General features: G+C 48.6%; 1 protein-coding gene and 1 long non-coding RNA gene across 3 annotated transcripts; one reads left to right on the forward strand and one right to left on the reverse strand.

Moving 5' to 3' along the window:
* Nucleotides 1-11144: 11144 nt before the first annotated feature.
* On the forward strand, nt 11145-43719 carry SLC48A1 (solute carrier family 48 member 1). Of its 2 annotated transcripts, none has more exons than XM_075902089.1 (3): nt 11145-11338; nt 38339-38506; nt 40552-43719. In XM_075902089.1, exons 1-3 carry the CDS (start codon nt 11200-11202, stop codon nt 40686-40688), a joined length of 444 nt encoding a protein of 147 aa, XP_075758204.1. In that variant the 5' UTR covers nt 11145-11199; the 3' UTR covers nt 40689-43719. The 2 variants fall into 2 exon arrangements, with proteins under 2 accessions (XP_075758204.1, XP_075758205.1); XM_075902090.1 differs by lacking the exon at nt 11145-11338 and adding an exon at nt 29073-36160.
* Nucleotides 43720-46858: 3139 nt separating this feature from the next.
* Nucleotides 46859-52729, reverse strand: LOC142818944 (uncharacterized). The gene is made up of 3 exons (XR_012896633.1): nt 52593-52729; nt 49669-49836; nt 46859-46984 (listed from the first exon to the last, which is right to left on the reverse strand). It is a non-coding gene; the product is annotated as an uncharacterized LOC142818944 (long non-coding RNA).
* Nucleotides 52730-71001: the final 18272 nt, after the last annotated feature.

The following is a 71001-nucleotide window of genomic DNA, read 5'->3' on the forward strand; positions in this document are numbered from 1 at the left end:
CTGGCCATGCAGGGGGCAAGAAGGTGTGTGTGCTAACGCCTGAGCAGCTCAGCTAAGTAGCGCTGGGGCGGGACAGAAGATCACGATCTCATCACGTTGACCAGTGGGAGGGCTATATCCTATCACTTTTTTCTGCCTTAGTGGGAAGAGATGGGGGGAGAGGGCAGAGAGGAGTGAGTGGTAGAAGGCGGGATCTTGGGAGAAGAGGTGGAGTGGGAGAAGGAAGAGGTAGAGCGAGGGTTGAGTCTTGGGGTAGAGTGAGGGATTAGGGCTAGGGTTGATAGATGGTTTCTGAAAAAATACAGAACAAAAACAACAACAACAGCAACAAAAAAACCCCAAGAGTTGTTAAGCAAAAAAAACCCCCCAAACCAGCATGGCCTCTTTAAGAAACGCTTTTGAGGCTTTTTGGCCCTAACAGGCTGCTGACGGTTGCCCGCCACCATCTTGCCTCCCTGCTGGACAATTCCCCTGTGGAACCCAGTAAGCACCGGGTATTTTTGCCTCCTGGCTGGGAAAGAATCAGAAAATAACGGACATTTTAGGTGTCTGGTATTTTCTGAATTTTTTTACCGGACAGGAGGCGAAAATAACGGACTGTCCGGTTCAATACCAGACACCTGGCAACCCTAATTAGGTCCATAGTCTGGGTACTAGTGGTCCCCCTTTTAGGGAGCTCCTGGTGCTCACACAAGCCTCCTCACATGAAAAAGTCATGCCCTTCCTATGACCCAGAGCATGGGATTGAACTACTGAACATCTTGGCTACAAGGCATTTATGGACTCACCTTCCACAAATTTACCTTGTTTGTTTTAAAACCCAGTTATACTTCCAGCTCTCACACCATCCCCTGCCATGAACACATGTGAGGAAGTACTTCCTTATGCTTATTTTAAACCTGCTCATTTTCTTGGGTGACCCCCTTCTTGTTTTATGTGAAGGGGCTAGTAACTAGAATTGCCAATTTTAGTTGGCCATATTCCTGGTGGTTTCATCACACCACATAATCCTTATTCAAAGACATTCCTGGAGGGTTGGCAACCCATACTTCCCTATTTTTCCTTATAACTCTCCCTAAGGACAGTTAATCCCCAAACTGCTGTTTCAATGTTTTCTCCCCTTCTCCTGAACCATCTAGTGCTGCCAGAGTCTAACTGGAACATTTCTGAGGTTAATAAGATGAAGTTCAATAAGGACCAATGCAAAGTACTCCACTTAGGGAGGAACAATCAGTTTCACACGTACAAAATGGGAAGTAACTGTCTAGGAAGGAGCACTGCAGAAAGAGATCTAGGGGTCATAGTGGACCACAAGCTAAATATGAGTCAACAGTGTGACACTGTTGCAAAAAACAGTTCTGGAGGCCAAATTTAGGTAGCTAAGAAAAAGATTGAAATCCAGGACTTCTGTGGTAGCGTTCTCTGGAATGCTTCCAGTTCCATGTGCAGGGCCAGGTAGGCAGGCAGCACTTCAGAGTCTCCATGCGTGGATGAGATGATGGTGTAGAGAGGAGGGGTTTCGATTTATTAGGAACAGGGAAACTTTAGAGAAAGGCGGAGCCTATACAGGAAGGATGGGCTCCACTTAAACCAAAATGGAACCAGACAGCTGGTACTTAACATTAAAAAGGTTGCAGAGCAGTTTTTAAACTAAAGGCTGTGAGAAAGCCGACGAGTGTGGAGGAGCATGTGGATCAGACAGAGACATCTCTTAAGGGAGGGTCTATTAATAGAGATTCTCTATGTTCTCGTAAAGAAGAGAGGATGGAAGATAATGAAATATGGGTAAGATCAGATGAGAAACGATCAAGTGAAAAAGTGTCTAGCACATCAGGAAATGGCAGACAGATAAATAGTGATACATTTTAAAGTGCTTATACACAAATGCTAGAAGTCTAAATACAGTAATTCCTCATTTAACATGTGCCCGCTTAACACGTTTTCGCAATAGCACGATTTTTTTTTTAGAAAACTTTTTTGAATTACACGACCACTCCCAGAATAACACAATTTCAGCAGCCGGTCCGTTGCCGGCAGCTGCACAGGGCTTTCCCCGCCTCCCTGCAAAGCGGCGGAGGGTTTGCTGCTTGCCACGCCGTTCCCCGGCAGACCCATCACAGGGGCATACTCCCAACCCAATCCCCCTCCCTTCTCCTCCCCTTCTCTTCCCCAGAGCCAAACACCTCCCCTCCCTGCTGTAACCCAGTCCCCTTTCTCCCCTAACCTTATGTCCCGGTCCCAACAGACACCACCGCTTGAAACGCAACCCCCACCTTTTCCATTATTTTCAATGGAAAAATTGACCCTGAATAACACGTTTTCACTTAACATAATCATTTTCTGTAACATATCTATAGTGTTAAATGAGGAATTACTGTAATAAAATGGGTGAACTAGAATGCCTTGTGTTAAAGAAGACTATTGATATAATAGGCATCACAAAAACTTGGTGGAATGCGGACAATCAATGGGACACAGTCCTATCAGGGTACAATATCTATCAGAAGGACAGAACGGGTCATGCTGGTCGGGGAGTGGCACTATACGTGAAAGAAAATGTTGAATCAAATTAAGTAAAAATCTTAAATGAACCTAATTGTTCCATAGAATCTCTATGGATAGTAATTCCATGCTCTAATAATAAGAATATAGCAGTAGGGATAACAACCTGACCAGGATAGTGATAATGACTATGACATGCTAAGGGAGATTACAGAGGCTATCAAAATAAAAACTCAATAATAGTTGGGGATTTCAGCTATCCCCGTATTGACTGGGTACACGTCACTACAGGACAGGATGCAGAGGTAAAATTTCTTGATACCTTAAATGATTGCTTCTTGGAGCGTCTGGTTCCGGAACACACAAGTGGAGAGGTTATTCTTGATTTAGTCCTAAGTGGAGTGCAGGATCTGATTCAAGAGATAAATATAACTGGACCGCTTGGAAATAGTGACCATAATATAATAAAATTTAACATCCCTGTGGTGGGAAAACACCTCAGCAGCCCAACACTGTGGTATTTAATTTCAGAAAAGGGAACTACACAAAAATGAGGAGGTTAGTTAAACAGAAACTAAAAAGTACAGTGCCAAAAGTAAAATTCCTGCAAGTGCATGGAAACTTTTCAAAGGCACCATAACGGAAACCCAACTTAAATGTATACCCCAAAGTAAAAAACACAGTAAGAGAACCAAAAAAATGCTACCATGGCTTAACAACCAAGTAAAAGAATCAGTGAGAGATATAAAGGCATTGTTTTAAAAGTGGAAGTTAAATCCTAGTGAGAAAAATAGAAAGGAGCATAAATTCTGACAAATTGACAAAAATGAACAGGTAGCCAAAAACTCAAAAAGTAATAGCAAAATGTTTTTAAATACATCAGAAGCATGAAGCCTTCTAAACAACCAGTGGGGCCCTTGGATGATCAAGATGCTAAATGAGCACTCAAAGACAATAAAGTCATTGCGGAGGAATTAAATTAATTCTTTGCTTCAGTCTTCATGGTTGAGGATGTTAGGAAGATTTCCAAACCTGAGCCATTCTTTTTAGGTGAGAAATCTGAGGACTTGTCCCAGATTGAGGTGTCATTAGAGGAGGTTGTGGAACAAATTGATAAACTTAACAGTAACAAATCACCGGGACCAGATGGCATCTACCCAAGAATTCTAAAAGAACTCAAATGTAAAATTGCAGAACTATTAACTATAGTTTGTAACCTATCCTTTAAATCAGCTTCTGTGCCAAATGACTAGAGGATAGCTAATGTGACACCAATATTTAAAAAGGGCTCTAGAGGTGATCCTGGTAATTTCAGACTGGTAAATCTAGCATCAGTATGGAGCAAATTAGTTGAAACTATACTGAAGAATAAAATTGTCAGGCACATAGGTGAACATAATTTGTTGAGGAAAAGTCAACATGGTTTCTGTAAAGGGAAATCATATCTTTATAATCTACTAGAGTTCTTGATGGGGTCAACAATCATGTGGACAAGGGGGATCCAGTAGCTATAGTGTAGTTAGATTTCCAGAAAGCTTTTGACAAGGTCCCTCACCAAAGTCTCTTAAGTAAAGTAAGTTGTCATGGGATAAGAGGGAAGGTCCTCTCATAGACTGATAACTGGTTAAAAGAGAGGAAACAAAGGGTAGGAATAAATGGTAAGTTTTCAAAGTGGAGAGAGGTAACTAGTGGCATCCCCCAAGGGTCCGTACTGGGCCCAATCCTATTCAACCTATTTATACATGATCCGAAGAAAGGGGTAAACAGTGAGGTGGCAAAATTTGCAGATGATACTAAACTGCTCAAGATAGTTAAGACCAAAGCAGTCTGAAGTGCTTCCAAAGGATCTCACAAAACTAGGTGATTGGGCAACAAAATGGCAAATGAAATTTAATGTTGATAAATGTAAAATAATGCACATTGGAAAAATAATCCCAACTATACACACAATATGATGGGGACAGTTTTAGCTATAACTACTTAAGAGAGAGATCTTGGAATCATTATGGATAGTTCTCTGAAAAAAACACTCAATGTTCAGTGGCAATCAAAAAAGCAAACAGAATGTTAGGAATCATTTAAAAAGGGATAGAGAATAAGACCGAGAACATTGTATTGCCTCTATATAAAACCATGGTATGCCCACAGATGTGGTCGCCTCATCTCAAAAAAGATATATTGGCATTGGAAAAGGTTCAGAAAAGGGCAACAAAAATTATTTGGGGTTTTGAACAGGTCCCGTATGAAGAGAGATTAAAAAGACTAGAGGGATACGATAGACGTCTATAAAATCATGACTGGGTGGAAAAAGTGAATAAGGAAAAGTTATTTACTTGTTCCCATAACACAAGAACAAGGGCTATATCTACACCGAGGAGCTATTTTGGGATACTGGAAATATCCCGAAATAGCTATTCCACGTCTTTTGAGCAAACCTATTATTTTGAAATATAATGGTCTCACTATTCTGACATCCCTGTAAATCTCATTCCACGAGGAGTAAGGGATGTTTCAGAATATAAACACAATTTGCTTAGCTTATTTCGAGCTCCAGGTGTAGTGTAGACACACCCCTAAGGGGCATTAAATGAAATTAATAGGTAGCAGGTTTAAAACAAACAAAAGGAAGCTTTTCTTCACACAGCACATGGTTGGCCTGTAGAACTCCTTGCCAGAGGATTTTGTTAAGGCCAGGACTTTCACAGGGTTCAAGAAAGAGCTAGATAAGTTCATGGAGATTAGGTCCATCAATGGCTATTAGCCAGAATGGGTAGGAATGGTGTCCCAAGCCTTTGTCAGAGGCTGGGAATGGAGAAGGATTACGTAATGATTCCATGTTCTGTTCACTTCCTCTGGGAGTACCTGGCATTGGCCACTGTTGGAAGACTGAGCTAGATGGACCTTTGGTCTCACCCAGTATGGCCGTTTTTATGTTCTTAAAAGCAAACATTGTTCTGGCATGTATTAACAGGAGTGTTGTGGGCAACACATGGGACATTATTCTTCCCCTCTATTCTGCGCTAATTAGGCCTCAAGTGGAGTTTTGTGTTCAATTCTGGGCATCGCATTTCCAGAAAGATGTGGAAAAATTGGAGATAATCCAGAGAAGAGCAAAAAAAAATTACTAAAGGTCTAGAAAACATGACCTATGAGGGAAGACTGAAAGAATTGGAAAAAAGAAGACCGAGAGGGGACATGAAAGCAGTTTTCAAGTACCTAAAAGGGTGTTAGAAGGAGGAGGTAGAAAAATTGTTCTCTGTGGCCTCTGAGGATAGGAGAAGAAGCAATGGGCTTAAACTGCAGGAAGAGAGGTTGGACATTAGGAAAATCTTCCTAATTGTCAGGGTGGTTAAACCCTGGAATAAATTGCCTCGGAAGGCTGTGGAATCTCCATCATTGGATATTTTTAAAATATTTGGAGATATTTAAGAGCAGGTTGGACAGACATCTATCAGGGATCATCTAGATGGTGCTTGGTCCTACCATGAGGAAAGTGGACTGGACTTTGATGACCTCTTGAGGTCCCACACAGTGCTAGTATTCTATGCTTCTCTGATCCACTCACAGCTCTTCTGATCTATTATTGCTATGAATCTCTCTTTCACCTCAGCCAGATTTCAAGTCTGCTGGAGAAAAGAATGAAGCCCGTGATTTAGGCTACATCTAGACTGCATGCTTCTTTCGGAAGAAGCTTTTTTCGTAAGAGATTTTCCGAAAAACTTGCTCCGAAAGAGAGCATCCACACTGCAAAAGTGCATTGAAAAAGCGATCTGCTTTTTCGAAAGAGAGTGCCCAGACTGAATGGACGCTCTCTCACGTGTAAGCTGTGATTGCTATGGCCACCAGGGCACTTGTGCTTTTCCCCTTTCCTCTTCTTCCGAAAGAACTCCCTCTTCCCCGTCCACACGTGCCTTTTTGCAAAAGAGCTCTTTCACAAAAAGGCTTCTTCCTCATAGAATGAGGATTACCAATGCTTGAAAAACCCCTCTGTTCTTTCAATTTTCTTGCGGAAGAATGCAATTGCAGTGTGGACGTTCCTCAAGTTTTGTTGAAAAAACAGCCTTTTTTCCAACAAAACTCGGTAGCGTAGACATACCCAGAGTAAAAATGTTTTCAAAGTACATGGGCAGGGCAGGGATTTTGTCTTTCCATGTGTGTGGATAGTGCCTGGCTCTGCTGCTTGAATCCTGTACAGTAACCATAGGACAATGCTGCCACCTAGAGCATAAACGTGTTCATATTTATAGAAAACAATCGCGGAGTTGTACCAGAGACTCTGGCTATATCTAGACTGCAGGTTTCTTTCAGAAGAAGTTTTCTGGGAAGAGATCTTCTGAAAAAACTTCTTCCAAAAGAGAGCGTCTACACAGGAAAGGTGCATTGAAATAGCGGCTGCTTTTGCGGAAAAACTTGCCAGCCATCTACACTGGCCGCTTGAATTTCTGCATGAACACTGACGATCTCATGTAAGAAATCAGTGCTTCTTGCAGAAATACTATGTCCTTTCTGGTTGAAATGGCAAGAAAGGACATTGACAATCAGAAAGGACATTGTCTCAATGACTTAATTACCTGCATCCTGCTTCAAAAGCCTTTTAAGACTGCACTTGAAAGAGAATCCTCTGAACTGTTATTCATGCTAAAATTCGACACTTTACGCCAGGGTCTTAACAAAGACTCTAGTTATCTTACCCATTAGAAAGATAGCTTCCCCAATTATCACCTCTAATATCATTAGCTCACAGACATTTACCTCCCCCCCCCCCCCCCCCGCATCCCCCTTCTGTTCTGAAATTTGATTTGTCCTTGTCATATGTGTTCATTTTTTTAATTGTATCCTTTGGTATACGTATATGGTTGTGACTATTTTCTTACACTATTTGATCTGAGGAAGTGGGTCTGGCCCACGAAAGCTCATTATCTAATAAACCATCTTGTTAGTCTTTAAAGTGCTACATAGTCCTGTATTTTGTTCTAGACCTTTAATCATTCTTGTTGCTCTTCTCTGGACCCTCTCCAATTTCTCCACATCTTCCTTGAAATGTGGTGCCTAGAACTGGACACAATATTCCAACTGAGGCCTAACCAGTGCAGAGTAGAACGAAAGAACGACTTCTCGTGTCTTGCTCACAACACACCTGTTAATGCATCCTAGAATCATGTTTGCTTTTTTTGCAACAGCATCACACTGCTGACTCATATTCAGCTTGTGGTCCACTGTAACCCCTAGATCTCTTTCTGCAACACTCCTTCCTAGACAGTCACTTCCCATTCTGTATGTGTGAAACTGATTGTTCCTTCCTAAGTGGAGCACTTTGCATTTGTCTTTATTAAACTTCATCCTGTTTACCTCAGACCATTTCTCCAATTTGTCCAGATCATTTTGAATTATGATCCTATCCTCTAGATCAGTCGCAACCCCTCCCAGCTTGGTATCATGACATGACATGCTCCTGACCCCGGGGCGGGACTCAGCAGGACGCCCTCCCTTCACAAGCCCCCTCTACACAGAGGCAGGGGACATCTCCCCCCTTACCTCAGCCGCCATATACACAGCACAGGGACATGGGTGCGGTCTCGGGGCAGCTCCCACTCCCGGGGATGGCTGGACATTTCGACCATGGCCTCTGTGCAAGCACAGCAGCTCTGACAGTGCAGGACACGGTCATCCTCGCCTTGCAGAAGGGGCCTGGACGTCACCCACTGTGTCCCCAGGGAGAACTGCCCACTTGTCTTGTTTCTCCACAGCTGCACCAGCTGCGCGTGCAGGGCGCATCACTCCGCCCGGGGCATGCTCCCGCACCCGAAGGCTCCGCAGGTCCACCCGAACAGTGCATGGGGGCACTGCGAGCCCTGCACCGCACCCTCCAGAACTGGGTGCAAGAAGACCTGCAGCTCCGGCGGGAGCAGCTTGCCCAGGGTCGTGCCATCTGCCAACACCTGCAGGCCCTGGTGCAGAGCGTGCTGCTTCCTGCTGCTCCAGCACCTGCTGCCTCCCCAGGTACCGCTTCTCCTCCCACTCCTTCTCCCCCTCTCACTTCTCCCTCTACACCCTCCTCAACCTCCACACCCTCCTCCCCATGCCCCTGGGGACGCCAAGGCCCCCGCATTCGCAGTGCTGGGAGACAGTTGGCCCGGCGAGACCCCCACCACTGAGCTTCCCCTCTCCCTTCTTCCCCTTGCTTCCCCCTTCCAGCTCCCTCCTCCTAGGTTTCCCCCTCCCCTCTCCCACTCTCTCTCCTCCCCTCTCCAACCTCCTTTCCTCAGTCTCCCCAGAGTTTCATCCCCCCCCCCCGCCCAGTTTTGTTAAATAAAGACAGTTTGTGTTTGTGAAAAAACATGCATTTTATTTGACATCATCAATGTAGACAAGCAAGCAGGGAAACCTGAGAACCGGCTGTCCGGGGACAGGGGGAGGGAGCCCTTTATGCACAGACCTCAGTTAGCCTCAGGCAGCAGCCACACAAGGTAAGTCCTGACCTGGTGCCCTGCCAGAATTGGTTCCAGCCAGTCTTAAATGCGATTCACAGTCCACTCAGTGTGGACGTGCTATTTTGAAATAGCAAAAAGCTATTTCGAAATGCATTTTGTGTATAGACGTGTTATTTCGAAATAATGCTGTAGTGGAGCCATACCCAAAGAAAATTATTCTGCTTAACCTCTGATGACAGGAGCAGAAGTATTGCAGCATGGGAGGTTTATCTTGGGGATTAGGAAAAACTTCCTGTCAGCGGCGATTACACACTGGAATAAATTGCCTAGGGAAGTTTTGGAATCTCTGTCACTGGAGATATTTAAGAGCAGATCAGATGAACATCTGACAGGGAGGATCTAGATGGTTCTTGGTCTTGCCAAGGCAGGGGATTGAACTTGATAACCCTTAAGGTACCTTCCAGTTCTAGTATTCTGCGATTCTATGTTTCACAAGTGTGTGTTGAATCCCTGTGAGTCCTAGGGGAATTCTGTAATTTTACCACGGCTCCAAATGCAATAATTAAAGAATTCCCCCAAGATTAACCTGTGACATACAGAAGTCTGAGAGGGATACCTGTGTTAGTCTGTATCTGCAAAAACAGCAAGGAGTCCTGTGGCACCTTAAAGATTGATTTATTTGGTCATAAGTTTTCATGGGCAAAGACCCATTTCATGAGATGCTGTGGCATACATGTTACAGACAGGGTCAAGGGTCAGATGTGTGAGTGTAACGCATATACATCACACCTATGACTTTGTTGTAGACAGGATTGTGTCATGTGTAATGTGTTACATGAATGGTGCACATGTGACTATGTGACACACATGCTGAATGTGAGACTGTTGTATGCATATGCACAGAGAGGTAGCCATGTTTGTCTCATTTTCGTCAAACAAAAAAGCAGTCATGTAGCACTTTAAAGACTAACAATATAGTTTATTAGGTGATGAGCTTTTGTGGGGCAGACCCACGTCTTCAGATCATATACCTATTCACTTTCAGAATATGATCTGAAGAAGTGGGTCTGACCCACAAAAGCTCATCCCCTAATAAACTATTTTGTTAGTCTTTAAAGTGCTACATGACTGCTTTTTTGTTGTATGCATGTTGTGAATAACACTGTCAGTGCATGTTGCATGTGAGATTGTCATATGCATGCATATGTTGCCATTAGGGATGAGAACTAGTCGACACACTAGTTGACTAATTGCTTCCCCCACCCCTTGCTGCCTCTATCAGAAAGAGGAAGCAAGGCTGGTGAAGAAGGGGGGGGGGGGGGTGCTTCAAAACAGCAGTGCTGCATGGAGCCCAGAGCCAGACATATATATTATATGTGGCATATATATTACATGACTACATGTGTGATTGCTGCATACATTGCACACATGACCCTACATCTTACACAGAACTATGTGCAGCAGGCATACTGCACCTGTGACTGTGTTCCATGCTGCACACATGATCATGAAGTAGGTGCATATTCAGGGCTTGACAAATCAGTGAATGTACTCGCCCGTAGTGAGTAGATTTCAGCCGGTCGCCCCGTTCACTGGTGGTGCGTGCATGTGCAATGTGGGTCTTGTGCAGTGCGGGACTGGTGAGTAGATTTCGTCGCCGTTTGTCAAGCCCTGTGCATATTGCATATGTGAACATGTGTTGAGCATATGTGTGATTATATGTGTGTGATTGCTTTGTATGTTGATTGTGTGTTGTGTGCCTAAGGCTTTTATGATGCCATGCTGCATGTATGCTACATGGGTTATGTATTGTTTGTAATAGTCTTGTTGCCATGTGGCTTCCAAGATATGAGAGACATAAGCTGGATGAGACAACATCTATTGGGCGAAGAGACAAGTTGTCCAGCTTTGCAGAGCCTCAGCTCTGAAAAAGAGTGCTGAGAAGCTCTGAGTTTGTCCCATTCAGCAAGGGTAGATAGTCCAATAAAAGACAAAGCATCTGTCACACACGTCACCAATACGCAGTGCACACGTTGCATGCCTGTGTCGCATGCACTCGGCACGTGCTGTAGGAGTGCTCTTGAACGCGTTCTACCTCCCCCCGTGTTTACCGCACGTGTCGTGTGACTGTCTCTTGGCATCGCCTGGGTCCATGTCCGCGCCGCACGCGTGTGGCTCGCTCCCCCGGCCGCCAGGGGCGCTGCGCCGCTTCCGGCGGGGCGGGGCGAGGGGCGGGGCGAGGCGGCCGCTCAGGCCGGGCTCTCTCATGGCGGTGAGCCGGGCGCTCGGGCTCCGACTGGCCTACGCGGCGGCGGGCGCCCTCATGGGCCTCTCGGCCTTCCTCGCCTGGAGCCTGGCGCCGGCCTTCCGCCAGCCCGCCACCGCCGCCGCGGGGGGGCTCTCCGGTACGGGGGCCGTGCGGGGGGGGGGCATGCCGGGTGGATCTGTCCGGGGGCTGGCGGGGTGCGGGGGGGGGGAGGCGGTGCCGAGGCAGCTGGTGGGTGTGCTGGGCTGGGGGCGTTGGGCGGGGGCTGTTCGGTTCGCTGGGGGGGGGGCACGGGCTGGAGGGTAGCTGTCTGGAATGGGGGGTGTGGGGGGGTCTCTACATTGCAGGGGGCGAGGCTCCCTGGCACAGGGCAGGCGAGGTTGGGGGCTCTCTGGTATTGACTGAGCGTGGTCCCAAGGGCCTGGATCATGGAGTATGGACTCTGTTATGGGGTCTGTCCTGGACGGGGGCACACGGGGGCTCTCTGGTCACAGGGAATGGGGGAGCTGTCCAGGATGTGTGACCAGGGTGCTCTCTGGTACTGAAGGGCAGGGGCAGGCATGGGCACCGGGTGCATTTCCCAATACCCAGGAATTAGGAGGGCTCCCTGGTATTGAGGATTCCTCACGTAGCTGGGACTCCAGGCACACCATGATCTTTCCAGAACTGCAGGAGCAGGGTGGCCAGGGGTTCCAGTAGGGATATGAACGACTACTCGACATGCTAGTCGATTAGTCACTTCCACCCTCCTTTGCTGCCTCTATCAGAATGGGGGGGTGGGGGGAGCTTCAAAGCAGCAGCACCTGGGCTCCACACAGGGCTGCTGCTTTGAAACACTGCGTGCATCCTGGGGCCAGTGGGGGACTGGAGGGCCCTGGGCTGACATTTCAAAACAGCAGCCCTGTGTGGAGCCCAGAGTCAGCTGGGAATTCTGAGTCCCCAGCTGACCCTAAGCTCCATGCCGGGCTGCCACTTTGAAATGCTACAGGGAGCACTGGGCCAGCAGGAGACTGCTTGAGTTCCCCGCTGACCCCATGCTCCCTGCAGTGCTTTTGTTTAATCTAATAGTCAGTGCGAATTGCATTTGATTAGCCAATTAATCTAAATTTAGCATCACTAGGCTCCAGTACTGGGGACCCTGGGATAGGAAGGAACTTGGGGAGTTTATGGGAACATCTGGTTGTTGCTTCTGCCCACAGCAGGGTGCTCTTGGGGGTGGGAGATCATGTCACTAACAGTCTGTGCTAAGGTAGCCTTGGTTGTGTGGGTGATGGTCAGGGTCCTTTGATATTTCTTTACTTGACCCTGTGCTGAGAAATCTGTTAGCCCAACTGTGCTGGGGACTTATATTGCATGCACCCTGCTGCCTGGCTGGGGACTGGAGTGGTGCAGCCACCAGCTGGCTGGGGATCAGGTGGATTCGGGAAGGTACCCAAGCCTTTTGATGAGCTAGTAGCTCCCAGGGATCTGGAGTTTCCAATCTCATGTTTTGGGCTGGCTCCTCTGTTGTGGCTTATTTCATTCATTCTTTCCTGTGGAGTTTGACATTTACTTAGTTTACAGCAAATGAGGCTAAGTATATTCCAGGGCCACTTCCCTGCCTAATGGGGGTGCAGCTTCTAGTATTTTCCAGGCTGTTCCTGTCAGGAGGAGGATTATATGCTGGGATTTATGCTTCACCAAGTTTGCTGTAAATGTGGCTGTCCTTTTTCTCCACTTCATGCAGCTCTCATATTGCCAGGAAGATACTAATGCTGCTCCTTTAGGGGAGATTGGGTCCCTGCAACAGTCAGAATAGCCCATTCTCATACTCGTGGGACTGGATTTATAGAAAGTTTTTTGTCTTTGCTCACTTACGTAATATAGTTGCAGCTGCTGCTCTCAAGAGTCTTAGGGTTTTATAATCACAAGGCATTTGTAGTAAGATGCTCATGTTATGGTGGGTGGGAGTGGCATCTTAAGTGTTGTGATTCTCATCTTGGGCTGAGAAATGAATGTGGGAAGGGAGGGAGGAATAAGTTTGGCCAGTGAGGGTAGAGCAAGGTAATGGAGAAGCTACATAATGGTTTCATTGTATAGGTCGGGGTGCTTTTTTGTATCGAGGGCTATTGGCCAACTGATAAAATCAAGCACAGACCACACATTCAACTCGTGTCAGGGTAGGGAGGTACAGAGGCTCAGGGGGCTTCCCCCTGCAGTGGGTCAAGCTGATGCTTTTGGCTCCAGCCCTGGAGGTGGGAAGCCGTAAGCTTCTGCACTGCCCTGTGTGGCTGGAGCATGCCAACGTGCCTCGCTGAGCCTCAGTGACCCCACCATCACCATGACAGGTAAGTTGAAAGTATGTGGCCTACTGGCTGTATGAAAATGAGCAAGGGAGCAGATTGGGCTCATGAGCTGTAGGTTCACCATCCATGGCATAGATTATCAGAACTTTCAAACTGGAGTTGTAGCAGATATATAGGGACTCCTTCCCTGAATATTTACATGTGGCCCTTCAAAACTTTATCTAGTAAGATTGTGAATTTTTTCTTTAATAGTGCCCCTTGGAATCAGGATTTTTATAGGACTGTACGTGAGCCTTATAACGCACTGTTAATGTCAGATCCAAGTTGAAATTTGCTGTTTAAAGTGGTAGTTTCTTGCCAAATGTGAAAAGTCAGTACATGAATAATATAAGTTAAAAAATAACTTAATTCTCCCCTTTTCCTGAACTTCACTTTTAACAGGTGCAGATTTTGCTCTTGTGTAATGTATTAGTCCCAAGAATGTTGTTTCAGCAGCTTCTAGCTATCTCCTGTTTTCGTAATGGTGGGCCAAAGGTGGATTACATATGTATGTCTTTATGGGTTTCATTGTAAATGAGGATTGGAGAAATTATTTTTACCACTCATAGATTCCAGACACAATATTTATGAACATAGTCTCAATTAGGTAACTGATTAAGCTAGCTCAAAATATGGTATTTGGGCAGGATGGTGGGGTGGGGTGGAAAGGGAGGATGTAGTAAAAGGCTGGGATTAAAAACCTTTTGTGGCTGCTGTAATAAACCCAATATTCTGACTAGTCCTGTTACTGAAAATATATTCTTAGTTCTAAGTTGTGTGTGAGGTCCTGGTGAGCCCAGAATGGCTGCTGTTTACCTGCACAATCACTATGTTTTATGAACAACTTAAATCTTAAGTTCTCATCTTGTAATGTTATCTGTCATGCTCACAAAATAAAAATAAATGTCATGTTTCAATTATTCAGCCTACAAAAATATTCTAACCTTACACATTTTCACATCTTAAAAACAGTGTCCAGAGCAGTGTGTTCAGATTATACTTCTGGAGGACGAGCTGTGTTCCACAAACTGTCCTGAGTGGAGAGCGATCTCTCTTGTTTATTGATTTGATAGTTATCAGCCTTCTGGGACTATAAAAACTTTCATTGTGGACCATGGATTACTGCCCTGAAAAGGAAGAACTGAAAGCATCCATGAGTTTATTTCTCCAAAATTTTGGACTGGCAACTCATGTTGTCAGCTGTCCAGTAGAATCTATCAGTTTTAATCACCACAGGAATGAAAAAGCTCACAGTTTCCTGGGACAACTTCAGTAACATCATCTGTTTTAAGAATTCCCATTGAGCAGTGTAATGCAGGATGTAGCAAATATGTAAGGGAGAGCATAATTTGAAGATAATGCAGTTCCACAGATGTCTTTACAGTTTGGAAATTTGACATACAAATTCAAAATGACGTGATTTTGAGTATTTCAGTCTTTGGAGTACTCTGCATGTAATACTGCAAAGAGATCTGATTTTTCAGCACCTGTCTTCTGAAAATCAAACCCCTTTGTCACTTGTTGTTATTGGCTGTAATTAATTATTCTTAAATTAATAATTTATACAGTTCTTGTCAGCTCTAGGAGTAAAAGTGATCAGAAACCACTTAATTTATTTAGCTGTACCAGGATATATACTCTTTATACACATTTATTTTTCAGAGTAGAATTGCATTTTTAAAGGTATATGGTCCTTCATCTATTCTTGTTGACCTCTGGAAAACCAACACTCCAGTGTGTTTCTGTTGCCCTGTCTTGTGCAGCAACAAGTCATGGACCAACTGTGATACAGCTGTTCCCCTCTGCCAGCAGTTAGTTCCTTCCCAACTGGCTTTCCCTCTGTGCCTTGCTCTCATACTGCACTCAGGGAGCTTTCATTCTTTGCTTGCTGGAGAATCAAGCACAGAGGTGTTCCCTACCTGCCCCATTCTCCGGTTCTATAGAGCAATTTAGCATCCAATAAATATAAAGGGTTAAAGAAAAGCGTATTTTTCTGCTGCCTGCATACAAAGTCTTCCCACTTAATGGGGTTTCCAGAGCCTGACTCTTGACTGGGTATATATGAAAGGCAAAACCAATTTTAAAGCAATTCCTAACTGTTGGGTTTGAGGTTGTCTAGATTGGCATTTATGGTTCTGTTTTAACTCCACTTTGCTTCTCAGTGCAGACTGCATTCCTGGGATATAGTGAAGTTGTTCACTACTCCACAAGTTAGAGCCATGGTGTCCAACACACTAGCAGCTAGCCACGTGTGACTACCTGGCCAACCAGCTAGTATGGCTGGCTGGCTATAACAGTAGCCACTGTTATAATAGTGGCTACCACTTCAAAACTGGTTGGACACCACGGCTTTAGAATGCCAGTTTATTTAGGCAGCATGATCTCTTAATTCTCAGGTAAGCAGAGCTTTCAGTTAATTTTTGTCTCCAGGATTCTTCATTAAATGGTCTGTTTTTATCTATCTCATTATCTAATAATTGTTTCCATTGGGAGGGAGAGTGAAAGAAAAGAATTGAGCACACTTTTTAAAAGTTTCCCAACTTTAACATGTTCACAATCAAATGATGAGATGATAGCTGCCTTTGTGACTTTCCATATTTTTAACCGGGGATGGTAAAATGCAGTTATTTTACTAATCGAGTAGTTGATAGAATTTTTATTGACAATATGATTAGTTGATAGGGGAAGGCATCTGGCTTAATCCTGGCTCACGCTGGGACCAAACCCCACTGCAGCTCTGCAATTTAAAACTCAGTAGGAGCTGGGCAGGGGGGAGGGAGCAAGCTTGCCCAGCTCCTACTGCATTTTAAATTGCAGAGCTGCTGTGGGATTTGGTCCCAGTGCGAACCTGTACTGAGTCAGGCTGCCTTCTCAGCCAGCAACAGCCCCTATCTACATGGGGGGGTCCAACTTCCCACTGGGATCCCTGGGGGGGTGCTTTGTGGCTGCAGCCCCTGTCCACGGGGGGTGTCCCGCCTTCAGACAGGGGCTGCTGCCAGAGCAGCCTCCTCTTCCCCCACCCTCCATGCTGCTCTCTCTACAGCAGCAAATGGGGGACAGGTGGCACCATGGAGATGAGTGATGTTGGGGGTACTGGCTTTTAAGCTGTTTTCCCCCCCAGCACCGGCTCCTACTTCCCCCCCTTCTTCCCCTTGCAGCCTTTGATACAGAGGCAGCAAGAGGGAATAAATGTGAGTAGTTAACAAGATGAACCAGTAAGCCTAGGCTTATCAGGTAACTGACTACTCGCTTATGTCCCTATTTTTAACAGGTAATAAATACCAAATGACTGCTTGTTAGCTAATGTTTGTGACACAACCAACATAAAGGAGGCAGTGTTTGTGCTGCTGCAGTCCATGTTGTTGTGCAAACAAAGCTGAGCTGGGTGCTGAGTAGGGATGTAAGATAGCAGGTAATAATAGTCAAGTAACCACATGAATTCCTAGTGGTTAGTTGACTATTCAGTAGTCCCTGGGGGGCTGGGCCAGCAGCCAATACACTCCAGCCCCACTCCAGGGGAGGCCCCTGCCACCCCGGGCTACTACTTCTGAATCCAAGGCAGCAGCGCGAGGTGTCAGATGGGAGCTGGTCTGCGAGGAGAGCCAGTTTAAAAAACAGCTCCCTGCACAGGTACAGGGGGTCCGAGCTCCCGGCTTACAGGGGCTGCTACCACAAAGCAGCCCATGTCCACTGACAGTCTCAGCTCCCCACGGATAGAGGCTGCTCCGTGAAATGCAGAGCAGCTGCTGTCTGCAGGGAGCTCAGATCCCCTGCAGGTAGGGGCCTTCTTCATGGCAGCCTCCCCTGCTCCTCTCTGTCCTACTACTGCCTCAGAGGCAGTAGGGGGCAGGAAGCATCATGAGCCAGTGCTGGGGAGACCAGATTTTAAGCCAGCTCTCCCCAGCACCGGTGCTCCTGCTTCCCCCCTTCCACCTCTGATACAGAGGCAGCAAGGGGGTGGAACGCAAGTAGTTGACGAGACTAACCGATAAGCCTAGGCTTATCAGTTAACTGTCTAGTACTTGTTGACGTCCCTAGTGCTGAGCTAGGTATTTCAATGCAGCACAGCCCACGCATTGGGATCTGAATATGTTGGCTGTTGACACAAACTTTTCTTTCATCTTAAATGTACCTGTTGCATTTCTAAGCTTGGGAAAACTAATCCAGGGACCGGAAAGAGTTGTAGGGCCGGTACTGTGTATATGGAAGAGAGTTGTTGAATATCTTTGGCAGCCTAGCAGCGATTCCTCATTAGTATGCCTCTGATTAAGCCAAGTTTGCCTGCTCAATTGTTTTATCATTTTGTATTTGTTTGCACATGTTTATCTAGCTTTAACATCTTCTTGCTTTCCCCTCACCTACTGCATTCTGTTCCTCTTCCATCTCTGTCCAGATCTGAGATTGCAGATCTGAAATTGATTGCTTCACTGACTTTCATTCCCTGATGTTTTTGTGACATCAGCTCCTTTTCAGAGTCTCTCTTTTCCTTTTCTCCTTGATACTTTGCTCTTGTTCACTTTTCTGCCTGTCTCTGATATAAGAATTTGGTAATCAGTGTCAAGTATTTGTCTTATTGAGCTTGTGTGTGTAATCAATTGATTACACAATATACTCTTTCCCCCAATATATTAGTCAACTATCTGATAAGCATTTGCTTATCAGATAGTAATGTTGACTATTCCCCCCCCCCATCTATGAAATAGAGGCAGCAAGGGGGGGGGAGGGGTACGGGTACTTCAAAGTGGCAGCGCCGCACAGCAATGTTGCCACTTTGAAACCCTAAGGTGGCTGCTGCATCTTTAAAATACCGCCTCTGCGGGAATTTAAAGGGGCAGCTCTGGAGCCCTGAGTCAACTGGGGATTCCCAGCTCATCTTGGGTTCCCTGCAGCATTTTCCAGGAACTCCCCAGCTGACCCCAGGCTCCCCTCCTGCCCCTTTGAATCGCGCAGAGGTGGAGTTTTAAAGGGGCAGCCCGCCACACAGCTGATCCGAGCTGACCGCCTCCGCATGATTCAAAGGGGCAGCTGCCATTGAGCCCGGGGTCAGGCTGCCATTAAACTGGGGACTCCCCAGCTGATCGCAACATTTGGGTCAGCCCCCAGTTCACAAGGAGCCCGGAGTCAGCTGGGGAGTCCGCAGCTGAGCCTGGGCTCCTCTGCCACCCCTTTGAATCGCACGGAGGCAGCAATTTCCCGGATTCCAGGGAAGTGTCGGGTGGAACCACTGGGGACTCTTGTGCATTTCAAAGTAGGCACCAGCCTGGAGTTCTGCATTCGTCCTACTGGGGTTCTTGTACATTTCAAAGGAGGAATGCAGAAATTCCATTGACTAGTCAATTAACTGCATTTTAACATACGTGGGGAGGGTGGGATGCTGGTACTCAATAAGATTAACTGATAAGTGTAGGCTCATCAGTTAATCATCTGCACAACTACTTGATCACATCTCTAACTGCAGCCTCATGGGGAATAGTGGGGTGGGGACTAGAGCGCCAGCACAGGCTCCCCAGTGCTGTGAGCAGGGAGCCCTGAGCCTCGGGGTCTGGATCCAGACAAGCCAGGAGCTGCATCTGGTCCCCAGGTTCCTGTAACCGGGCGCATCTCACCACTAGACGTACATTAGAACGTCACTGTTCTTGCGCAAGTACGCGCGGCAAGTGTAGACAGGCGGCAAAATCTTGCCAGTGTAGAGACAGCCTGGGAGTTTGCCAGACCAGAACTTCCTCAGCTCTGTCTGCCTTTCCCCAGCTCTTCTCTAACTACAGCCCTAGTATTCTCTGGCCTTATCTCAGGCCCTGCAGCTCCCCAGCTCTGCCTACCTCTTCCCAGCACTACTCTGGATCAGGAAGCCTCCAGCTTCCCTGGTGGCCAGGTCCCTCCTGCTCCCCAGCCGGAGCAAGAGTCAGTCTGTATTTCTTCTTCTCCTAGAGCCTGTATTTATACTTCCCTCAGCTGGGCCCTAATTAGCTAGTACCTGCCTCAACTGTGGGGCTTTGCTCTCAGCTTCTCCCGGGGTGGTTTTACCCTTAAAAGGCCAGTGTGGGCCCGACACCCCCATCACAGTTCCCCATCCTTGTTAGTTAGCATTGCAAAGTTGGGGAAACCTGAGTAGCAGTAGGAGAGGTGTGAAATCTGTCTTCTGGCAACTATAAAGAGCAGCCTGGTTTTTTTTTAAGGTGCCAGGCATCTACATCATCCAGTGAGGTCAAGGAGCTGGTGAGTGGTCTATGGTTCTGAAAATCAAACCACTAACACTTAGAAACTTAAATATGCACTTAGGCATTCAGACTTGAAAATTGTGATCTATATTTTCAATGAGACACAGACCTATTGAACCATCCTCTCACTTCAGGCCAGGAGTCCACTATATTTTATCAAGCTACAAATTTCTTGGTCAATGTACAGTCAAGATCCAGACTCTAGAGGAAAAAATCCTCTCCCCTCTACAGTAATAAGTAAATAAAAAGATTTTGGGACCATTCAAAAGCATCAGGTGGTCTGAATTTGGCCCCCAATCCACTTGACTACCCCTGCTTTAGGCAGACGACAAATGTAACCTCAGCAAACTGCCAGACAGTATAGTTAATGGGCTTAGTACTGATGGGGAGCCAGGCACTTGAGTAATAATCCCAGCTATCCCACTGGTTTACCACTTCACTTTGGGCAAGTCTCTTAATTTTTGAGTGTGGTAATTTCCCCTACTTGAAGTGTGGATAGTTGTTTACCTACTTCTTAGTTGCTGTTTGTCCATTTCTTTAAACATGTAAAGCAAAAGTATGTAAATGGTGATTATTCTTGCAATACAATGTGTTTTTGGGGGTCACCCATATAACTCAAAGTTCAGAATGATATTGCATTGATAATTTGTACTGTCGTGGGATAAAGGAAGAAGCACAATAAAATGGCTTCAGGATGTATTCTGTTTAAAGTTAAATAATCTCCCTATTTCTCTGACTTTTTTTTTTCTCCTACGTATTTTGTCTCTGTACTCTTAATACTGAATGCATTTTATTTTCCAAAGAGAATGGATGACTGTTTCCAAGATGTTCAGGTCTTTCTGGCAAAACATGCTTTGAGAACATAATCTACACCAGATATGCTGGAACGCCTGCAAACAAGCTGATGTATGTGTGCTTTTCATAGAGATGTGTTAAAGCAGTGATCACCAACCAGTAGATCTGGATTTACTGGTAGACCTTAGAGCCTCTGACGGGTGATCCTAACTAGTTTGGCCAAGAGGCTGTCAAGGGCAGACACCTCAGCTGCCCCTCCCCCCAACTGCTGCTCATCTCCTGCCCTTTGCCTAGGAGCTGCCCCTCCCCTGGGAGTCTCCTGTTTGCTGTGCAGGATAGGGGAGGGACAGGAGGGTGCTGATGTCAAGGTGCCTCGCCCCCTCTGACTCTGTATCCTTTCTCCACAGAGCAGAGAGGGGGCACAACAGGCCTTGGGATGGAGTTTGCTGGCTGCTTTTGGGAGTGGGGCAGGGCCAGGGCAGGGGTGAGCCTGCCTTAGCCCCACTGCACCACCAACTAGGAGCCACCAGCAGGGCCCAGCTGGAGCACATCTCCCAAACTCTTACCCCAGTCATGAACCCCCTCCTGCACCCCAAGCCCTTGTCCTAGCCCCAGCACCCCTGTATCCAAGTGGCTGTTGATTTAGAGTGTAGCTTTCAGACTTTGGCACCTATCAGCAGAAGCACAGAAATAAGAGTTGCAATACCATGCCATCCCTATTTCTGCATTGCTGCTGGTGGCAGCTCTGCCTTCAGAGCTGGGCTCCCGACCAGCAGCTGCTGCTCCCAAGCTGACCAGCTCTGAAGGCAGCACCACTGCCAGCAGCTTTACAGAAGTAAAGATAGCAGTCCCGCAACACTACCTCTACTCCTTTGATCAGAATTCTTAAAATTACAGTACTGTGAAATTTGAAATTTCAGATTTGGGTAGCTGAAATCATGAAACTTATGACGTTTTAAATTCTGTGACTGTGAAATTGACCAAAATGAACCATAAATTTGGATAGGCCCTAAAAATGCACATACACCAAAACAAGAAAATATGAATGGATGTTTTTGTCTTGATGCGCCTTTCTCCCTCCTTTCACTGTTGTCTATTTAAGTTTTTAGAGTCCAAGATCTGTCGTATTATGTGTCTGTGAAGTGCCAGGCAAAAATAATAAATAATATTGTTGGTTTAGTTTTGAAGTGGAATATTAGAAGCACAAAGCATCTGAAATCTATAAGTCTCATTTCCTGCTACTAAAACTGGCTGATCAGACAGACTTAGAGTTGAGCAAAGACTTCAAATGCCTTTCTTCCTGCACATGTGCAATCCAGCCTATTTTGCTCTGAACCAAAAAGTCAATCCACTTGTACTGCACATGCCTAAAATGCAGTTTTGTGGGCTCAGAAGTTGGCCAAATGAAAACCAGTTTTCACTAGAATATTCAAAGATTCATCTCCTTAGAGGACTGTTTCCTAAACAAATTTCAATTTTCAATCCCCAGCTGTTTTGGCATATGAACTGTTCAAACAAACATCTTAAGATTTTTTTAAACTAGATCCCAAAAATGGCTGAAGTTGAGCTATTTTGGCTTACACTTTCAGAAGAAAACATTTTATCCTTTTCATGGGGCTTTAAAGTTCTTCAGCCTGTCAGGTCAAGATCTTGGAAAGTTATGACAAAACAGGGTCAGAATAGAAATGCTTAAGTTCCCTTCATATAGCTGTCACTAAAGCTTGAGCTAGAATAACTATAAGCAAAATTCCTATGGATGTTTGATGAAAGATGGCATGAGGATTACGTGTTCTGAATAGACTACTTTGGGTTAAATATATTTGTACAATTCTCCCCAGAATTGTGCCAGTGGTTCACAATAGTATTATCCATATTTATTTTAATTTTACATACTCATCACATTTGTCATTGTCAGCAAATTTGGTTGTTTATTTTAAAGTCCTGTTTAGCTGTTCAGTCTTCTGGAACTCACTGTGGGAGGAAGAGCTGCTAAGGGTCTTTTGCTGTCTTGTGCTTTGTCAAACTAACTGTGACACCCACTGCTGTGAGCACACAAATTATAAAGGGTATTTGTCCCACACCTGATTTGTCAGCTGAAGCAGCTTTTATATTGTCTTGGTCAACAATGCAACCTATTTATCAAGACACTGAAACAGCAGACAGAAAGAGGAGGAACTGTTTTTTTTTAAATACAACCTGATGTTCAATTTAATTGCATTTGGAGCAAGTGAGACTTGATTTATGTACCTTGAAGTATGGGAAGCTTTGGAATTATGTTAGTCAAATATTGAGGGTATCATTATATTAGTATTTTTCTCCATGAAGAATTGGCTACCAAACTTGGTGACATCCTATTTTAAACTTATTTTTAGGAACTTGTTCCCTTTAGGGTTGCCAGGTGTCCGGTATTGACTCAGTCCGGTATTTTCACCTCCGGTCCAGTAAAAAAATTCAGAAAATATCGGACACCTAAAATGTTGGTATTTTCGGTTTTTTTTTTTTTTTTTTTTTTTTTTTTTCCTCGACCAGGAGGCGAAAATCCCAGGTGCTTACCTGGTTCTGTAGGGGAACTGTCTGGCCCGGAGCAGGAAGACAAGATGGCAGACGGCTGCCGGAAGCCTGTTAAGGCCAAAAAGCCTCAAAAGCATTTCTTAAAGGGGCCATGCTGTGAGGTTTTCCCCCCCCCTCAACTGCTTTGCTCTCCCCCCCCCCCTTTTTTTTTTTTTTTCCTCAACAGAATTTTTTCCCTGGTGTTTTTTTTGTGGGAGGGGGAGGTGTTCAGTATTTTTGGTTAAACCATCTGGCAACTCTATTTTCTTTGCACAGAATGTGTTCCAAGTACTCTATAGAGTTTATATTATTAAATCTGGATTTAAGATTTGTCAAAATACCTAAGTTGACTTTTTCTTTAAAGAAACTCTGCTTCTGCCCACACTATTTCAGATCTACTATATCAGTGGTCCCCAACACGGTGCCCACGGGCGCCATGGCACCCGCCGTGGCATTTGTGTGCGCCCGCCGACAACCTGGGCCGGCCCTGCCCGCGGCGCACGGGAGGCGCCGGCCCCAGGCACGTGACACTCACCGGCGCCGGGTGCGCGGCGCTTGGGCGGCCCCAGCCCCGGGGCACATGCAGGCGCTCGGGCGCGTGGCGCCTGAGCGGCGCTGGTGCCGGCCCCAGGCACGTGGCTCGGGTGGCAGCGCCGGCCCACGGCACAAGGCGCTCAGGCGGCCCCGGGCGCAAGGCGCTCGGGCACATGCCGGCACTGGGTGCAAGGGCATCCCACTCCCTTGCTGTGCCCCAGGACGTGCGGCCCCGCCCCCGGGTGCCCGGCGCGTTAGTGGCCCCACCTCCCGGGCGCCCGGGAGCCTCTAAAGGTTGGGGACCACTGTACTATATGTTTTACTTAGTTAATCTTTATTGTAGACGTGACTGCTTTCCCTTACTCTAAGTAAGAAATCCCTTAGATTCTGTTTTGCTGAATGATCTCGGAACCATCCTGGGCTTAAACACCTAATCAGCCAGAAGTGGTGGCAATGAAATATTTCCAAGTATACAGGATGCAAGGTTATATGAGCAGTGTTTGGGCCACTGAGGCAACTTCAGCTGGACACCTTCCAAAATGGCTGCTGCAAGGCTATCCTCGGAAGTCCTGGTGCTGCTTGTGCATGTGATTGTGGCGTGGGACCTGGATCAGACTACTGGACGCAGTGTAGGGTTGCAGTGGTTAGCATGAATAGTTTTGGGGAGTAGGATTATGTGGAACAGAAAATTTAAATTCTTAAAGTCATGAACTGAACCCTCCTGAGTCTCTCCCCTGTTTTAAATCACATCATTTTGTTTTATTCCAGTAAAAATGTTTTTAAAAACAATTTTTTGGAGCAAAACAACTGAATCAGTCAGTTATTGTATTAATGTTGGAGCCAGTACAGTAGAACTCACAAAGCTGTATAGGACTCCAACATCAGAGGTGCTGTATTTCTGCTAGAGTTGTTCTCATATAAATGATGAATGTACTGCTTGTTGGGAGAGCAGTACGGTATGAACACTTTCTGACCACAACCTGAGCACTACCCTGTCAATGGGAGTGTGCTATGAAACACAAGGATACGATGTTTGAAGTTGGGGCCTTCTGATGACACACAATATCCTCTTCTCTTAAGAGGAACATGCATCAAAATGAAGCTAGCTCCGACTTTGTAGGTTTTATATTAACTAGGAACAGTCATATGTTCTCCTTTAGATTCCACACATAGTTGTTATGGCTACTCTCAAAGTTTAAGAACCCTTTTATTTTTAATCAGGCAAATTGACCTAGTCCCTCACCACTTACCCCAGGGAGGTTATGGGATAGAGATGGTTTCCTTTCATAGCTCCACTAAGACAAGTTTGTTGACATGGCTTTGTATGGTGGAAAGCTTTGCTCTTGTAATCTTTTTTGGTAAAATCAAAGTCCTTGGACTTGTCTGCATGTGGAGATATTGAGGAACAACTATTCCCGAATACCTCCGTGTGTGGTCATTTTTATTCCTCATTAAGGTAGCCTTGTATCTGTTTAAACTTACTGAGTGAGCCAAACAGTGGAGGTAAATATGGATAAGGCTTTCTCACTGAAACAAGGTGTCAACACATGGAGGTGTCATGGTTTGCACAAGCTCCTTGTATAGTGTCTTCCCTCAGAGTGCACACACACTAGGGCAAACCTTGGCTTCAGCACCTCCTTGGGTCTGACCTCAGAGTGTTCACTACCCCTGTTCATGATCTGAGCTTCCTGCAGCGAGTCCCCCTGAGGCATCCTTACTTACCCAGCAAAGGGGCTGTGAACCCCCAATTTCGCAGACAATGATTCTCAGCCACCAGTGTAAACAGAAGGGTTTGTTAGCTGTCTGGGACAGCATGGAACAGATCTTGTTAGTAGAAATATTCAGCAAAGTCCATTTCAGAAGGATGCAGAGTCCAGGAGAGTCTTTCCTGAGTCCCAACCCAGGAGTGGCTTTTGTCTAGCAATCTCTTGCAATCTGCTCATGTTTTCAATAAGAATGTTTGCTGAGCTATCCATGGATCCCCATTGCCTTTATTACTATATAAATGCCTCTCATTCCTGTGGCTTGGAAGGAAACCAAGACTTCAGTTTTCCCAGTGAATACTTACAGTAAATGAGCGTGTGAGGGGAAATTACCTTTTGGGCAGAAACTAGTCATCATGTTTTCCTGAACAGCTTCCCAAAAACTTAGCAATAAATGCTCCAGTTTATCACATTTCCCTGTTGTTTTTTATTGTGAAAGCTTTCATCTCAGTCATTGTATTGCTTTGTGTTTAGCAGCGTGTCGGTCTGATTTGGAAAAACAGACTACAGTTGTAATGAGCCGCAGAAGGTATCTGCCAGCCTCTGGGGACAAGGCTTCAGAATGTGCTGTGAGGTTGTCATGGAAGTCACAGATTCTGTGGCTTTCTGGGATCTCTGACTTCTGCAACAGCCAGTGTGGCTGACATGGGGCTCCCTGATCAGCTCACAGCCCCATGGCCAGCCGCACTGACCTCTGCAGGGGAAGTCTCAGGCCATCATGTTTCTCCCCCTTCCCCCCTCCTCCCCCCAGCAGCAGCAGGAGTTGTGGTGTAGGATGGGGCTGATAGCTGGGGTGTGGGATGGGTTGAAGTCTCTAGTCAGTGCTTAGCTCTGGGTACAGGAGCTCCCTGGAAATGCTGACATGTCCCTCATTTGTCTTGTAGGCAGGGGAGCTAGGCAGCCAGGCCGCTCTGCACACTGCTTCCATCCACAGCCTCCACCCTTGCAGCTCCCATTGACCATGGTTCCCAGCCAATGGGAGCTATAGAGTTGGTGCTTGGGAAGGGGAGCCCCCTGGCTGTGCCTCTGCCTAGTAGAGGAGAGACATGACGCCACTTCCAGGGAGCCGGGTAGGGAGCCTGTCAACCCCCCACCTCGGAGCACCTTCATCACCCCTGGGCTGCCCTCTGCCTCAGAGCACCCAAGTTTTAGTTAGGGGTATATAATGGAAGTTGTGTACAGGTCACAGGCCATGAATTTTTTTGCTGTCTATAACCTATCTATGACTTTTACTAAAAATACCTATGACTAAAATGTGGCCTTATTCATGAAACACGTAGTTGTTAGAGTTCTGTGTTAATGTTAGAGTCCTCATTGTCAGTGGGAGGAAGGAATGTCTTGTTAGAACTTCTCCAGTGGGAAATGCATTGGCTTGGGTAGAAAGTCACTTTTATTGAATATTGCTTCTTCATTCTTAAAGTCCAGTTACTTGAGCATTGATCACTTGGGAGCAGCTGTTGACCAGTCAATCCTCCTGTGCAGTTGTAATGATCTACAGATGTTAAGGCCAGAAGAGTCCAATCTAATCATTTGCTTAATATGCATAGCACTGGCCAAAGAATTTCACCAAAAGTGGCCTATAGAGGAAATGCCTTCTATCAGCACCATGGGGGACAGTCATCTTCTCGCATCAGGGCATCAGTGATTGTGCTCATGCTGTGCTCTCTAAGGGTATGTCTACACTACAGAGTTAGTTCGAACTAACGGACGTTAGTTCGAACTAACTTTCATAGGCGCTACACTAGCGCTCCGCTAGTTCGAACTTAATTCGAACTAGCGGAGCACTTAGTTCGAACTAGGTAATCCTCATTTTACGAGGATTAAGCCTAGTTCGAACTAGCTAGTTCGAATTAAGGGCTGTGTAGCCCCTTAATTCGAACTAGTGGGAGGCTAGCCCTCCCCAGGTTTCCCTGGTGGCCACTCTGGCCAACACCAGGGAAACTCTATTGCCCCCCTCCCGGCCCCGGACCCCTTAAAGGGGCACGGGCTGGCTACGGTGCATGTGCCAGGTGCAAGCCTGCCAGCACCCAGCCAGCAGACCCTGCACCTAGCACGGCTCGAGCCAGCCACCCGATGCCCCCCAGCCCTCCCCCTCTTCCCGGGACCAGGCTGGCGGCTCCCGGGAGCTTGCCCGGGACCGCAAGAGGCGGGCACCCGCCTGGGCTAGTGCGGACATCGTGGACCTCATCCACGATCTCCGCACTAGGCACAGGAAAGTGGCTGTCTAGGGCAGGAGAGCTGCCAGCCTGGCCACCCAGGAGCAGGTGTGCATGAAAATCAAGGGGGTCCACTGAGACCCCTGACCCTGAGCCCTGAGCTTACAATGGCCGTCCTGGGTCAGACCAAAGGTCCATCTAGCCCAGTAGCCTGTCTGCCGACAGCGGCCAACCCTGGGGACCTTGGAGGGGATGGACCGAAGACAGTGACCAAGCCATTTATCTCGTGCCATCCCTCTCCAGCCTTCCACAAACCTTGGGCAGGGACACCACTCCTACCCCCTGGCTAATACCACTCCATGGACCCAACCTCCATGACTTGATTTCACGTCCCTTTAAACTCTGTTCCATTTCTAGCCTTCACAGCCTCCTGCAGCAAGGAGTTCCACAGGTTGACTCTTTGCTTTGTGAAGAACAACTTTCTGTTACTACTTTGAAGCCTGCTACCCATTCCTTTCCTTTGGTGTCCTCTAGTCCTTCTTTATGGGAACTCATGAAGAACTTTTCTGTATGCACCCTCTCCACCCAACTCCTGCTTTTAGAGACCTCTATCCTGTCCCCCCTCTGTCTCCTCTTTTCTAAGCTGAAAAGTCCCAGTCTCTTTAGCCTCTCTTCATATGGGACCTGTTCCCAACCCCTGATCATTGTAGTTGCCCTCCCCTCTCCCAGCCTCTCTCTTCCCCTCTCCCACCTCCTTTTCCCAGTCTCCTCCAGTTTTGTTCAATAAAGACAGATTCCATTTTTGACCACAATTGTCCTTTATTTTGTACATCAAGAAAAGGGGCTAGGGAAGGGTAAGTGGAAGGAGGTGAGGGAGGAATGGGGTACGAGCCCCCGATGGGGAGGACTGGGCTGGCTTTGCGGGGTTCTGGGGGTGGAAGCTCTCCTGCAGCCCCCCAATTGCCCCCTCTTCCCAGATGGCAGCCTGCGGCAAGTGCAGCCGGTCTGATGGCCGAGTGCTGTGATGTGCCCAGTGTGGGTAGTCCGGGCACTCCAAGCCAGGACTGCTTTGCAAGCGGGGCACCCCTGAGAACTGTCTGTCCGGGGTGGGGGTCGGGTCCCTTTAAGCGCAGCCCTCGGCTAGCCTGAGACAGCATCTCCACGCTCTAAGTCCTCCTCTGATGCCCTGCCGGCACTGCTTCCGGCCATCCTTAAGCCCGGTTCAGGGTCCACTTAATGTGGACATGCTAGTTCGAATTAGCAAAACGCTAATTCGAACTAGTTTTTAGTTCTAGACGCGTTAGTTCGAATTAGCTTAGTTCGAATTAACTAATTCGAACTAAGTTAGTTCGAATTAGCGGTGTAGTGTAGACATACCCTAAGAGATTTCTCTTGTGGCCCAGCAGGCGCACCAAAGATCAGAGATTGCCAAATGGAGAGGAAAAGAGTGACAGATTGCATGTGAGTGTGTCATCAGGTACTGTATTGTGTCAGTAAGTACACTTGCTTAGGAGTTTCAGAACAAAACCCCCCATTCTGAAATGAAATCTGATTCTCGCTCATATAAGCTCTTTTAGGCCTCACCACCTGATACCGAACAGGAAATTCTGTGACTTTTTGGGGTGAGAGGATGGGCATTCAGTCTCCAGATCCATTCAGCCATGGACCTGTGGCCATCACACCAGAATGGGAGACAATGAGCATGAGCACTCAGACCAGGAGCAGCTGTCACTACTGGCTTGGCCCCTCTTCAAATCTAGGTTTGGTTGCCTGGAAATGGGACTCACCATTTCCCAGTACCAGCTCAGAGCCTCCCATTTCCCCCGAGGATCCTTATAGAGTTCATTTTGGTTTGAGACTGTTCTAGAAATCCTGGAGCAATTAGGTGCCATTGGTGTTTTTTCAGCTACTGTACATATTGAAAAAGAATGAATGCCATCCCCTTTGGTGATTGGTCCTGCCATGAGGGCAGAGGACTGGACTCAATGACCTCTCAAGGTCCCTTCCAGTTTTAGTGTTCTGTGATTCTAAACGAACCTTTCTATTGTGCTTACCGGGCAGTGGCTTTTTCTGCTATTGCTCATGTCCAGTATATGTCAGTTATGCCAAGTCTGAATTCACCTGCTCCAGTTTTGATCATACTGCACTTCTTAGCCAGGAGTGTGCTCCAGAAAGTTAACTGTACTGGGAAAGGTATATTTTGTCTCTGCGCTGAAACCCTGGGGATTAGCAATCTAGCTACTTCTCCCTGCTTGTGCGGTCTCCCTTTTTTAGCAGCTGTGTTTCTTGTTACTTAACATTTATTTGTTCTTTACCTTTAGCTTGTAAACACACAGATTTTCATACGGTCTCCCACAGTATTCTTGCCAGCATGTTAAAGAAGTATGGATAGGATAAATGGACTGTAAGGTGGATAGAAAATTGGCTTAATCGTTGGGCTTGATGTCTGGTTGGTGGTCGGTATCAAGTGGCGTGCCCCAAGAGTCAATTCTGGGGTTGCTTTTGTTCAACATCTTTATTAATGACTTGGATGAGGGGATGGATTTCATCCTCAGCAAATTTACAGATGACACTAAGCTAGGGGGAGAGGTAGATATGCTGGAGGGTAGGGATCAGGTCCAGAGTGATCTAGACCTATTGGAGGATTGAGCCAAAAGAAATCTGATGAGGTTCAACGAGGACAAGTGCAGAGTCCTTAACAGAAGAATCCCAAGCACTGCTACATGCTAGGAACCGACTGACTAAGCAGCAGTTCTGCAGAAAAGAATCTGGGGATTAGAGCGGATGAGAAGCTGGATATGAGTCAACAGTGTGCCCTGGTAGCCAAGAAGGTTAATAGTATATTGGGGTGCATTAGTAGGAGCATTGGCAGCAGATCTAGGGAAGTGATTATTCTGTTTCATTCAGGACTGGTGAGGCCACATCTGGAGTATTGTGTCAAATTCTGGGTCCTCAGTTACAGAAAGGATGTGGACACATTGGAGAGAGTCCAGCGGAAGGCAACAGAAATATGGGGTCTAGAACATAATTTGAGGAGAGGCTGAGGGATTAGGTTTATTTAGACTAGAGAAGAGGGAGGGCGGATTTGATAGCAGCATTCAGTTACCTGAGGGGGGTTCCAGAGAGGATGGAGAGAAGCTGTTCTCAGTGGTGACAAATGACACAACGAGGAGCAATGGTCTCAAATTGTAGTAGGAGAGGTCTAGGTTGGATTTTAGTAAAAACTATTTTATTAGGAGGGTGGTGACACATTGGAATGGGTTACCTACGGAGGGGGTGGAATCTCCATCTCTGAAGATTTTTAAGTCCTGGCTTAACAAAGCCTTGGCTAAGATGATTTAGTTGGGGTTGGTCCTGCTTTTATTAGGGGGTTGGATTCAATGGCATTCTGGTCTCTTCTAACCCTATGATTCTGTGATTCTCAGAGCAGGCATTTTTCTTTCAGCCACATAGGACAAGAGAAATGTGATTAGACCTCTGTGGATTTCTAAGTTCTACTTTCATTGGTTGTATATTTTTCTTGGTTTTGTTTTGTTTTTCTGATGGTTGAGTAAAGTTTCACTAGTAGACTTTAGCTGAATTGCACCTACGTCAGGGGAGTTGTGAACTTGATATGTATTGTTACCCCATACAAATAAGTAGAATCAGTATTAAGGTGGCTAAAAGCAGACTTCTTTTTCAGCTTTACAAAGTGACCAGCTAATCTGATTCTAAGTATGAAAATGTGAGTAGCAAGTGCTGGAAGCAGTCCCTGGCTTATTTGATACAGCAGTAAAATCCTAATTGTCTTCAGTGCAAATTCATTTCCCTGCAGTGTAGTTCTTAGATTCTAGACAGCTGTGCTCTGAGTCCGATTCCAACACTATGTAGTATTTGAAGCATTAGAATGAATTTTACATTTGAATAAATCCTATTAAGGTAGCTAGTCTTGCATCTCACACCTTTCACAGATTTCTAGGTTCTGAATGCAGTGATTGCATTCTTAATTTACAAGGAATCGAGTTATAATGCATTTGTGGAAAACTGTTTGTCACCCTGGTCACTTCATCATTCAAGATTGTATTAATGACTGACCATCAGTTGTAAATAGTTCAGAGCTTTATAAAAAAAATGAATCTAAAATATTATAGTAATTGTATGCAGCCTTAACAGATGTTGCAATTGCTAAAGATTGCTAGGCTTCTGCAGTTATGAAACCCTGTTTCTATGGATAGTGCCAATATGCTGGTTGGTTTGTTTGTTTTTGTTTTGAGAGTCCCAAGTCTGTAACTTGAAAAAGACGAGTAGTCCTATGGCACCTTATAGACTAACGAAAGTATAGGATCATGAGCTTTATTAGATGTTAGAGTGGAAGTAACAGAATCCAAGAGATATGCAACAGCAAAACCTGTCAATTGTATGATCCATGTTAATGAAGCAAATTAAGTGTGTTCCATTCAGAGCTTTTGATGTGAAAATGCAAATGACAAAGGGTTTGTAGTGCATTAACCAGTTAATATCTTTATTCAAGCCCAGGGTAACAGTGTCAGATTTGTAAATCAATTGCAGTTCAGCCATCTCTCTCTCTCTCTAATTGGATTGTGAAATTCCTTGCAGAATAGTTACTTTTAAATCAATGATTGAGAGTTTGGAGACCTTTAGCATAAACAAATGGAATTCCAGGCTAACACAAATCTTTTAGATTTTTCCATTCAGCATAATGCTAAGGACTGGACTTGGGGTGACTGGAACCTGTTTGCAAGGTTAGTGCAGTACAGCAACATGACCTGAAAGTGTTTAAAGGCAGAGGCCTTTCACATTTAGAAGCAGCCAATGATTTTGGGGGAAGGACTGAGGTATATGTCCGGGCTGGTTGCCAGGAGTCTGAACCCTAAACCCAGAATCATTAGAATTTAGAATCTCTTGTCTCATCAGTATGTGGACACTCTAGGAACCATCCCTAGAGAGAGGGGGGCTGACCACATCTTCCTTGTCACCAAAGTCATGTCAGATTATTCCATGGTTCATAGAGCTAACTGATAATAAATATTGCTAAGTAATTTTTCATGCAGAAAGTGCTGTGTCAAGCCTTGCCTAAGGAGGGAACCAGGTGATTCCTTGTGTGCTGAATCAGTTCCTGTCAGGGGAAAACTCTGTCATCAACTTCTCCTAAGAACAGAAGCTTCATGCTGCAGCAGGAGCACCATGAATCAGCACTTCAAGTAAAATGTGCCTGGTTGTTGTGGGAAAGTGCTTGTTCAGCTGCAGCAATCATGGGGCAATGTTTGAACAGGCAATTTCCCTTTTCTGTGTGTTAAATGTGGTTTGAACTTTTAGCTGCTGACTGCAGAGAACAAGCGTAGTTAATAGGATGTTCAAGGTTAGTAGCTTACATTTCTAAGTGCTAGGTTCTTGTAACAAGCCTAGTATTGTGCTGTTAAAAGCACTGGTCACAATGTTGTGGTCTTCTGTATGTGTCCACAGAGCACAAGAGTTCCCTTCTGTTGAACATATACAGCTCAGTCCTGATCCCTGCTGTGTGTACTGGTGCCGTGTGATGTAAAATCAGCTGTGCAAAAGCACTGGCAGTAGTGGATGTCACAAGATTTACAGCATTAAGCTCTGGAATTGGTAGTGTCTGCGTGCTGTCTGTCCATCCAGACTAACAGGAGACCAACAAGAGGCAAGCATGCCTATCTGATTATACACCAACCCGGGGTGTGATCCCTCATCCATTCACCCAGCATGAAATTGGGCTGAGGGCCCTATGAAAGAGTGAGAATTTTTTTTTTAAAGGAATCCTGTGCTTAAATTTCCTCTTTATATTGAACTCCCATCTGGTGAGAGAAAAGGGACCCATTTTGCTCTCAGGGCAGGCTGAGGCATAGGTGTGTTGTGTTGCCCAGCTGTCTAAGGCCTAGGCCAACTCTGTATCAGTTGAAAATCTGAGAAATGGAAAATGCAGTCACTAGGACCTTGGCACCTAGCAACCAGAGACCCAAAGGAAGATGGATGAAAGAGGATGTTGTCTGTAGGACCTTTGTCCTGTTTGTGGTAAAAGCTAAATGTTCTTCGCATGCTTGTTGATTCTGTTCTTGGGGTGTGTACGTCCATCAGTGTGGTCATCGGAAGTTTTTGCCTTAGTGGGATCTATAGGGTTGTCAGTGGCATCCGCTGTCTGGAGAGCCATGTTCACAGAGTGGTTTATCAGGTGCCACCGGCCTTACGCCCTGTCAGTTCCTCCTTACTGCCAGAGATCAGAATACCTTTTCCTGCTTGGCAAGAGCTAGTAGATTTTCTCTGAACTTTGTACATTTTGGTTTTGGTGTGTGTTAAGAACTTGTTAAATGTAGTTGTTTGCAGTTAGTTCACCAGCAGGGCCTTTGCCCCAGGCAGAGCATGCCCAAGTCTCCTGAGTTAAATACCTGCTCGGACTGCGAAGGTCTAAAGCTATTAGTAACCCCATTGCAGCTGCCTTAAGTGCTTCAGGGAGTCACATGTCAATGATTGGTGCCAGATCTGTATCCTTTTGGCCAGGGACCCAGAGGAAGTGGGGTATCCATCTGAAGGCTCTGCTGATGAGGTCCACCCTTCATCCAGCTTCCGAGCCAGCCTGCCAAGTTGTACCAAGCATCTCGGCCTCCATGTGCCGTGCATACCAGCACCTGGCTCCTCCTGGTGTGCTCCCCATCACCGGTGCTGAAGAAAGGCTAAGAAACACACCCCAGCACCAAGCAAAAAGACCCAGGGGTTGGGGTTATCAAATGAGGGACCCAGATCAAGCTGCTCTGGAGCCTCGTTGGAGCTCCCAGCTCTCTCAAAGGTCTGCCACTAGCTCCGGGGAGCAGTGTAACCCACGTCCCTGTTGGCACTGTCATCCTCGCAGGCACAGATAGAGCAGAGGTCTCCACCCATGCCGCTAACGACTTGGGTGCAACAGAACTCAGCTAAGGCTCCTCAAGAGGGCAAGCAAGCTGCTAAGACCCCTCAAGGGAAGGGGAGAAGAGGTGAGACTCTCAGTAGCTCACTGCAGGTTCCAGGACAGGTGCAAGACTCGCCCTAAAGTCACCCAGACAAATGTCAAGATCCCTTCATCCCTCCTCCTGTACAGAAAGAGCCCTCTCCATGTTCTTCCCAGCACCGATCATCCTCCCATCAGTCATCTTCTTAATGCTGGTGCTGATTACCAGCTGTGTGGGAGAATCCCCTGTCTCTGTTCTGGTCTCCACAGCATCTCTTCTTGTCAGTTGCTGGTAGGCACTGCCAGCAAGTAGACGCAGATTCCTTTGGCAGCCCATTGCCCAAATCCCATCCATTAGATTGGGCACTTGGGCCATGTGTGGTGTTGCAGTGGCAGCATGGCCATGTGGGGAATACTGGTAATGACAGTGTTCCCCACTGCAACGCTCTTCGGTCTGCAGTACTGCTGGCACCAGGCTGCGAGCCAGGGAGCCATTCCAAGGTCGGGCCAGAGGAGCCTGTGCCCACACTTAAGCCTCCCTTCTCCTGTGGTGGTCGAACCTCTGGAATTCTTTCCGGAAGCCCAGTCTTCCTCCCCGTCCTGGGGCCATGGAGGGCTAGCCCGCCAGATCGTTTCAAGGAGCATCAGGCCCTATTTTGGCAGGTGTCCAAGAATTTGGGCCCAGAAGTACAAGAGATGGTGGATTAGGAGAATACCTTCTTTAATGCCTCTAACCCACCCAGGTTACCTTACTGGTACATGAAGGGATCTTTAAAATCACCAAGGACCTCTGACAACCCCCTTTTTCCATCCCTCCCATCCCCAAAAGAGTCGAGAAGAAGGGCTTTGTTCCAGCCAAAGGATTTAACAGCTATAAACCCACCCACCCCTGAGCTCACTGGTTGTGTCTTTGGTCAATGAGAAAGACAGACATGGTCATACCTCCTTGACTCCCAAGAACACAAAATTTAAAAGACTCGATCACTTTGGGGGGGAAATTTATTCAACAGCCAACTTACCATTTCAGGTGATGAATCGGCAGTTATAATTTTAACCTCTGGGGCACTGCGCAAGTTCCAGGAGTCTCTTCCGCAGGGTCTGGCCCAGGAATTTGGTGGCCTGGTAGAGGAGAGCATTGTGGTAATCGGGCACGCCCTGCAAATAGCCCGGGATGTGGCAGACTCAGTAGCTCAGGTTGTTTCTTTGGAGTAAGAAGGTGCAGTTCGTGACTCTGGTGAGTGGGCCTTTTGCAGGAGATGCAGGCCTCAATTCAAGACCTGCCTTTTGATGGGATTGGTCTCTTCTCTGAGCAGACAGGAGCCAGGCTGCCTGGGTTAAACTCCAAGCTTGCTTCCGAGGATGCTGTTTGTGAATCACCTAGAATGGAATCAGCGTGAGCACGCACTCAGAGGGAAAAACAATTGCCCGCCTTTTCAAAACGTCTTCAAGATGTGTGGCTTATGTCCATTCCATTGCCCATCCTCCTGCCTCTGCCGGAGTTGTCGCCAAGAGGGAACTGAGAGGGCATAGGGCTTGCTGCATAAGCACAGCACTCCAAAGGGCGCCACAGCTGACCCGATGGATACTGCTAAGGAAAAAATTCTCCCAACAGCCATGCATGTGGGCATACACACACCTAGATTGGAATGGACAACACCTCTCCATGAACAATTACAAAACGGTGGGTAACTGTTTAATATGTAGTGAAAGAGAAAGGACAGTCTAATAGTCAAGACCACCATGGAAAACTGCAGTCTATCTCAGCTTCTGCCACAGAGTTCCTATGTGATCTTGGGCAAGTCACTTAAATTTTTCACAAGTGGCATCTAATCTAGCATGCATCATTTGCCAGTGCCCAATTTGAGACACTGTAGGCCAGATATATAGAAGTGGTGAGTGAGTATGCACTGCTGCATGTGTGTAATTCATGTGCCATTCATAATTTTAATTTTTTGCAGAAAATAGCTTCTGCTGAAAAGTTGCTGCATTTTTCCCTTTTGTGTGCACGATGGCCAGGATTGCTGCTCTGTTCTAGTGCAAGCCCCAGCCAGGATCAGGGAGAGAGTGAGCCTGCCTTCTTCACAGTGCCTGTCGGGCCAGTTCAGGAGACTGGCTATGGAGAGACAGACAGCATCGGGCTTCTGGGGATCGTAGGCAGGGGCTCATAAGGGCTAGTGAGGGAGGACAGACTGAGGCAGGGACTAAATGGGAGTGGTCGTGCGGGGTCACAGAGGGGAGGGAGGTACAGGGCCACATGGGCAGAGGGCAAGGGGGATGGCTCTGGGGGGGCACAGGGACATGAGGACAGAGCAGATGTGCTTGCCTGAATGAATGGGAGAGGCTAGAGGTCATCCAGTGTCTGCAGGGGGATGCTCCATAACAATCTCTTCTCCACCCCCAAAAAAACCAATTCCGTACTTTTCCCACCCATACCCTCAACCTTTAAAGTTCATACGCAGGCAGCCTCCCAGCAATTACTTCCCTCTCCCTGAGCTCCTCCATTACCCCGACACCCCAGCCTTTGCACTGCTTCTGAGGGGTGTGGGATATGTATTGTAGTTTAAATGAATCATTACTCAGTTCTGTATTAATATGCCAAGTAAGGAATGGCTTTGTCAAAAACATTGCCTGAATTTTTTGTCTGTATTGTTACAGACATACTTGCTGACAGATATTCTGAAATAAATTACCACAGTAATTGAAACTGGTGTGATTGTATTGTTTTTAACAAATAAAATACGCAGAATTTTAAAATATTGTGTGCAGAATTTGTAATGTTTGTGGTGCAGAATTCCCTCCAGATAAAGTGAAGTCCATTGGAACTATGCTTTGAACAGCTAGGCTACGTCTACACTGGCCCCAAATTCCGGAAAAGGGATGCAAAGCAGGTAAGTCAGAATACAGAAATCCACGGGGGATTTAAATATCCCCCGCGGATTTAAATAAACATGTCCGCCGCTTTTTTTCCGGCTTGGGGAAAAGCCGGAAAAAAGCGTCTAGACTGGCGCGATCCTCCGGAATAAAGCCCTTTTCCGGAGGATCTCTTATTCCTAGGTAGGAATTCCTCAGGTAGGAATAAGAGATCCTCCGGAAAAGGGCTTTATTCCGGAGGATCGCGCCAGTCTAGACGCTTTTTTCCGGCTTTTCCCCAAGCCGGAAAAAAAGCGGCGGACATGTTTATTTAAATCCGCGGGGGATATTTAAATCCCCCGCGGATTTCTGTATTCTGACTTACCTGCTTTGCATCCCTTTTCCGGAATTTGGGGCCAGTGTAGACGAAGCCCTAACGTTTAACGATGCTAAATATGTTAGCAGATCAGGCCTCGAGTGTCTCCATTTTGGCAACCAAAATTAGTGGGCATGTGACAGTTTTGGCTTTAATTCTGTGCTTCAGTTCCCCAGATAGAAAAAGAGTTAATAACACTGTTTAATGTTTTGATGCACTGAACTACTTCTGAAGTATCCATACTGTGGTGAAAGAACCCTAACCATACCCAGGAAGAAATTAATCTTTGTATGCAGGGCTAAGTTTGCACCAGTGTGTGTGAAATAAGACGTGGGGTCAAGCATTGAATGTGGAATATAAAAAGTTATTGAATAACTACCTGTTCTTTAGTGAGTCTTGGTCCTGTGGAAAAAGTGTGAGCCTCTGTAATTGGTCTGTTTCGTAATGCATTCACTCAAGAGACTCCATTAGGGTTGCATAACCAACCTTAATTCTAGCATTTCCTAGCTTTGGAGCTCTTGACTTTGAAGCTTTAATGTTCTTACTGTAGCTTTTGGCTGTAACTCGCTGTATATTTGTTTGTGCTGCCATGTGATCCGTTATTCTGATTCCCCTTGCTGTTTAATTGAGCAGGTGTTCTGGCGCTCTGGGCCCTAATCACGCATGTGATGTATGTGCAGGATTACTGGAGGACCTGGTTAAAAGGGCTGAGGTTTTTCCTCTTCATCGGGATCCTCTTCTCTGCTCTCTCCATGGTGGGATTTTGCACATTCCTTGTTCTGGCCATCACCAAACACCAGTGTAAGTATATAGTGTCCCGGAAATGATCAGGGGGAGGGGAAGGAGAGGGGCTGGAATTAATGGGATTGTAGAGGGGAGAACAGGCACAAGTTAGTGACAGTGAGTCCATGGCAGAGCTGGAGCTGGCACAGAGCATGCCCAGAATCGTTCTCCTTCAGTAAGCCAACTTGTGGGGCCGTGTTACAGGGGTGGGGCTTGCACACGCCATATTGACCAGATGCGACTAGGGATGTAAAATCTCAGTTAATCTGTTAACCAACTAAATGTTAGGTTGACCTAATGTTTAACTGGTTAACTGACTGAGCGGGATCCGGGCTGGGGACTGCTCCAGCCTGGCAGAAGTAGCTCCCACCCTCACTGGGGCTGTCGTCGGCAGCCACCCCCCTGCTACTTCAGCACCCAGAGGTTACCGATGAACCAGAACCAATAAGCATCAAAAGTTAACCAGTTAACTTTCACATCCCTAGATGGAACTCACTTAAAAAACCTGATCCCATTTGTGGTAGTTACAGATAAACATCCATGCAAGCCATCCCATCTGCCAAGGATTGGCAGGGTTATTGGGAACAGATCCTCATTGCTTCCTTTTCTTTAGGAACTCCAATGGAGTTCTGCTGCAGAGAATTGAGGATCTTCTTTCATTGACACATTCGATTGAAATGCCAGAAAATGTTAATTGTGCCCTATTGATCCCGTCCCACCCCAGCAGGATGGTGGGTGTGGGGCAGGGGAGCAGTGAGGGTTAGTGCCTCCTAGTGTGGCTTTGGGCCATGAGGTGCTACTGCTCTAGAAGCAACCCTACGTAATGGGTATGCTTTAGTCTGGACTGTACAGCACTTTCCCAATAGAGAAAGTGTTTGCCTGCAGTGTAAGACAGCTGAGGATCGAAGTGTGTGTGAAAGCCTGGTGCTGGACCACCTCTGAGAGACTTGGAGCCTTGTGTTCCTAGGCAAAGGCTCTTGCCATCTCTAGTGCCACGTGTCACTAGCTGTTTTCTGATGAATAACCAAAAATGTTCTCTCTCCTTTTCTTCTCCATGAGCGCTGCACAATATTGGACAGTTGATAAATAAGCATATGCCAGTAGTGTAAGATCCTTCAAGTAGTAATGTAAAGGGTTAACCAGTTACCCAGTAAGCATGAGTCTTACCGGCATGCTTACCGGATAACTGGTTAAACAGATGCCCAGCCTGACCAGAGCATCCCCCCACCCTGGCTGCTCCAGGGTTAACCAGTTACCATAGTGCTTAACCGGTTAACTTTTAAAACAGGAATTAACATCCCTACTTTCCAGCCTGCAGGTTACTTGAATTTCATCATTAGATGCATGCTTATCCCAGTTTGCATTAAAGGATCTGAAATAAGCTTCCAAGCAAGTAATAGCATTCCACTTGAGTCCCTCTGATTAGTATGCCTCGCTCCCATTCCTGCTCTGCAAATATTTACAATTCTCCCGCTGCCGGCCCTTGCCCAGCATGCAGTTCTGGGCTCCTTCCTGTAACGGGCAGGGAAACCCCCTTCTTGCTCTGTGCATGGGGATTCCTCATTTCTCCTCAGAACCTCCAAATCAGAAGCGTTCCTAGCAAGCGGTGGTCTCTTCCGATGGAAAATGGACAAGGGTGTGGCAGCCTGGTCCAGCCTTCTACTCTTGGGCCCCACTTAGCCAGAGGCTGCTGGGTTGGTAACTGCATGATGGTTGTCTTGCTGCAGTCACTGCTTATGCATCTGGAGGGTCCCTGGCAGGAGAAAGGGAATAGTTGCACAGAGTGAGGAAGAGTCACTTTAACCCATGCTCAGAACAGAACTGGGCATGGAGGCTGCTTCCTTGGAGCTCCCATGAGTATCCTGCAGGTTGAGCCTCCAGGACCCACTGCATTTAGAACTGCCACAACAGTGCACGCTGCAGAGCTCGCTGCCTGGAGACAGGAGCAGGTGGCTTCTGTTGAACGAGAGCTTGGAAAGAGGTTCTGCCTGAGACAGCTTTTTATGGTGAGCGTGGAATCTAAGGGGGGACTTTAAATGTAACTGGCTCCTTTTCTTTCCCAGCGCTGGCTGATCCCAGCAGCTATTACCTGTCGTGTGTCTGGAGTTTCATCTCCCTGAAATGGGCTTTCCTGCTCAGCTTATATTCACACCGGTACCGGAATGAGTTTGCAGACATCAGCATCCTCAGTGACTTCTGAAGCATGGACTCGGTCCTGACGGCAGCTCCTAATGTTTGACCGAGCCTATGGATGCCCTGTCTGGCAAGGAGGCTGTGAGAGGCAGAGAGCAGGAGCAGCCCAGCACCATATGACTTGTCTGTCTGCAGTAGGGTTTTTCCTAATTGCTTTTATTCAACCACTTAATTTGGCTAATTATGTCAACCTAGTGTTTTTTTACCCTCCAGGGAGTCCATGTGTCTGCCAGTGAGTCAGGAAGTTCCAGGCACTCACATGCAGCTGGCCTCAATTTGCTATCTGCCGTACTCTGCTATCGTAGTCCAGTGACTTTCAAAGAGGACAGTTGCAGGTTAGGCTGTGGAGGCAGCACCTGGTTAAGAATTGGGCGTCCAATGAATCACCAGCATGTTCCTGGGGTTGCTTAGCAGGGGGCAATGCCATGTGACAGGAGATCTTTGTTCTCGCAAGGCATTTGAGCAAGGGCTGCATGTTTCCCAGCACTGGGGACGACAAACGTGCTGATACCTCCAAGGCAGCCCCCCAAACCTTCAACATTTCCTTGTGTTTCTTCCTGTAAAGAGTTGGGCTAAGAGGAAGGCATGGTGCCAGCTCTCCCCACTCACTAGAGCGCACACATCGCCTCGTGCAGGCCAGAAGCAAGCAGTGAGCTGTGCAGCGTCAGTCGTATCAAAGGGGGGTCACGGCCTGTGAAAGCCAGGCCTGGAGGAATCAATGCCAGCTCAGCATTGCACCCTGGGCCAGTGTGCTGCATGGCAACCCAGGATCGTGCTCAAAGCAGCAGCACTCGAGAGTGTGGGATGTTGAAAGTGACATGTGGGCAGTGGGTGCGCTGGGCAAAGGGTCTCAGAAGAGTCATGGATGAGTGATTTGTTATTTTAAAGCAGTCTGCCCCTTAGTGGTTGTGAAGCATTTGGAGGGCACTGTATGCACTTATTCTATCTGCCCTGTCACTATGGCCCATTGGTGCTGAGTGGCTCCAGCTAGCGTGGGGGAGAGAAGCAAGAGCTCACCATGTCTGTGCATCCAGCAAAGGCCTGACCAGCCATGGCTGGCTGCCGCTCCGTGGAGGTGGCTACTGCCTGCTGTAGGCCACCAGCAGTTTGCCTGGGTTGTGAAAGTTCTGCAGACATAAGATAATGCCCCCTCCCTGCTGACCTAAGGCAGGTGAAATTGCTGGTGGCAAACGGGTTGCAGGAGCACAGCAGAGGCTGGGTGCAACCCTGGCACTTCTGCAGGTTTGAAAGTCCAGCAGATCTCCATGGCAAGTGTTACCAGCATAATGCTCTGAATTGATGCCCAGGAACATCACGGGGCCTGCTGAAGGAGTGTCCTACGGAATGTCAGGGAAGTGTCGGGAGGCCCGAGCACAGTGTCAGCTCCTGTGTGACACGGATCACTTGGACACTTAATGATCTTTCACTCTTGGGTTTGGGCCTTGTTAATATTCACCCTGGGAAGCTGCAAACCGCAGGCTGTTGCTTGCTTTCCTTCCCTTGCTCAAGCACATGCTTTCAGGCCAGGGCGGCCCTTGGGTTGCTTTGCAGGGGGTGTCTCAGCAGGTTGCAGCTGGGAGTTCCTTTTCAATAAATGAAAATAGCAGGTGTGTGAGAGTGTTTCTTTGGTGCAAGTGGGTGGGGGCGGGGCAGAGGCACAAGGAACTCCCAAGGCCTGGCAAGTGGAGAAGTGTCAAAGAATTGGGCTTGACTGCCCCATTATATGTGTCTGCTCCCAGGTCCAGTTGTGAAGTCACTCCTGAGATGGGCTCCAAGAGCTCCTCAGCAAGCCAGAGCAGGGAGCGTGCAGAGGAAACGGCCTAGGGGCAGTGAGTAGGCCGTGGAGCAGGTGGGCTGCAGCCGTACCTGTCTGTGCTGTCAGGCCAGCTGTGCTGTAAGGCAGACTTGGTTCTCTGTGCTGCTGTCTGTGCAGTTGTCCACTGAGCAGCTTGCAGTGTCCAATGTAATGTGTGTCTCGCCTTGACATGCCTAACTCAGCTGAATTTCCCAGAAAGTTGTAGTGCCCCTGCCCCCACCGCCACTGCCCTGGCACGGAAGATCAGTACTTCGAGCACTTGGCTGGGTTAATTTTTGGTTAAAGGGTTTTTCAGGCTTTGATTAGATGTAAACCGCTTTCTGTTGGTGGGGCAGAGACCCTACCCACTGACATCAGCCCCAGAGCAGCTTCCAGGGAATGCAAGGAGTGAAGGGCAGGGCAGCAAATGCTGGAGAGACAGGGCCACTAGAAATCCTGAGACCTGCAGGAATGTCCATTGCTGCAGCACTGAAATATCATTGAGGGTGATGTTGGCAACAGGCAGGGTAAGACACCTGGCTGGAGTAGAATGCATGGCCCTGCCCTTATGAGCAAATCTGGCAAGGCAGGGAGGAGGTCGCCTGTGTGTTAGACATCAGAGTTTCCAAGTGGTTTTAAGCTGTAGTAGCATTAGTCTCCCAACTAACAGCTCATGTAGTCCTGCTCCTGAGCACGAAACGCTGCTGATCTCCAACTCAGAGGTTCATCATGACCCTAATGTTACTCTAAAAGTGGAACTGCACCTCCAGTCACTTACTAAATTATCCAGTAGAGAGAGTTTACTCGCCGTGCCTGTTGGCAAAGCCCTTCCATCTAAACTGTATGGGCACCTGCTAGCAGTGTGCCAGGGACTCCTCTCTCAGGTTTATACCCAAAAGGTCCACAGCAGCTCACCCCGAGGTTGTGGGGGATATTTTGTGAGACAGTAACTTTGCTTACAAACAGCCCACTTACTCAGCCCGTCTCCTCCACTGCCTTTGCGCTACAATTTGCACTCGCGTCACGGCTTTTTAAAAGATTGTGTGTGTAAATATATATTTTTACATTGTGTTCATGCTTTGTTTGCACGCTTGGTAAGAATTGGGTCATGTAGCAGAGTGTAATTCATGGGGTAGGGTTCATTTTCATGTATCCCAGCGTGTCCGACGTTGTACTAACCGCACTGTAACTTTGTATGTCACACCATCGTAAGAGCTGAAATACAGAGTTCTCTTTCTCACCAGCCAGTGTGTCCAGAGTGATTACCTGCCCCTGGGCTTGACTCCCTCTCCGGCAGGTTTGCAGAAGTTGCTTTTAAAATGGGCTTTACAAGGAATTTCGAACAGTTGAAATTCCTGTGGATGGGCCTTGGATCGCAAACGGTGAATTTGATCACCTGCACTCAGCTCCCCATCCAGGCTTGCACTCCGCACAGCCTTGTGTGGCAGACGCAGCTCTGCAGAGTGAGCACAGGGACGCAGTCTGCAGCCACAAGGCCCTCAGCACACTCCCAAAGTGGGCGCTCAGGCTTTGACACCCCCCTCCGCCTCAGGCTTCAGCCTGAGCTGCCATCAGGGTGCTGGCGCCGTGGCTACTATACAAGCGCTGGTGTGAGCGCTGTGAAGCCGCGTCTGCCACGCCAGCCCCAAAGCTGTGGACGAGGCCCAAGCGACGTGTCCCATGTCAGACACGTTGCATCTAATGGGCATGAAGAGAAGTTACCCCCTGAGAGAGTCACAGTCTCTGCCTTGGGCAGGGCTGCTACTTTGGCTTGTGCATGTTCAGCTGCTCAGTCCTCAGCACGTAGCCCAGCCTCCGCAACCTCGGCCAGCGCGTCGGCTACAGCACTGTCTCCAGCAGCAGTAAGGCTGCAGGCACTCCAGCCTTAACCTGCCCCAAGTGCCCGCAGAGCAAAGGTGCAGCATGTCCTGACTGGTGTAGCAAGGGGAGCACAGCCCAGCATCCCCCAGCCTGCCACCCCTTCCAGTGTAACCTGGGGAGCTAGTGTTTGCTTCTTAGAACTGCAGCTTTGCATGGGGAAAGGACAGTGGCAGTTAAGACGGGCGGGGCCAGTTGGCTGCTGCTGGAGGAGGGAAGGCTGGATTCCACGCTAATGTCACTGCTGCACCGCTATGCAGCCTGGCCATCAGTTTGTCTGCAGAATCCAAAACCCAGCAGTCCTTTCAATTGTGTTCACTGCATGTCTTTACATATGCCCAGAGCCTTGGAAAGGATGACAAATCCACTGCCCCAGTGTCCCTCTTTGGAAGGAAACCCACCGTGCTGCCCCCCGGATGCTCGTCGGAGAGCAGTGCAGCTGCTGTTGCTTTCTTACAGTTTCACTTACCCTGAAATTGAGGCTCCAGAGATCGGTCTCCTGGGATTCGATTTAGCAGGTGCAGTACAGACCCGCTAAATCGACCAGTGATGGCACCCCTGTGGCCCCAGTACTCCACCAGATTGCAAAGAGTAAGGGAGTTTCTCCCATTTATCTCCCGCAGTGGGGATGCTACAGAAATTCGACTCGAGTGTCGACTTCAGCAATGTTGTTCTCTAGCTGGTGATACATATCTTAAGTCAACTTTCTCCCCTAGTGTAGCCCTGGCCTTAGACAAGGCCTCAGTGCAGCAGGAAGGCTTCAAGAGCTTGGCAGGGTTCTTACTAGGAGCTTCTCTGGCTCACGAGGCCATCCCACCCTGGGAGGGTGCAATGTGCAGGAGAAGCTTTGGTGGTGCTGGTGGAGTGCTGGCTGCCACGGGCTGGGTGCCGTAAAATGGTCCAGTGGGAGTTACACCTTCCTGTGCAACACCAAGTGCTACAACACCTCTTGTAGCCAGTGCTGGGCAAAATGGTCCCTGCTCTGATCACCTCTGAGTTTCTAGGCTCTGGAACGGTCTCAAACCCTTTTCATCCTCTTCTACACCCTTTACTGTCTTATCAGCTTGGCCAGAGCCTGCTGCCAGCCTTTGTTAAACCATGTCTGTCGCTGCTAAGAACCAGGGCAGTTCTTGTTTCTAGTTTCCATTGACCATCCTGACCCTTGAATTGAGAGGTGCCCAGGGGAAAACTGGCCCAACTTGTGGGCATTGCCTTTGCAAGCTCCCCTCATTCCTATCCCTGGTTTAATTCACACACTCCACTGATGATCTTAGACCTCCTTGCTATTCTATTGTTGCAGTCCTGACTGCCAGTCCTGGGATTCCTATAAGGGAGAGCTATCCCTCAATCCTGACCTGCAGCTCTTCCCCTTCTAGCCCTGGATTCCTTATGCATACACCGGTCCCTGTGTCCTGGCCTGTTGCATCGTTGCCCCTCCCAATGCTGATAGAACTTTATGGCTTCACCAATATTGGTGGTGAATTCCCTTTGCTTGCTAATAGCAGCCCCTTTGAAATGAAGGCTTGGTCAGGTTTTTCACTTAAAATAGGAAGTCACCATCTTTATGTGAAGAGAAGAGTCTAGCCTCAATTTGGAGCAAATAATCGGTGGTTAAAGACAATTTTTAGGGATGTTCACTAGCACAGGGATAGGTAACTTTATGGTAGCAGGACACAAACTTCATTAAAACCCTTTGGCAAGAGGGGGTAGGGCTGTGGGTGCTCTACATGAAGAACGTGGAATCCCAGAACTGGTAGGAACCTCAAGAAGTCATCAAGTCCAGACCCCTGCCCTTACAGCAGGACCAAGCACCCACCCTGGCAGATGTTTAGCCAACCTGCTCTTAAAATCTATGATGGAGATTCTACAACCTCCCTATGCAGTTGATTCCTGTACTTAGCCACCCTGACAACGAGGAATTTTTTGGAAACCTCCCTTGCCGCAATTAAATTCACTACTGCTTGTCCTATCCTCAGAGGTTAAGGAGAATAATTTTTCTCCCTCCTTGTAACAAACTTTTAGATACTGGAAATAAGTTATGTCCCTCTGTCTTCTCTTTTCAAGACTAAGGCCAGGTCTGCACTAGGCCTGAAAGCTGGGCTTAAGGTATGCAACTCAGGTTACATAACATTTGTAGCTGGTGTCATCTTATCCGAAGCTGAGCGTGGCACCGTCTTCACAGAGGGAGGCTGATGGGAGCAAATGCTCCCATCAGCTTCCCATATCCCTCATGGCCACGAGGAGTACGGGTGCTGGCCAGAGCTGCCCTCAGCAGTCAATTTACAGATAGCAACTGGACCTGCTAAATCGAACTCCAGAAGAGCGATCTCAGGTGCAGCAAGTGAAGATGGGCCGTAAATAATCCCAGTTCTTTCAGTTTTCCCTCAGTCAGGCTTTCATGATCTTTAATCCTTTTTGTGGCTCTTCTCTCGTCTTTCTGCCATTTTTCCACATCTCTCTCTCAGCTTTCAAGTTTGCCTGCATGTGGTGCATTCCCTCCTGTGCTAATCACACTGAGCTGGTGGGGTGACCAGGATGTGGGACACCTACAGTTTGTCGTACATTCTGGTGGGACTGACAGACGAGGCTGGGTTTTTGCTGTCACTTGTTTTCAAAGCTGTTTGCTCCATCTGTGAAGTAAATGAAAGTTGTTTTTTAAAGAAAACTGGACAACTCGCACTGAGCTCAGCACAGGACTAACAATCTCCTGGGGTCACGATCTCCTGGCCACGGAGATGAGGCACTGCAGTGCCGGTTACTCCACATGGAGCAGCCCCCAGAAGGGTCACAAGCTTTCCCAACAGGTTGCACGAGTATTTGCAGCACAATGCTGGGAATCAGCACTCCTGGGTCCCAGCTCTGAGGAGACAGTGAGGCCTCCTGGGATAGAACAGGTATTGGGGGTCTAGGTTCTATTTGGGGCTCTGGGAGGGGAGTAAAGCCTAATGATTGGGGTGGGGGGTACTACGGGAATCAGGAATGGTTGGATTTTTTCCTGCCTGGCTGAAGGCAATGATGGGTTTAAGCTGCAACAATACAATACAGCCAGGCACCTGGAGTGGACAGATTGCAGGAGTGTGAATGCACTTGGGCTCTGAGGCCCCAGTCCTGACTCCTTCAAAGCCAAGGGCAAGTCCCCTCTCCTCGAGGTGACCGAAGAGATGACCCTGTACACGTGTTCGCAGACATGCTCCGAAAATGGAGAAATGATATTTTTGTGGCACAGGTTGCAAAACTAAACTTGTTTCTATTTCAAACCTTTTGCAAAACAATGAATTGAAAGTATTTGTTTGAGAGCCTTTTTTTACTTTTGATTTTTCAGGGTGTGTGTGTGTGTGTGGGAGGAGTGCAGGCGTGGGTGGGCATGGGTTAAACTCTGCTGGGTGCAGTGCACACCCTGAGCCCATGGGGCAGATGGAAGTTGTTCCCTGGATGATGCAGAGTCTGCCACTCAGTAGAATATGCTGAGTGTGTGCCAGCCCAGGGGCATTTCAGAGACACTCCCTGACTCCACAGAGCCCTGTGCTGGGGCATCTACATTCAGCGTGGTGCCCTATAACACAAAGGTTTTGTTCATGGAATTTCAAGACAGCAAAAGCTGCAGGAGGCTGAAACTGCTGCCTTGGTTCTGGTGCAAATCCAGGGCCTTGTTGGAGAAACGGTAAAAGAGGAACAGCTGTGGGTGGGAGCCCGGGGCCAGGTTTACACCCACATTGTCCAAGCACCTGCTCTTTTGATTGGCCAGGGCCCCTCTCTGAGGCCTTGTCTACACTTAAAAGGTTGCAGCTGTACTACTGTCAAGCTTCAGCGAAGACACAACCCACCCCCACAGGAGAGCTACTCCGCTTCCCCAAGAGGCAGCAGCAACACTGAGGGGAGAATTTGCCTGTTGGCTACACTGGGGGTTATCTCGGTTTAACTGCCTTGTTCGGGGGGGTGGATTTTCACACCTGTGAGAGATGTAGTTACACAAACCTAATTTCCTAGTGTAGACCAGGCCTCAGTGCTTTGTGACCCCTGTGTTACATTAGGGGAAACTGAGGCACGGTGTGCTGTGCCCCCTCCCCCCCCCGCCACGACCTTGCTCTGGATCTCATGGGAAGTTAGTGCAGGGAATTTGAACCCAGGCCTGGCAGTGGCAAAGCAAGGAGAAGGATCTGACTCCCAAGTCCTCCAAGCACCTGATGATGAAGCCTCTAAACAAAACAAATGCCTAGGACAAAAAATGGCCCTAGTTTAGTGTGAGGTGGCTCAATAGCCTGGGTGAGCATCACTCCTGTGCCCCAGGCAGGCATGACCTGTGCCCCACGTAGGGTCCGTCTACACAGCAACATTATTTCAAAATAGCGCTATGTTGAAATCACTTAGTCCACATCTGCACAGCAGGCAAAAATAATGTTGAAATCCTGTCAAGCCGGAGGACTTCTTACTCCGACTCCTGTAACCCTCATTGGACGAGAAGAATGGAAACAGAGCACTCTCCATCCAACTTCCCTAATAAGTGCTGTGTAGACACTCCCAATTTCGAAATAAGCTGCACAATTGACGTAGCTCCATTTGGGTAGCTTATTTTGAGTTAAGCCCTGTAGTGTAGATTTACCTGTACAGACGCCATCGCCTTGGGGGATGGGACCTCTCCCCAGCCTGGACTTGGCTCCAAATAATTGCACTGGATTGCGTGATAACTCCCCTCCCATCTCGGCCAGCCAGGCTGTTACAGCCCCATCCAGACCCCTCAGCCAGGCTCACACCTTGGGGCTTCTTCCCAACTCTGGGCCACAAAGAGCGGGGGCGTTGTTTGGAGCCCCCCTGCTCTTGTGCTCAGGGCTGGCTGCTGTGGGTTGGCATGCTCCAAGAGGAGGGGAGGCCCCTCGTGTTTATGTCTCTTCATCTGTTTTCGGTATCAGCGCCAGAGTGTAAGAGCCGGTGGGAGGCCAGGGTAATTAGAACATTTGGAACGCATTGGAGGGAAAGCATTGGAACGGGCTGTGGGCTTTGATGCCGTTCCTGCCGCAGGAAAGAGTCCAAGGTTCTGCAATGCTGCGGTTAAAGGCACCAGCCGGCATTTTTGCAGCACTGAGCTTCAAATCTGGCTCTAATTAGAACTGAAATGAGTTTGATGGGCTCAGCCGAATCCCCAGGGCTCACCAGCTCACAGCACAAAGAGTGCACAATGCAGCATTACTGGCAGCCTCCTCAGCAGGGGCCCAGGCCTGGATTAGCCAGGGTCTTAGGAGCCAAGATGAATGAGCGCTGGTAGCCCTCTCAAGGTAGGGAGCCCAGCGCTGAGGGAGCAGGGGGGTGTGGGTCAAACCTGAGGGACACCGGCCAAGCTGTGCAGTAACACTGGCTTCAGCAGTCTTCAAGCCAGTGCCATCAAACTATCTGCATCTTCTATACAAGGGGAGGAGCCGATACTGTGAGCAAAGCCACTGGAAGACACTCCTTCCTCACTGGCCCGGTCTGTGAAGCCGACTGGTGCCTGGGGGACAGAAAGGGGAAGGTGCTGGAGAAGGCGGTAGAGCGGCAACCAGGGAGAGAAGGCTGAGAGGTTTTCTGTCTGTCAGACTCTCCCAGTGCGGCGCTCTGGACCCACCCGTGTAGGGTTGCCAGATGGTTTAACAAAAAATACCCAACAACCGCCCCTCCAAAAGAAAACAAAAAAAAGTCTGCTGAGAAAAAAAAAGGGGGAGACCAAAGTTGTTGAGAAAAAAAAAGGGTGCTGTGCCTTTAAATGGCCCCATGCTCCTCTTCCCTCACCCCGCCAGACATGGCAGGGGAAAATGGTCCCTGCTGGGCCTCTGTCGGAGGGAAACAGGAAATACCAGACATTTTACACGTCCGGTATTTTCTGTTTTTCTACCGGACAGGGGACCTGAGTAATGGACAGTCAAACACTGGACACCTGGCAACCCTACGCCTGTGGGCGGGCAGCCCAGTAGGGGCTGGGCCTCTTGGGGTGCTGTGCAACCTGAGCCTGCAGGGTGACTCCTGAGCAGCCAGCAGTGACTGCACACCTGGAGGAAGAGGAGCATGTTTTGAAGGGCCTGCGGGGGAGGGGGGAGTTGGCAGGACAAATGGGCCCAGCAGTTGGGATGGGGGCAGCCAAGAGGGTCTGGTTTAACTCTGGGTTACTGGGGTTTCAACTCTCCCAAGCCTTATGGGTCACAGGACAGCCTCCGCCGCACATGGGCACAACCCCTTCCTGCACAGTCTGTGGTGAGAGTCCCATATCTCCCATAAGGGGGAAGGGCCAGCTCCTGCCTTTGTGGGGACCAGGCAGGTTTCCACAGCCCTTGGGACTGGCCGGAGCAGGGTTCCCTGTAAGCTGAGTGCTTGGGTGGCTGCTCAGGAGAGATTCGAATGCCGCCCGGCTGGTTAGCAGAGCCCACAGCTGGCAGCAGGAGTTTCCAGCAGTGACCCACAGGACACAATTATTCTGCACATGGATGGAAGAGTTTAGGGGGCACATTGGGCTGGACTTGCCCCATTCTAGAGGCAGGGCAGCCATAGAGCCTCCCTCCACTGACTCCTTCCCCGGGAGAGCCCAGAGCCAGGCCCAAGGAGAGGGCCAGGCCTGACTAGCCAGGGAGTCAGCTAATGCCAGAGCTGTGGGGACTGAACACCAGAGGAGGCTGTAGGCAGGTGAACGATCACAGCTCGGGGGGGATCTACCAGCATCTCAAAGTCATTTAAACTGCTTACTCATCTTCCCCCTGCAAAAGGGAAGAGCTCTGCTCCTCATTGCACAGACAGGAGCCCCTGCTTAGGGACGCTTGCTTCAGGGAGCTGTGGAGAGACTTGAACCCAAATCTCCCACCTGTTAGATCAGTGCAATAACCACTGGACCATTCTTCTCCTCTAATGCTGCACTCTCCAAGCCTTTCAGTTGTTCTAATGGCTCCTGGCCTTTTCCCAGCAATGCCCACCCACCCCCCTTTGGCTCCTATCTTCCGTGAGGTGAAATATCAACAAGGCCGCGGGCGGAGGCCAGCACTCGCCCATAATGCAGCTGCCTGAGGAGGGCCTTTGGCTGGAGTGAATACGTCAGCTCCTTGGTGCTCCTGGCCCATTCATTCCTGGTGTGGGAGCGAGGCTCTGGGGGCGCGTCCCACAGAATTCAGGCCTGAGCACCCAGCTGCCATTGCTCAGCCACGGTTCATGGAGCCACCAAATCTCTGTCGTTCCAACAGACGGACGTGATGGGGGCTGAGAGCAGCAAGCGGGCTCCTCCCAGCCTTCCTTGTCCCATTTGCCTAGGCCCGAGGGCAGGAGACTCTAGCACAGGGACACTAGCTTCAACCATGCTCCAAGCAGGACACTGAAGGCTTCTGGGCCTACTCCACACTTAGGCTGGGAGCACCCGGGGGCCCTGGCTGGGATCAGGCCCATTGTGAGGGATGCTACACCAGGTGAGGGGTGAGAGCTCAGAGGCCAAATGCCCGCACCAGGCAAAGGAGAGATTAGTGTCCCCGTGTCACCGATGGGAGCAGGGACTCAAAGGGACTGGCCCAGGGCAGAGCTAACCTTCGTCTCCTGAGTCCCACCTTGCACCCTTGCCACAAGGCAGCCTTCCTCTTGCTGCTGGAGCTGCTGCAAGGGGCTCTAGCTCCCTGCTTTGCCAGTGCAGCTGCAGGCTGGGCAGATGTGCTGGAACTGAAGAGCTAATTGCTCTGGCAGAGGCCAGGGGCTGGGAGCAGGCTCCGTGCAGCCTCTGGGGACTAAACTCTCTGGATCTCAAAGCCCTTTCCGAATGGCAGGGAGGCAGGCGATGCCGCAGGCTAGTTATAGAAACATGCAAAGGCCGGGCAGCAAGTCAGGCAGAGGTGTGTGGCACAGCTGGGAACAGGGCTCTGGGGCCAGGCTGGAGAACAGGGCTAATGCTGGGCATGAGCCAGGGCAGGCCTGCAGGCTAGGCCAGTGGAGTTGCTGGCAGCCTTGTGCTCAGGCCAGCCAGCAACCTGGTACTTGGGCCGGCTCACGCTGGCCTGGGGCGGCTGGTAGGACTGCTGCAGCATGGCCAGCAGGCCAGGGTTCGGGACAGGTGGCCTGGGGCTCCTCTGGCTGCAGGGGGGACCACAGGGCTGCGGCAGATGTGGGGGTGAGCCTTCCCAAATGGGGGGCTCATGTGCTTCCTATGATGCTGGGGGCACTTTATGATGCTTGGCCCTCAACAAGAATTAAGCAGCTAGTAAAACCAGCTCCAGTGTTAAAACTATTGGAGAGTAAGAGACTTACAGACACGTCTTCAGATGCAGCCAAACAAGGCCTAAGCGCAGCTCTTGTCCAAGTCTAGTGAAACTCTGGAAACCTGCTGCCAGCTTCCCTGTCCTGGAAATTCTGTTTCTGTTAAAAATGGTTCAGATGGCTCTTCCTACACTTGTCACACGAGATCTTTCACGTTTCAAGCTTCTGGTGGCTGGTACCCTCCAGTTTTGTCAGGTAACTGCATGATCGGCTCATTCTCCAGCATCGATTCAAGCTGCTTCCGCACCGGTACCCAAGTGAGTTAGTGCAAGGCTTTGGCACCTACACTTCGGCACTCGGGCTTGTTTTCCCATCCCTTAGGGGCCTACACTTAAGGCTCCCTGCCTCCTAACTCGGGCCTCTCCCCGTGGGTACGTCTACACAGCAGGGCTAAACTTGAAATAAGCTACGCAACTTGAGCTGTGCTAACTGTGTAGTTTAAGTCGAAATAACTTATTTCGATTTTGGGCACGTTTACACAGCCCTTATTTCGTAATAGAGCTCTCTTCCCCCGACTTCCTTCACTCCTCAATACAATGAGGCTTACAGGAGTTGGAGTAAGAAGGGCACATTATGTGGCAATAACTACTTGTGTAGACGTGGACTTTGTTATTTTGGAATAACGCTGCTGTGTAGACATAGCCAGCATGAGGGAGTGTAGGCCAGGCTGTCCTGTGTTGGGCTCAAGTCCCTGATCTCTCCCTGGCTGTCAGGTACTGGGCCCAGGTGCCTAGCCCACTCCCAGCATGGGGATGCAGGCTGGTGTGTCTGGTGCTGGGCTCGGGCTGGTCAAGGACCATGGAGAAGCCCAAGGTGGGGGCAGGTCCCACAGAAGGGGCTCACCTCCTGCTCCAAAGGCAGAGGCCCCTACGCCCTTGTGGCTATGGATGGTTCACTTTCTAGCTTGGTTCAGCAGAGCAGGGTGAGCCCACTGACCCAGTTTGTTTGTTTGCCAGAGGTGCGGCCCTAAACTCTGCAGCAGTGGGGCTGGGCCGCCCTGGGAGCGCAGTGCCGACTCAGCACATACTTGCTGTTAACTGGCTGCTGCTTGTAAAAATCCCCCAAGTGCTATTGCCTGTTAATAGTGACAGCCCTCGCACGCACAGCCTGGCCTGGGGAGGGGGCAGGGACTGCAGAGGAGTCAGCATGGCTGCTGGTGCACAGAGGGAGTGGGGAGCCGGACAGCACCCCAACTACCAGCCTGCTTCTCGCTTGGCCCTGAGGCATTCCTGGCAGCTGTCGACAGGCACCTGGCCACGGTCAGCCCATGGTGTCTGCTGCTTTGTCCTGGCCGCATCAATGCATCCTGTGGGCCTCCAGCCAGTGCGCTGTTGCAGCTGCAGCACAGAACTCTGCTGCACAGAGGGCCTTTTGCAAGTCAGGGCTTCTCCCCTCATCCCCAGCCCCCCGCCAAAGAGTCCCCTGGGAGTGGGGCACTTGTCTGCACGAGCCTTTGCCAGGCTTCAGGGCTGGCGACTGCTCTGAGCCTGTGGAAGCATCTCTTCAGTCCGTGGCTGTAGGGTCGCGGCCTCTCTCCAGCTCCCATGTCTACTCCAGAGCCCCTCACGCCTCGCTGGTGGTTGCTGCCGCAGGGAGAAGAATCCGTTTCATCACAGCGAAGCAGTTGCTTGGACAATCCCAGGTCCACTCTGATGGGCCTCCCCTCCCTGCTCTCTACTTCCCCTAAGCACCCTGAGAGCTGGCCATGTTGCCACTGGGGGCACGGCCCAATCCGGCGGGACAGCGCGAGCTAGCAGCTACAAACAGCAGTGTGGACATTGTAGCTTGGGTAGCAGGCCGGGGTAGTCACCTGAGCTTGGACCTAGGAAGTTGGCGGCTTGGCTGAGGCAGCTAGCCAGAGCCAGGCCCGGCCTTAGCACAAGGCGAACAAGGCAGTTGCCTTGGGTCCTGGGCCTTCAGGGCCCCGCGTGTCCCAGCACCCGCCTGCCTGACTGCTCACTTGCTGCCCTGACTGGGAGCTGCCCAGCCACATGGCTCAGCCAACCACAGAGACAAATTTTCCCACGCCCCGCCCCTGCTCCCCCTCCTCCAGGTACTATAAAGGGGAGGAGACAGAGCGGGGCACCAGCCCATCCTGCAACTGCTCGCAACAGACCCCCACCCACATGCGGAGTCTGTCCCATGGAGGGGATACCCTGGCCAGGCAGAAGGGATTCCCAGTCTGGGATCATAGAATCACAGAGCTGGAAGAGACCTCAGGAGGTCATCAAGTCCAGCCCCCTGCCCAAGGCAGGACCAATCCCAACTAAATCATCCCCACCAGGGCTTTGTCAAGCTGAGACTTAAAAACCTCTAGGGATGGAGATTCCACCCCCTCCCTAGGTAACCCATCCCAGTGCTTCACCACCCTCCTAGGGAAATAGTTTTTCCCACTATCCAACCTAGACCTCCCCCACTGTAACTTGAGACCACTGCTCCTTGTTCTGCCATCCGTCACTACTGAGAACAGCCTCTCTCCATCCTCTTTGGAACCTCCCTTCAGGAAGTTGAAGGCTGCTATCAAATCCCCCCTCACTCTTCTCTTCTGCAGACTAAACAGACCCAAATCCCTCTGGGTATGTCTACACTGCCACCCTAGTTCGAACTAGGGTGGTTAATGTGGTCATTCGAAGTTGCAAACGAAGCCCGGGATTTAAATATCCCGGGCTTCATTTGCATCTTGCCGGGCGCCACCATTTTTAAATCCCCGTTAGTGCGGACTCCGTGCCCACGGCTACACGCGGCACAGAGTAGGTAGTTCGAATTAGGTTTTCTAATTCGAACTACCGGTACACCTCATTCCACGAGGAGTAACGGTAGTTCGAATTAGAAAGCCTAATTCGAACTACCTACTCCGTGCCGCATGTAGCCACGGGCAAGGAGTCCGCACTAACGGAGATTTAAAAATGGCGGTGGCCGGCAAGATGCAAATGAAGCCCAGGATATTTAAATCCTGGGCTTCATTTGCAACTTTGAATGACCACATTAACCACCCTAGTTCGAACTAGGGTGGCAGTGTAGACATACCCTTTGTCTCTCCTGATAGGTCATGTGCTCCATTCCCCTAATCAGTTTGGTCACCCTCTACTGGACTCTCTCCAATGCGTCCACATCCTTTCTATAGTGGGGGGCCCAGAACTGGACACAATACTCCAGATGTGGCCTCACCAGAGCCGAATAAAGGGGAATAATCACTTCTCTGGATCTGCTGGCAATGCTCCTCCTAATGCACCCTAATATGCCATTCTCCTTCCTGTCTACAAGGGCACACTGCTGACTCATATCCAGCTTCTCATTCACTGTAATCCCCAGGTCCTTTTCTGTAGAACTGCTACTTAGCCATTTGATTCCCAGCCTGTAACAATGCTTGGGATTCTTCCATCCCAAGTGCAGGATGCTAAACTTGTCCTTGTTGAACCTCATCAGATTTATTTTGGCCCAATCCTCTAATCTGTGCAGGTCACTCTGGACTCTATCTCTGCCCTCAAGCATATCTACCTCACCCCCAGCTTACTGTCATCCACAAACTTTCTGAGGGTGAAATCCTTCCCCTCATCCAGGTCATTAATAAAGATGTTGAACAAAACCGGTCCTAGAACAGATGCTTGGGGCACTCCGCTAGAAACCGACCGCCAACCTGACATCGAGTCATTTATCACTACCTGTTGGGCCCGTCAGACTAGCCAGTTTTCTATCCATCTTACAGTCCATTTATCCAATCCATAGTCCCTTAACTTGCTGGCAAGAATATTGTGGGAGGTCATATCAAAAGCTTTGCTAAGGTCAAGGTATCCACTGACTTTCCCATATCCACAGAGCCAGTTATCTCATCATAGAAGCTAATCAGAGTAGTCAGGTCCTACTTGCCCTTCGTGAATACTTGACTATTCCTGATCACTTTCCCCTCTTCCGAGTGCTTCAAAATGGATTCCTTGAGGATCCCCTCCATGTTTTTTCCGGGGACTGAGGTAAGGCTGACTGATCTGTAGTTCCCTGGATTGTCCTTCTTCCCTTTTTTAAAGATAGGCACTACATTTGCCTTTTTCAAGTCATTCGGGATCTCTCCCGATCTTCATGGCTGTGTCTACATTGGCACCCTTTGTAGAAAAGGGAAAGGGATGCTAATGAGACACTTCGGAATTGCAAATGCCGCAGGGGATTTAAATATCCCCCGCGGCATTTGCATGAACATGGCTGCCGCTTTTTTCCGGCTCGGGGCTTTTCCGGAGAAAAGCGCCAGTCTAGACGGGATCTTTCAGAAAATAAAGCCTTTTCCGAAAGGTCCCTTATTCCTCTTAAAATCAGGAATAAGGGACCTTTTGGAAAAGGCTTTATTTTCCGAAAGATCCCGTCTAGACTGGCGCTTTTTTCCGGCAAAGCCCCGAGCCGGAAAAAAGCGGCAGCCATGTTCATGCAAATGCTGCGGGGGATATTTAAATCCCCCGCGGCATTTGCAATTCCGAAGTGTCTCATTAGCATCCCTTTTCCGGAAAAGGGTGCCAATGTAGACACAGCCCACGAGTTTTCAAAGATAATGGCCAAAGGCTCCGCAGTGACAATGCTAACTCCCTCATTACCCTCCGATGCATTAAATCCAGGCCCATGGATTTGCGTGTCTAGCTTTTCTAAATAGTTCCTAACTTGTTCTTTCCCCAGCAAGGGCTGTCCACCTCCATCCCACACTGCGTTGCCTAGTGCATTTGTCTGGGAGCTGACCTTGTCAGTGAAGACAGAGGCAAAGAAAGCATTGAGTACTTCAGCTTTTCCCACATCATCTGCCACTAGGTTACCCCTCTCATCCAGTAAGGGTCCTACACCCTCTCTGATCACCCTCTTATTGCTAACATGACTGTAGAAAACTTTCTTATTATCCTTCACATCCCTTGTTAGCTGCAATTCCAATTGCGCTTTTGCCTTCCTGTTTACTCGCCTGCATTCTCGAGCAATATATTTATACTCCTCCCTAGTCAACTGTCCAAGTTTCCACTTCTTGTAAGCTTCCTTTTTGTGTTTAAGCTCACCAAGTATGTCCCCGGTAAGCCAATCTGGTCACCTACCATATTTGCTTTTCTTTCTGCACATTGGGGGTATGTCTACACTACCCTCCTAGTTCGAACTAGGAGGGTAATGTATGCATACCGCACTTGCTAATGAAGCCCGGGATTTGAATTTCCCGGGCTTCATTAGCATAAGCGGGGAGCCGCCATTTTTAAATCCCCGCTGCTTCGAACCCCGTGTAGCGCGGCTACACGGGGCTCGAACTAGGTAGTTCGGACTAGGGTGCCTATTCCGAACTACCGGTACACCTCGTTTCACGAGGAGTAACGGTAGTTCGGAATAGGAACCTAGTCCAAACTACCTAGTTCGAGCCCCGTGTAGCCGCGCTGCACGGGGTTCGAAGCAGCGGGGATTTAAAAATGGCGGCTCCCCGCTTATGCTAATGAAGCCCGGGAAATTCAAATCCCGGGCTTCATTAGCAAGTGCGGTATGCATACATTACCCCGCTAGTTCGAACTAGCGGGGTATTGTAGACATATCCTGGGATGGTTTCTTCCTGTGCCTTTAATAAGGCTTCTTTAAAATACTGCCAGCTCTCCTGGACTCCTTTCCCCTTCATGTAAGCATCCCAGGGGATCCTGCCCATCAGTTCTCAGGGGATGCCCTGATCAGAGTGAGGGGAAGAGACACCCTGCTCCATTGAGAGAATCCCCCCTCCCTTGCCATGTCTTGTAACATGATGGGGGGTCTCCCATGGAAGGCACAGGAACAGGGGAGAGAGACCCTGGGTCTCACACATGGGGTAAATGTGCACCAGCTTATGGAAACATGGAGGGGACCATACTGAAAATGGTCTCAAGTCACAGAAATCGTACAATAACTTCCAAATCAAAAACATTTACCTTCAATAGGAACCTTTTACTCTGTAAGACACTGGGAGTGCTGACCAGATGTTTGAATGGATGCCGGGTCTGTGAAATAAACAGCGGGTCTCTAATACAAGCTGGGGGTCTCGGATGGTTTGTACTAATGGATGCTGGGGGCTTCTATTGGAAGTTTTATGGTATTGTGTAATGACATCATAGTGAAAATAAAAGTGGGGTTGATGACATTGAAATAGACACCAGTTGAAATTTTTCTTAAATCTAGAGGGTGGAATTTATCCATCAAGTGACTTGTGCTGCCCAGGAGAGTCCCACCCACTGCTTGGCATCCTACTTGCCTAGGCCCTGCTGAGTGTGTGGTTGCCATTGTAAGAGTGGTGCCTCCCCTGGGGCAGGCTGGGCTGTGGTGGGAGAAGGCTGAGGCCCTTTTGAGGCTTTGGGCCCACAGGTCAGGGGGCTGTGCTGCCTTGACTTTTGCCTGAATAGGAGCAGCACAGTATTTCCGCAAGAAGCACTGATTTCAGACAGTAGGAAGTCAGTGTTCTTGTGGAAATTCTAGCAGCCAGTGTAGACAGCTGGCAAGTTTTTCCGCAAAAGCATTTGCTTTTGCGGAAAAACTTGCCAGTCTAGACACAGCCAATCTGTTTAATAATTTAAATTAAACCATTATCCGCAGTTGCAGCACTAGCAAAATGGCTCGGGCGTAATTATGTAATGAATGGTGAGTTTCCATTAGCAACTGGTGGTCCACGGAAAGGTTTACATTGAGCCAGGTGGTCCAAGGACCAAAAAGTTTGAGAACCACTGAACTAGAGCATCCACTGGCCAGGCCCCGCTATGAGCGTGCTGCCTTGGGCCCTGCAAACCCTTTGGACGGGCCTGGCCCAAGCCACAGTGTCCATGTGTCCATTCCGCCAGTTGGGGGGCCTCTGAACTGCAGTGCAGGCATACTACAAGGTGCGCCAACACGCTCCTGCCCCAGCATGGGCACCCACCAGGGACTGCCTCCCCCCTCCCTCCTCAAAACAGACCTGTCCCAGCATTCTGCTTCCCTGGGTTGTGAAACACATACTGCATTATCCCCCCTCCCATGGGGGTGTCACAGCACATGCAAGCACTCGTTGCCCCCGGGTTCTCTCCAGTAACTCGGGGGCTGAGCAAGTTTCTCAACAACCCCGCTAAAGCAGAGGGCAGTGCGCCGAACGATCGAGCACCCGCTCTCCACTCCCAGCGTGATGCCTCAGCTCCTGTTCACGCCACACAAACGCCCCTCCAGCCAAAGGGTGCCCGGGACACAGATGGCAAATGCCCAGCGAGTGAGATTTCAGGGGCACAAAATGATGAAGTTCCAGGGGTATGATGTGAAAACCTGGCCCCTTTGGCCAGGGAATAACCCCACCCGCCACGCCTGGCAAAGCAAGAGCCCAGGTCAGGCTGCACCCACCAAGCCAAGGCTGCAGGATTAGAAATGGATCCGCAATGCCAAACTGGGTTACTTCTGCCCAGCAGCTGGTGTTGGGAGCAGGCCTGACTAGCCAAAGCCCCGCCTAGGCTGGGGTACAGCCAAGGCCGATGTGGCTCATCTACTGGGTGGCTCACAGCTATTTTTAGCACCACTTTCAAGTTCTGGAGAAGGACCAAGTGAATAAACACAACAGACCCCCCCAGCAGACGTGATTCCAATCGTTGCAAAGAAAGGCTGAACCTCCCGGCGTGTAAGCTGCAGGTCTATATTAGGAAAAGCATTTGCAATGGCATTTCTGGAGAGCTGTCAGGGCCCAGCTGGAGACCGCAGAATACTTGGAAGGGAGGGTGTGTGGAAGAGCAGCCATCACACAAAGCCCCTCACCTTTCCATCTTGACTGGGTCGGCAGATGGCTCTTCTATGTTGGGGCACAAAGGAAAAGTTTCCTCTGGTGCAGCTGGCACCCGGGGGCAGGATACTGGGGCAGGGGGAGCGTTGGGGTACTCCACAGTGGTAAACTGTGCTTGTCTTTCTCTTAAAACAAAAATAGCTGAGTAAAAAACCTGGCCTGGGGTCTCTCCCCTTGGCAATGCCCCTGGCCTGGCTCCTCATCTGTCTGCATTCCAGTCAGGCTGCCTGGCCATGTTCAGAGTGCACAGGAGAGACTCTGCTTGGCAGCCCAATTCACATTGGGATGGAGCATGGTCTCGCTGTGGAGGTGGAGCATGCAGGCTCTTCAGAGGACTCAGTAGCCAGCCCCTAACAAGTCTTTACTGCGTATGTGCTAACTGAGATTCTCAGAGGTTCATGCCATGGCCAAGTGCCAGTGAATATTCATGGGACTGGCAAAAAGGCACCTCCCTGGCCCCCAGTCCACTGCCTGTTTAAAAATCCCCGCTGCAAAGCACAGAGATGCTAGAGCATCCCAATGAAACAACCATGAGGATGTTGTAACATGAACAGCACAACGTAGCTTTTCCCACCCACGAGTTTCTTCACCTTTTCTCCCTTTCTCAGGTCTCTGCTTTCCCGTGGAGGGCTGCTGGCCTCCTCTCCCAGGAGCAAGATCTCCTTAAACTGGCTCTACCAGGACTATCGAAGCCTTCTCCAGGCTCACCCAGCAAAAGGTGCTTTCTGATGGAAGTGGTAACCTGACATCCCTTCTGCCCCACTGTCTTCACACAAGGGGGCCCTTTTAGGTCGCTGGGCTTCTCCTACCCATTTTAATGACTCACCTAGGCTACCCTGCATTTCAGTACCTGGCTGTGCTGGCTCTGGGTCACTCTGGCCCTTGACCTTTTCACGTACAATGTTGCCTATTTCCTCTGCGAACCCTTATCCTGGCTTTGCCTGTTGCCAACTTGCATGCTGTAAATCAGCCCCCGACTTTCACAAGAAGCCAAAAATCAAACTAATCCCATTTCCAAACAAGGTTACAACAAACCAATCCCCGAGGCTGCATCTATACTACAAGTCTCTTCTTCAAAAGGAAATGCAAATGGAGCACTCATTTGCATATGTTGTGCTCTCATCTGCATTTCCTCTTCGGATCCCTTTTGCACAAGAGGTTTTTGCACAAAAAAGAGCTGTGTAGATGGCTTGGAAGAACAGTTCTTACACAAAAGGGGGTTTTTTTGCACGAAAAGGAGCCACTCCACGCTACGGTGCCTCTGCCTGCCCCTTTGCTTCTGCTTGCTGGGAGCTAAGCAAAGACAAACCAAAGCAAACCCAAACCCAAAAAGAAGCAGCAACAAGCTGCAATAAATAAAAAACTAGCCAACAAGGAGCTTCCAAGCCAATTCAGCCAAAACCAAAGCAGATTTCTGCAGCTTTTAAGTGGCTTTGGTAACAACCAGTCCCACTTCGCCTGCCCCAGTCCTGCCCTCCTGGGCCTCCCCAGCTCCCCGTTTGAATGGCCCCAACAAGCTGATGATAGGGGCCCTCCCATTGGCTCCCTACCTCCTGGGAGAGGCCCAGGCTGCTCACATAGTGCTGAACAAGTCTCAGAGGGGTCACCATGTTAGACTGGATCTGCACAAACCACGAGGAGTCCCGTGGCACCTTAAAGACAAAGGGCTTGTCTACACTTCGCTGTGCCAAAGATCAACGCTCTGGCATTCGATTCATCGGGTTCGATTTAGACCTGTAAATGGAATGCTGAGGGTAGCTCCAGCCGTCACCTGTACTTCTCGCAGTCACAAGGAGCAAGGGAAGCTGACGGAGTCGGAGGTGCATACCATAAGCCAACCTTCCAGATCTAGTGTAGACTTGGCCTAACAGATTTATCTGAGCACAAGCTTTCATGGGTAAAAACCACTTTGTAAGATGTGACATCTGCATGGAACAAAGTGCTTTTTACCCATGAAAGCTCATGCCCAAATAAATCTGTTAGTCTTTAAGGAGCAGAGGACTCCTCGTTGATAGTGCTGAATGACAAAGAAGCAGCAGGTAAGGATTATGATACAGTGACAGATTGAATCCAGGGTGGACTGGTTTAAATCATCAAAAAAACCCATTGATTTAAATTATTTTTCACATTGATACTGCTTCATACATTTCTTCAAACAATGGTACAAATCTGATCCCTAAAACGTTAATTTATAGCTTAGTACAACATTTTACAACATCGAAGAGGTTACACTTTGTGTGATATGTTCAGATAACTTGATTTTTATTAATTTAGGAAATAGTACATAATGCTCATTACCTGAATCAAGCCACAGAAGCAGCAGCAGTACATTAGGAATGTCCACACGGGGATTTGATCTACCTTCAAAGTGGAGCCAGTGCACAGCTTGAGGGCCAGTACATCCGGTACAATTACACACCCCAGGGCCAGAACACCTGGCACTATAGCTGGTTCAGCTGATTCAACAGTGCGCACCTGTTGGTTGATACAGCTGGTACGGGTGCACACCCTTAGAACTAGTACAGCTGGCACCAGGTTCTACACCTCTGTTAGTAGCATCCACCCACAGCTATGCACCCAGGCAGACACACAATAGAATCATAGAATCCTAGGGTTGGAAGAGACCTCAGGAGTCATCGAGTACAGCCCCCTGCCCAAAGCAGGACTAACCTCAACTAAATAGCTGTGAGGCCTACACAATTACTTAGTCAACCAAACTAGTAATTGCATCCAGAATCAACAGCAAGTTTGTTTGACCCTATTCGCCATAGCACTGTGTGGGCTGGCATTAATGACCCTGCCATCCTTTCAACGCCTCAGTGATTGTGTCCAGTTTTGGTTACCTTCCTCCAGCTGAGCTGTAGCAGTTCCATTGTCTGCCTAGATGGCAAAGTCCCTATGGGTATGTCTACACTACCCCCCTAGTTCGAACTAGGGGGGTAATGTAGTCATACGGAGTTGCAAATGAAGCCCGGGATTTGAATTTCCCGGGCTTCATTTGCATGAAGCCGGCCGACGCCATTTTTAAATGCCGGCTAGGTCGGACCCCGTGCCGCGCGGCTACACGCGGCACGGACTAGCTAGTTCAGATTAGGCTTCCTATCCGAACTAGCTGTACGCCTCGTGGAAGCCTAATCCGAACTAGCTAGTCCGTGCCGCGTGTAGCCGCGCGGCACGGGGTCCGACCTAGCCGGCATTTAAAAATGGCGCCGGCTGGCTTCATGCAAATGAAGCCCGGGAAATTCAAATCCCGGGCTTCATTTGCAACTCCTAGTTCGTGCTGCGTGTAGCCGCGGGCACGGAGTCCGAACTAGCGGACATTTAAAAATGGCGGCACCCGGCAATATGCAAATGAAGCCCGGGAAATTCAAATCCCGGGCTTCATCTGCAACTCCGGTTGCCTACATTAACCACCCTAGTTCGAACTAGGGTGGTAGTGTAGACATACCCTGAGAAAGTCCAAGTCTGCAGGGACCATATTCTGCTGCTCTCCTTTCTTCCTTTGCTCAGAATCTCTTGGTCACTGCTGTCCAGGTTGCAGTTCCTCTCCCAATTCCACCCTGCTTGTGAGCAGCAGGTCAAGAGGAGCATGAACCCCAATTTGCTTCCTCCAACACTTGCACCAGGAAGTTTAGCTCAACACTCTCCAAAAGCTTCCTGGAGTGTCTGTGCTCTACTGTGTTGCTCTCCCTGCAGATGTCAAGGTGACTGAAATCTTCAATGAGAATCAGGGCCTGTGATCTGGAAACTTCTGTTGTCCAAAAAGTCTCATCGACCTCATCCTTTGAGTTTGGTGGCCTCTACCAGATGCCCACCACAACATCATTCTTGTTGCTCTCACCTCTAATCTTAACCTAAAGACTAGATTTGGCACTGGGGAGGCCACAACCGGAGTTTTGCATCCAGTTCTGGCCCCCACACTATAGAAAGGATATGGATGCATTGGAGAGGATCCAGGGGACGGCAACCAAAATGATACGGGGTCCGGAGAACATTACCTAAGAGGAGAGGCTGAAGGATGTGGGCTTATTTAGTCTGCAGAAGAGAAGAGTGAGGGGGGATTTGATAGCAGCCTTCAACTTCCTGAAGGGAGGTTCCAAAGAGGATGGAGAGAGGCTGTTCACAGTAGTGATGGATGGCAGAACAAGGAACAATGGGCTCAAGTTACAGTGGGGGAGGTCTAGGTTGGATATTAAGAAAAACTATTTCCCTAGGAGGGGGGTGAAGCACTGGGATGGGTTACCTAGGGAGGGGGTGGAATCTCCATCCCTAGAGGTTTTTAAATCTCGACTTGACAAAGCCCTGGCTGGGTTGATTTAGTTGGGGTTGGTCCTGCTTTGGGCAGGGGGCTGGACTTGATGACCTCCTGAGGTCTCTTCCAGCTCTGTGATTCTATGACTTTCCACGGGCTTTTCTCTGGTTTGTACTGGAGCTGTGAGCACTCAGACTGCTCCGTGCAGCTCCTCCACCTTTTCTCACCTGCCAGTCCTTCCATAGCCATCCATGACCGTGCTCCAGTCATGTGAATTGCTCCACCAAGTCTCCGATATTCCAGTCACATCATAGTTCTTTGACTGTGCAGGACTTCCCATTCTTCCTGCTTGTTCCCCGGGCTTCTTGCATTTGTATACAGACACCTAAGGTATCTAGCCAACTGCCCTATTTTCTCAGTATGAATCAGGAGACTTCCCCTGTTGCAGCCTCCGCCGTGTGCTTCCTCCTGGTATTCCAGGGGCAGGTCCCCACCCACCAGAGAACTTAGCTTTTTGCAGAGCAGCCACTGCAGCTCAGAAGGGGCCCCAACTGGTCCACTCCCTGATTGATCCCTCCCCTGCATCCCCAGAAGTTGCATCCTGCCCATCCAGGCCCTGTGTCCCAGGCCTGGAGAGGGAGGCACTGACTGAAGGTTTGTACCAGACACCCTGCCAGTATGACAGGCATCACCACTGTCCCTCACCTCCACTAAGTATCCCTGCTGCTGGCACCCCGCAACACCTCACTTGTACCCCCACTCCACATATCCCTACTGCCTCCCCCTTCAGCAGTGTCCTCTTTTTGGGAACCTGAAATATTCTCTGACCAGTGGAGAATCAGCTTCAATAGAAGGAAACAATGTCTTGGTTAGTACTTCAAAGCCTTTCCCCTTTCTTGGCCATCATCTCTTCAGTCTTGACTTGGTTCAGCTGGAATAGCTGCTGTTTGTTGAAAAACTGATCTCTTGTAGGCATTCTGACATGTCCCATTGGTAGTGGCTGTGTAAGTTAAGAGCATAAGAATGGCCACACTGGGTCAGACCAAAGGTCCACTTAGCCCATGATCCTGTCTTCCAACAGCGGCCAATACCAGGTGCCCCAGAGGGAAGATCTAGAATGCATGCTGTGGGCCCTGCATACGCGCTGGCTGCGTCTAGATTGGCATGATTTTGCGGAAATATTTTTAACGGAAAAGATTTTCAGTTAAAAGTAGTTCTGCAAAAGCGCGTCTAGATTGGCATGGATGCTTTTGTGCAAAGAGTGCTTTTGCGCAAAAGCATCCATGGCCAGTCTAGACACGATTTTGTACAAGAAAGTCCCAATCACCATTTTAGCCATCAGGGCTTTTTTGCGCAGAACAGTTCTTCCCTGTCTACACTGGCCCTCTTGCGCAAGTATTCTTGCGCAAGAGGGCTTTTTCCCGAGAGGGAGCGTGAAAGTATTTGCGCAAGAAGCACTGATTTTTTACATTACAAAGTCAGTGCTCTTGCGCAAATTCAAGCAGCCAGTGTAGACAGCTGGCAAGTTTTTGCACAAAAGCGAATGCTTTTGCGCAAAATCTTGCCAGTCTAGACGCACCCTCTGGGTATGTCTACATTGCATTCCTCCTCCGAGAAAGGAGACAAGCAAATGCAGACAAGCGAAATTGCAAATGAAGTGCGGATTTGATTTTCCCATGCTTCATTTGCATAATTGCGGAACGCCTCTTTTCCAAAATAGCATCTTTTGAGAAAACAAACATAGTCCCCATGGGGTTATTTTGAGAAAAAACCCTTTCTTCGAAATAACCCTTACTCCTCAAAAAATGAGGCATTGGCCACTGTCAGCAGACAGGATACTGGGCTAGATGGACCTTTGGTCTGACCCAGTGTGGTCAGTCTTATGTTCTAAGAGTTTTAAAAGAGCTGTCTGGGAAGCCAGCATGCAGGGAGGTCCCTGGAAGGTTAATGTTGATTTTCAATAATTTTTAGAACACTGTGAATAATTCCAGAAGAGAAAGGTCATGTACCAATATTTTTAAGAGGTAAACGGAAAGACCCAGAAAATTATAGGCCTGCTAGCCTGATATTGATGCTGGGCAAAATAAAAGTGACTGATACAGAGACTGATTAATAAAGAATTAATAGAAAGATCACATAATCAATAATACTTGGTACTGCATAATGTATTGATTAAAAACCCCAGAAAGTTCTAAAATGAACAAGGTGCACATAAAATGGATAGATCTCCAAGTGTAATTGCAGATGATAAATCGTCATAGAATAATGGTTTCTAGTAGGGCTCTACAGAGATTAGTTCTTAGCCCTGCATTATTTAATGTGTTTATTAAGGACTTGGGAGAAAAGATAACATCATCACAGATAAAGTTTGCAAATGATATAATAATTGGGGGATGGGGAAATAATGAAGTGGGCAGGTTACTGATAAAGAGTGACTCTTACAGGATAGGGAAGCAGGGACTCTGAAAAAGACTTGGGAGTCCTGGTGGATGGATAATCAGCGGAAGATGAGCTCCCAAGGTGAGGCTGTGGCCTAAAGCACTAGTCTGATCCTTGGTACTGACTAGAAAGAGGTGACTGAACCTCTGTATTTGGCACTGATGCGACTGTTGCTAGACTCCTTCTCCAGTTTTGATGCCCACAATTCAAGAAGGATGTTAATATGTTGGGCGACTCAGAGAAGAGCCATGAGAATGATTAAGATTGGACAACACAGTTAGTGAGAGACTCCAAGCACTCAATCCATGTACTTAACAAAGAGAAGGTTAAAGGCTGACTTGATCGGGGAGTAAGTACCTACCTGCAGAACAAATATTTGATAATGGGATCAATCTGCCAGAGAAAGGTCTGACACAATCCAGTGCCTGGAAGTTGACACTAGAAAAGTCAGACTGGGATGAAGGTGTAAATGTTTACCAGTGAGAGTAATGAACCACTAAACAATTTACTAAGGGCTGTGGTGCGTTCTCCATCACTGACCATTTTAAAAACAAGATTGGATGTTTTTCTAAGATCTGCTCAGGGATTATTCTTGGGGCAGGTCTCTGGCCTTTGTTCTACACAAGATCAGAGCAGATGATCACAGTGGTTCCTTCTGGCCTTGGAATCTACGAGCCCCAGCGCTCTGACGCCTGATCTCTGGCACGGAGCGTCAAGTTGTCACGCTGGCTGCAGCCGTAGGTGCTAGTGGAAGGCAGCAGCACAGCAGCAGCAGGGTAACTAGCAGGGCATTCAGCCAGTCCCAATCTTGGGAGTGGTTCTGTGTCCTGTACCCACATGCAAACTCTAGTCCGCTGCTGCAGTTCTACTGCCCTCTGGGTCCCGTCCCACACTCCCCGGGACTGAGCACGGTCACTGAGCAACCCAGTGAGCTTGGCTGGGCCCCGTAACCCCCCACAAAGTGACTCTGCTCTCTGGACAGCAGAGCCAACAGCTCACCTTTTTAAGCCATGCAGCAACAGCAGCACAGTGACTACTCGGTGCCTTCCATGTCCACAGCTGCACCAGCCCTGCCTCCTGCACCAGCCCTTGTTCCACCCTGTGCCTGGCCCCCTCCAGCCCTCGTACCCAACTTCCTCAGAGCTCCTGGCTCCGACCACTGCCTGAGCTCCAGGGCTACAACTCTGGCTCTGCCCTTTGGTTCTGGTCTGGCTACTGATGCTGACTTGTCCCTTGATCAAGCCTCCAGTTCTGGCCTCTGAGTCTGGACCCACTAGTAGGCCAGACTCCTGATCCAATCACCTGCCCCCCAGTGTCCAACAAGCTAGGGTTGCCAGGTGGCCAGTATTCACCCAGACAGCCCAGTATTTTTGCCTCCTGTCCAGTAAAAAAAATTCAGAGAATACTGGACATCTGAGATTTCCGGTATTCTCTGAATTTTTCCCTGGCCAGGAGGCGAAAATGCCGGGCACCTGGCAACCCTACAAACACTCAGCGCCTGGCCTCCCCACCCCCCGTGCCCTCCCCTGACCCCCCAACCCCAAACCCCATGCTTACCTGGTTCCCCAGGCTGCCGGCACAAAATGACTGCCAGCCAAAAGACCTAGGGGAAGCAATGCTTAGTGCTCAACCGCTCCCTGCACTGACTTGCGGGACATGCTGTTTTATTTTATTTTATTTTATTTTATTTTATTTTATTTTATTGTTTTGCCTTAATAAGTCCTTGGAGTCCTTTTTTTGTTTGTTTGTTTGCTCAACAACTTTGGTCCCCCCCCCCTTCTTTTTCTCTTCAACAGATTTTTTTCCGGATTTTTTGGGGGGGGGGTGTTCGGTATTTTTGTTTCAACCATCTGGCAACCCCACTGACAACAGCCTCCTGAAGAAGTGGCTTATTGGAGCTTTTGAAAAAACCTAAGAGGTTTGTGGGAGAAGGTGCCACGGCTGGGCTTTTCAGAAGAGCCAAAGGGATTTAGGTGCTCAAATCCCACTGACTCCATTAGGCTTCTTTATAAACCCCAGCCTGTGTTAGCGTAACTGCCTGGGAGCCACAGATCCAGCCTCAAAGGCCACTTAGCTCTTGTGTAGGTTTGGCCTCTCTGGGCCTTTTTGCAGCCCTTCCCCCTCACGCAGGAAAATGCTCCTGGCTACCCCCAGGACGGTCGTTCTGAAGCCCTCACTCCATGTAGCTGTGGAACCCACAGGGTGAGTGAGCTCCACATCAGGGCTTTGGCAGTTCCCAGACAATTTCCTTTGGTCTGAGCCCAAATTTCAGCAGAGTGAAGCACATGCCAAGACTCTCATCTGGCAATGACTAGGGAGGGAAAGGAGGAGGGGGAGGGGAGAAGCAGCATTCACACTGCAGCCCCAGTGCGTTCTCTCTGCTCTGCACATACCCAAGGTGCAATTCATGGCCTTCCCAGGAGGCCTTGCAGTAGGGATCCATGCTGGATCAAAGGGATCATTTTTCATCTCCAAGGATCCCCAAATCCTTCGCAAACACCAGGCACCTGACAGCCCCGAAATCCAGACGCCAGCCAAAGTGGGAAGGGAAATATTGGCCAGACTCAGCTGATAGTCCACTGCATGGACTTCGATTCCTTTCCCCAGAAAGGCTGAGTCAGAGGCCCTGGGATTGGAACCTTTAGGGCTTGGATTCTTTTCTGACAGGGGGGCAAAGTGAATCATTAAATCCAGATTTGAAGTCCTGCTAAAAGATCTGCTCTAGGTCACCCAAGGTGACTGGGCTCCATAAGGACAATCTTTGCTAGGCAGGGTGTAAAACGCCAACTTGAACTATATTTATAAGATAGACTAACACAGCTAGCCTCTGAGACTTTTCACCATGGAGGGCACTGCATTTAGTCATATGATGTGGAAATCCGTCAACTTCATGAAGAAACTCACATAGATACAAACAGACATCATCTTCCTCTCCAAGTGCAAACAGATGGATGTCATACCCAATGTACTGAAAAGAAAAAATCCATTACAGTCAACATAGTACATAGACCACAGTGAGAGATTGCGCCACACTCTCAAAGAAACTGAGTAACCACTAATCAGCGTCATATTCAGCAAACAGGGGAAGATCAATAATGAGTTCTCAAAACTGAAGAGACTCATAACAAGCCAAGCTTCCACACAAACTCCCACATGGCTGGATTTTACAAAAACAAGACAAGCCATTTAAAGTGCACACTTTACTTTCCTACAGAAGACAAAGGACAATAAACCACCTAAACTCCTCCAGGCCACAGGGGGCCAAGCTATGGTACTCTCAACTCACCCAACAACATTGTTAATCTATCCAACCACATACTTAGCCCAGCAGAGGAGTCTGTCCTGTCTCAGAGACTCTTTCTGCCCCACCACCTCAATGCACATAGAATCATAGAACATTAGAACTGGAAGGGACCTCAAGAGGTCATCAAGTCCAGTCCCCTGCCCTCACGGCATAACCAAGCACCATCTGATCATCCCTGATAGATGTCTATGAAACCTGCTCTTAAATATCTCCAGAGCTGGAGATTCCACAACCTCCCTAGGCAACTTATTCCAGTGTTTAACCACCCTGACAGTTAGGAAGTTTTTCTTAATGTTCAACCTAAACCTCCCTTGCTGCAATTTAAGCCCATTGCTTCTTGTCCTATCCTCAGAGGCCAAGGAGAACAATTTTACTCCCTCCTCCTTGCAACACTCTTTTAGATACCTGAAAACCGCTAACATGTCCCCTTTCAGTCTTCTCTTTTCTAAACTAAACAAGCCCGATTCTTTCAGTTTTCCCATGAACATGATACAGTTCTGCAGCTACTGGAAGCCTATTTTCGCTATCTCTGACTCAAGGGATATTTCCAACACACCACTGAATGCTGCACTGATCCCCAGAATCCCTCCTATCAATACTACAAGAAAAATAATTCTTCGTGGACTCCTCCTGATGGCCAAAATGAGAG

This window comes from Pelodiscus sinensis, chromosome 19 (genome assembly GCF_049634645.1).
Source record: "Pelodiscus sinensis isolate JC-2024 chromosome 19, ASM4963464v1, whole genome shotgun sequence".
NCBI classification, from domain to species: domain Eukaryota; kingdom Metazoa; phylum Chordata; order Testudines; family Trionychidae; genus Pelodiscus; species Pelodiscus sinensis.

Bases quoted from the DNA above. Each gene is read 5' to 3' on its own strand.
- SLC48A1 (XM_075902089.1), top strand. From the start codon at position 11,200: ATGGCGGTGAGCCGGGCGCTCGGGCTCCGACTGGCCTACGCGGCGGCG. The intron at 11,339-38,338 runs GTACGGGGGCCG...TTAATTGAGCAG, and splicing joins CGCCGCGGGGGGGCTCTCCG to GTGTTCTGGCGCTCTGGGCC. The intron at 38,507-40,551 runs GTAAGTATATAG...TTTCTTTCCCAG, and splicing joins GGCCATCACCAAACACCAGT to CGCTGGCTGATCCCAGCAGC.